This window comes from Canis lupus, chromosome 9 (assembly GCF_011100685.1).
Source record: "Canis lupus familiaris isolate Mischka breed German Shepherd chromosome 9, alternate assembly UU_Cfam_GSD_1.0, whole genome shotgun sequence".
Lineage (NCBI taxonomy): Eukaryota > Metazoa > Chordata > Mammalia > Carnivora > Canidae > Canis > Canis lupus.
Window position 1 is genome coordinate 19,473,420 of NC_049230.1, and position 70,667 is coordinate 19,544,086.

Consider the following 70,667-nt stretch of genomic DNA (forward strand, 5'->3'; position numbering starts at 1 on the left):
GCAGAGGACTTGGTGGGTCCCCTTCATAACACCCTCCAACCCGCCCCCACCACATCAGGTCTCACTCCTTCAGCCTCTAACAGCCCCTCCACCTCCTCCAGGAAGCCTCCCTGCCTTGGTTGAATATTCACTGCTCAGCAGGGCAGTCACAGGTTCTCTGGGCCTCCTTTCTGCCCCACACAGACACCTCACACAGACACCTGCCATTGGCCCTTTCTGCCCGGCTCCTTCATTTTTTTCTGAGTTATTTCCATTTTCCCATCTGTCACATAAGGGAGTGAGTGGAGAGTGGGTGCCCCGTCCCTCTGTGCTAGAACCTACTCTGAGCCCATGAACAGAACACGCCACCTCCTGCCACCCCACCTGCCAAGGCATTGGCTGAACTCATGGCTGGCTACTCTGACCTCTAGGGGCACTTGTCAGCACTACAGAGTGACCCCAAGGTCTGCTTCCCGGGTCTTGTCACCAGTGTCTCCCTGGGCAAACTGTGAATCCCCAACTCGGTCCATCTCGTGCCCCCTTAGGATCCGCCCCCAGCCCCCATGGGCAATCAGTGTTAAACACACGGGTAGATCCTGGGGGTGGTGGCCGGCTGCACAGTGCTCCAGTGTGGGAGTCGTAGACTAGATGTGATGCAGGAGCTTGAAAGCTCTGTTTCTCCAATGACAGCTGGCTCTGGTGGCATTGGAGGGCTCCCATCTGTGTCTCCCTCTGCCACGTGGGAGCTCCGCATTTCTGAGCAAGGGGCCTCACAGCTGTGAAGTGGGAGTGACCTCATCAGAGCCCCTCTGAGGTCAGGGGGCCCCCAACTGGGAGTGAGGGGCTGGGGGGAAGGCGCTGAGGAGCCGGGGACATTGCCAAGCGCTGCACTCAAACCAGGCTCTCACAGCGCCGGACCAGATAGTCTTACCCACACCCTCCAGGGGAGAAACTGGTGGGTGGGGGGCCAGAGGCAGGACTGGAACTCACAGGCAGCCCTCCCTGCCTTCACTGCCTGAGCTCGGCCCTGAGGCCAGGGGCTCTTGGCCCTGGCAGCACAACAGAACTAATGGGCAGGATGGGGGGGAGTGGAGAGCTATAAACACCCCAAGTCCTAAGCAGGGGTGGGGCGGGGAGATGGGGACCCAGGTGACAGTATTTTTTTTTTTAAGATTTTATTTATTTATTCATTCACGATAGACACAGAGAGAGAGGGGGCAGAGACACAGGCAGAGGGAGAAGCAGGCTCCATGCAGGGAGCCCGACACGGGACTCGATCCCGGGACCCCAGAATCACACCCTGGGCCAAAGGCAGGCGCCAAACCGCTGAGCCACCCAGGGATCCCAGGTGACAGTGTTTTTAAGGGTCCCAGGTGAGTCTGGTGTGCAGCCACAGGGAAGAATGAATGCTGAGAGCTGTGACAGCATTTTGCAAACCATCCCTTCGTGTCATGTGTCATCGTGTAGCTTCTTATCTGCCCGGAGCCTCTTTCCTCATCTGTGAAATGGGGAGAGTTGGGCTGCCCTGAGCTGGTGAGTTCAAGTGCTCCCCTGATTAACATCACAGCCCGGCCCACGCTGTGCCTCTGCTCCCTTCACCCCGCCCTGTTTGCTAAAGCCCCTCCCTCTGCAAATGTACCCCATCTTTTCCTCATTTGTGGTGCTCGTGTTTTCCCGCTTGAGCAGCATCTTCATCTTTGCTTCATTTTGGGTTTTGTGCTGTATCCCAATCAGTAAGCGACACACCCAGCACTTGGCACATAGTAAGTACTCAATAAATATGTGTTGAACTACCGAGTGAGTAAGTGAGTGACTGAGTGAGTGAGTGAATCACTGTACCTGGCACCACAGCAAGCCTCTGAGAAATGTCACTGTTATCGTTGCTGCCACCGTGACTGTGGTCCCCAGTCTTTGAGCCTGAACTGCTCACCTCCCAAGCTGTTCAAAAATCTCAGGCTACCCCGAAATCAAGCTGAGCGTTCCTTTCCCCTGGAAACATGCTTCCAGGCCTTGGTCCTCAGGACCTCTCCATCCCGCTGATTCCCCTTGGCCGGACAGTGCCCAGGCACCAGCCAGGAGAAGCAGCAAAGTTTCAAGATACCATTTGTAATTCTTTGCAGATGAAATGTCAGAAATATTGGAAAGGCAGAGTCATAAATCTGATCCTAATATAGCATAGAGCTTATTAATGAAGAATAAATCACAGAGGGAACCCTCCCCGGAGTGCTTCACCAGGGCCTGTGGGGAGGATGGCATATTTATGTGTGAGTCTATGGGGTCTTTTACTTTCTCAGATATATGGCCAAGGCAGATTTGTCAGGGCAGTAGCCTTAACATCAACCAATTATATTTTTTTCTTGTAAAAATTAATCTATTCTAGAGAAATCTCTTAAGCATTTATTGGATTAGGACCATATCCAAATGTAGAGAATTAAACATACACATGCACAGCCTGCAGCACGCGCCACAGTAAGATTTTGCCAGGCTCTGAACTGGAATGACGATACACCCTCCCCCGTGTGCTCCCCCATAAGAAACTTAAGAGCCCCACCGTCGTTGCACAGGTGGATGCACAGGTGGATGTCCTTACTCATGCTCACCTGGATTGAAACCAATGGGAGACAAGAGCCCTGGGTTCTTTTTTTTTTTTTTTTTAAGATTTTATTTATTTATTCATGAGAGACAGAGAGAGAGAGAGGCAGAGACACAGGCAGAGAAAGAAGCAGGCTCCGCAGGGAGCCCGATGCGAGACTCAATCCTGGGTCTCCAGGAGCACACCTTGGGCACTAAACCGCTGAGCCATCCAGGGATTCCTGAGCCCTGGGTTCTTATTCCCATCCCCCCAAAGATGACCACATCCGAATCCCCTAAATTCCCTAATGCGAATATGTTACCTCACATGGGAAAAGAGACGGTCCAGGTGTGATTAAATTATGGGCCTGATTTTTTTTTTAAATGATGGGCCTTAAGATAGGTGATTATCCTGGATGGGTCCACTATAATCAAAGTGTCCTTAGAGGGGAAAGAGGGAGGCAGGAGAGCCTGAAGAAGAAGTGACACCAGAACAGAGGCCAGAATGATATGGAGCCCTGGGCCCAGGACTCCGAGAGCCTCTAGTTGCTGGAAGAGGCAAGGAAGTAGATTCTTCCCTAGAGCCTCCAGAAGGAATGCAGCCCGGCTGACACCTGGAGTTTCAGACTGCTTACCCCAAAAGCGTAAGATAGTGTATCTGTGTTGTTTTCAGCCACCAGACTTGAGGTAATTTGTTGCAGCAGCGAGAGGAGAGTACCAGTGTTAGAGAGAAGCTTTGTCACAACAAAATTCACCCGGGAGTGCCTTGCAGGCATTCCTGGGGGGGGGTGGGGACTCCCCACCCTAAAAGTCACCCCACATCATCCCTGGCAAGGGCAGCACCTGCTGTGGGGGTGTGCATGAAACCATTCCTCCCACCTGCTGCCCCCTAGTTTGTGACCCCCCCTCCCATTTCAAACTGCGCTGTAATGGGATGGGGGTGGTTCTTCCATTTTCTTGGTCCTTTGCAGCTTCTCTGCAGCCTGACCCACCAAGGTCTTAGGAGAAGAAGCCACTCCCCCCAGGGGTTATCACTTCACCCTCACCTCTCCCACTTCTTCCCAAGGACTTCTCTGACCTCAGAGAAGCCACAGAAACAGCAGCCTTGTCCAAGGGCGGGCCCCCCACCCCACCCTCTCCCCTTCTCAGCCACTATCTCCACCACCCCTCATGGCCTCGGGAGCCAGAGAGTGGGGCCACCCGTTCTCAGTTCAACTTTGGGGGTCTGGATTCCTCTCTCCATCCCTGGGCCCGCAGAAGCAGACATGTGGTCAGAGAGCACCCAGGGGGAGCACCTGGGGAGCGACCCAAATGGAAGGGAGGAGGGAATGTGGCCATTTGTGACAAAGAAGCCAGCAGTGGCTGCAGTATAGTCTTTCTCAAAGTTTGGCTGGTGGCCTGCCCAGCCTGGCTGGCAGCTCATTAAAGCACATATTCCTTAATGCCTTACCCCATAAATGCCTTGCCAGAGTGGAGTCTCAGGGAGGTGGGGGGAGGGATGTGCAGCTTAACACACTCCCCGGGTGTGTCTCACTACACAGAAATTATGGAGCAGAGGGGCGCCTGGGTGGCTCAGCCAGTTAAGCATCTGCCTTCAGCTCAGGTCATGATCTCAGGGTCCTGGAATCGAGCCCCGCATTGGGCTCCCCACATGGAGCCTGCTTCTCCCTCTGCCTATGTCTCTGCCTCTCTCTTTCTCTGTCTCTCATGAATAAATAAATAAAATATTTTTTAAAATTATGGATCAGAAAGGGCAAGAATTGTGGAGCACCCTCCTAGCTGGGCTGAACCCTCCTAGTGTGGGGAAGTTATTGAACCTCCCTAAGCCCCGGTCTCTTCCATAAAGCAGGAGCTCTGATATGCACATGATGGGAATTATGAGGATTAACACAAACCCATTCAGCACAGAGGCCGAGGCGGAGGCTGTGGGTGCCTTGCCCATATCCTCAGGACTCCATCCTGTTGGAGCTCACAGGACCAGAAGTCTGACTCCCTGAGGGCCTGGAAATGCCAGAGAACGAATGCCCCCATCCCACTCAGTAGGCTTACCCTGTGACAGAGTAGAGTTGGTCTATAAATCCCCCAGCTCCCTCACCCTTCAGGTGGGATAACTTGGAGGTGTGGCTCCCACACTGGCTCCCTGAGCTTCCCCCTCTACCCCCCACCACCCCATGATGAAGCCCTAATCACCCACGGGAACAACTTGCCTAATATCAGGCCTTTGTAAGATGCCTTCCCTTCCCTGCCACACTTTCTGCTCTCCTCCCAGAGTTTACTGTGAGCACCTCTCAGATAAACAGCTTGCCCTTAAATATTTGTCTCAGGTCAGCTTCTGGGGGACCCCAGGCTCAGGTGAGCCTTCATACAGAGTCTGACAGCCAGGAAGTGAGTCCTCTTTGGCTCTCGATGTGGACACCAGGTTAGCCCAGCCCAGGAAGTCACCACAGGGCCTTGGCTAGTGCTGTGGCCTCATAGAGAGGAACATGCCATCAGTGCTGTCCAGGGCTCAGCAAGGCTGGGCACCCACCTGACTGGAAGGTGGCCATCGTGATCTGATCCCAGGGGAGCCAAGTGGCCCTTTCCTCTCCCAGATCCCCAATACCTGCTAGCTGAGGGCACAGAGCTATATTCCAGCTCTAATAATCCCATCTGCCCTCATCCTGAATGCAATCACCCCAACTTCGACCATCTCTCATCCCATCTCCTCCTCCTAGTTCCTCCAACAAAGCAAACACCCCTTAGAGACACCTCGCCTCTAAATCTTGAAGCTGCCACACCAAGCCCCAGCTGCCTAGGCCCTCCGCCACATGAATTCAAGCCCCCAGGGGCATTGAGGTCACCTCCCAGAGAAATCCCTATGATTTCATCTTCTATTTAATCTTTATTTCTTCTCATACTTTTTAGAACTTCAAATAATTTCTCATTTGTAGTAACTAGGAAGCCATAAATCGCCCCTTTATGTCTGAGGAAAATCAATTGTTATTTGACATTTTACCTTAATATTCCCGACTTCCTTCAACTGTAATAAAGCTTCCATCTGCCTTTTATTTTACAGGCAATTAGTAAGTCACCTTTTAAAAATTTCTCCACATTTTCTATCAAATGAATGCCAGGATCGAAAGGGGAGAGCTGTTTTATGGTATTGAACTCACTGAGTAGAAGGGGTTTATCTGTAGCCTTCGAGGTACCAACACTCATTAATGGGTTTTATTGATTCGGGGGCTTTTTAACCCTTAGCAATAATACAGGTGTCACCCTGGGAGGGGGCGGGGATGTGGGAGGAGCAGGGAGAAAGAAGCCCACAAGGTTCTGAGCTCTGGGCCCACGCTGGAAATGTCGAGAAATGAGTTCTAACCCTTTGAAATGTGATCAACCACACTCTCAGAGGTAAATCACAGTGCAGATACCCTCTTTCTCCCTAGAGAGAAAGGGGGTTTTGTGGGGGTTTTTTGTTTGGTTTGCTTTGGTTTTTCTCAAATTACCCAGGGGAATGTGATACTGTTGCCCTCCCTGCCATGGGATCAAAAGAAAGGCTGGTTTGGGGGTCCAAGGACCTACACGTGGTTCCTAGGTCTGCCTCTTTGAGTCCCGGGGCTTTGGGCAGGTCATGGAAGGAAACTCTGAGGTTCAGTCTCTCTGACTGCAAAGTGGGGGGAAGAATCTCCTCCCTAGCACCCTACAGAGCCCCCCGGGTTCTGCCCAGCAGACCACATTTGTGAGGAATGCTTGGAGCCCTTTGTGAGGCATAAGAAACTATGTAAGGAATTAGCTGTAACTCTGGTCACAAGCAGGAATCTCAGTCCACAAACTCTAGAGTGACACCTCCCTTGGTATTCTAGAACTAGCCTAATCTGTTCTGCACCTCCATTCCACAGGGTTGGTAGAGCCTTGGCCCCCGCCTTTCCCCAGCAGGTTCTCCAGAACCTCCAGCAGCCTTCTCTCCTCATCCACAGCACCCCTTCCTGCAGGCCACCATCTGATCCTGGAGCCCGGGAGGCCTTTCTTGGGCCAGAGAGCAGGGCCAGAAGTGTGAGAGCTGTCAGCAAGAGATGTGAGTCCAGTACCTGAGAACAGCTCAGAGTGAGTGCAGGTAAGGTGGCAAAAGCCTCACCATAGATATGCAAGGAAGCAAGTACAGGAAGGGTTCATGGTAGGTCCATGTAGGTAGCAGGTGTACGACGTTGACTCTAAAATTCTTTGGACATTGCTATATGCTTGAACTTTTTAACTAAAATGTTGGTGGGGGAGGAGGCTGGGGCAAATTCCTCACATGGGGGGGCCCTGCATCACATGACAAAAGGGAGCTGGCGTGAGCAGAGGAGGAGGAAGGCAAGGGACCTTCAACATCCAGAGGAATCTGCTCACAGGAACTGCTACATTATTTGCGGGTCCAAGTACGAAATGAAAGCGCAGGGTTCCTTCTTCATTATAAAAAATATCAAGGCGTCCTTGGGTGACTCAGTCGGTTGAGCAACAGACTCGTGTGGTTTCTGCTCCAGGTCATGATCTCAGGGTTGTGAGATCAAGCCCCGCCCTGCATACTCCTGGGGGCTCTGAGCTCAGCAGGGAATCTGCTTCCCCTCTGCCCCTCCACTTCTCCCTCCCCGCTTGTGTACACACACTCTCTCACTCAAATAAATAAATGAATCTTTAAAAAAAAATCAAGATGGCAACAGCAGAGCATTAAACTAAGTGTGAGGCCCTTCTAGGGTGGGGCCCTGTATGCCTGCACAGGTCCCTACCCATGGAACCAGCGTGTCTACTTAGATGAGAGATCTATTTTGAGTAGCACTTTCCACCCATCTCTTTATGCCTAATCTTAAAAGAACAATACTCTGAACCTAGCATCTGCTGCAAGTGAACAATAAGTGAGTAGTTGGGGCCTTTTCTAATAACAGTAAGAGCTAATTAATGTTCATGTAGCCCTCACCATGCGCCAGGCACTGATTCAGCTTAATACAACTTGAAGTTGTATTAAGTCATTTAATCCTCCCAGTAACCCCATGACATAGGACTATTATTACTCCCAGCAGGGTGCCAGCGAATATCATCACAAGGTGTGTTAGGGCAGTAGAAGCGACAACTGCAGGTCTAACCATATTAACACGGGATTGAACCAGCACTGATTTTTTTTTTCAAAAGCAATGATTGCTGTTTCCTGGACTCCCTCGCTCAAGGCAGCTGCTTTGGGGACACGACTGACACCTGGTGGCCATCCATGAAATTGCAGACCCAGTGTCTGGGAGGTGTCAGGCAAAAGCTTCCCATAACGGCTAGCCAGGAAAAGGACTATAATCCCAACCCAATCATCCCATCTCCCCTAATCCCAAATCTCTCAGGTGAAAACATCCCCTAACTACTACCTTCTCAAGCTCCATCTCCCTTTCCTAGCTCCTCAGATGGTTCCTCAGAGCCATTTTCATTCTTCAGAGTCATCTTGCCTCTAAATCTTAAAGCCACCATACCAAAGGGTCCTAAATGCCATCATGGAAAGAAGCAGGAGCTCATCTGTACTTGGGTGAGTCAGAAAACCCCTTCCCCAACCCCCCCAGGGAGGAGGCCCTTTTGCACGGGTAGGAGTTGGCCGGAGAGACAATAGGGGAAAGACATACAGGAAAAGGAACAGAACTTGAGCCCCTTTGAAAGGTTGTAAGAAAAGGACACAAGGCGGGGTGCTGGGGTGACTCAGTTGGTTAAGCTTCTGCCTTCAGCTCAGGTCATGATTCCAGAGGTCCAGCTCCCCATATTGGGCTCTCTGCTCAGCGGGAAGCCTGCTTCTCCCTCTCCCTCTGCCTGCCACTCTGCTACTTGTGCACTCTCTCTGTCAAATTAATAAAATCTTAAAAAAGAGAGACAGAAAGGAGAGGACACAAGGCATGCTTTGTACCAGGATACACTCCATGATTATTTCATTTCACCCTCACAAACAACCTTGCCAGGGAGCTGTTGTGGCTCATGCTCTAATCCAGCTAAAGGGCCAGCTTGTCTTATGTGAGTTGTGGAGGATTTGAGCTGGTAAAGGTCAGGAAGATTTCTAGATCACCCACAAAAAATAATAATCAATGTGCAGGATGGCTTTCAAGTGCCTTCCTTGGTACTGAAATCTGCCCAGTCCTCCGAGGCCCTGCCAGGATGGATCAGGGCCCATCAAAGCAGCTGGCACTGGCTGGGCTGTGCTTCCACGCAGGACAGAGAGGGCCGCAGAGACTGAGATTTACGATGGCCATGGCCTTCATGACTTAATGGTCAGGAGTTGAGCTATTTTATCTCATCTTATGGTTCTGCCTAGAAATAGCTGCAAACCTTCATTTCAGGATGGCTTTTGGTCATGAGACAGTGACCTGTGTATCTCCTAAATCATATTAATACTCAGGGAAGCAGGCTTGTGCTTCCTCCCTCTGCAGAGTCTTTCCCCACAAGCCAGCCATTTTCTTCTCTGGAGGGAAATCTCTCTGGGCAAGTTCTCTGAGCAGCACAGAGGAGGGGCAGGAAGGCCACTCTGGTGGGGCCCAACTCTGAACCATGTGCCCACCCCAGCAGAGCTAGGCTAATGGTGGAGGAGCAGCAAAATTGCCTGACATGTCCCCACACTCTCTGAAGATTGACATACCTCCACCCCTCTCTCTCCACCTTCCTCCTCTTTTCTCCCCTCTCTTCCCTCCTCACTCTCTCAGCCTCACCCAGCTGCTCCTCCCCATCACCCTCTAGCTCTTCCCTGGGGTGGGAGCAGTTCAGATGAAGGCATGACCCTTCCTTCCTGGGGCTGAACTCTTGAATTAGAGGATTCCCTGTGTTCCCCAGAGACCTCGTCCCAAGTACAAGTGTGGGGACTCCTTCCCACAGCCACAGCTTGCTTTAGGGCTCTAGGGGTCCAGGGAATGGGTGAGAATAGAGCCAATCTCCCAACCTGGACGCAGACTGGACAATTCAATGGCAGGGCCCTGGGTACTGGCAGTGCATGGGACAGTCTCTGCCGTGGGCACTGGCTAGTGATGACTCTTGCAAAAGTGTCTTCACTGGTCCTTCTCACTGTCCACTCACCAGCCATATCTAACTCAGGAAGGGGCCTCATGAGCCACCTGCCCATATCTGTCCCTCAGTCCAGCACCCCACCAGCACCTCATTATTTACTCATTTTCCCCAGAGGTCCCACCCCACACCCTCTTGGCTCTCCACAGAAAAAAACTCCTTTACTCCTCTTTCTTGATGGCCCATTAAAAGCCAAATCCAAATCATTAGCAGCAGACTCTTGCCCTTCCTTAAAACCAGGGAGGGCTGGTCTTCAGACCCTCCCTGGGAGGGTAGATGCATTTGTATCCTATCCCGTTGGAATCGTGCCCTCCTCAAGTCTCCAAATAAGCAGTAAATAAAAGGAAGAAAAACAAGAACAGACCAGTGTCCATAACAAAACAGAGGATGGCTCCTAACAGCCCCCAGAGGGCCCACCACCTCAGGAAGTATTAGTAACACACCAGCTGCCTTACATCAACATTTGTTTATTTTTTGACCTTTTTAAGAAGTATTCTGGGGCCTCATCTCTTTTACAACCAACACAAGGTGGACATTATTATTAATAGGAGATTAAAAATCACCCATTGGGGGCTAGGCGCTTTCCATATGTTCTGTGTAATTCTCAGGCTGACCCTGAAGAGGTGAAACTCTTATTCCCACTTCGCAGGTAGGGCTCTGAGAGGTCAGTTAGCTTGCCCCAGGTCATGCCCTAGAAAGGAGCAATGGTCCAGGTGGGTCCTCCTTCCGCGACCCGTGACGCTTGCTGATTTCTGCGGGGTTTGCGGCAGACCGAGGTCCGGCGGGGCTGCGGTTCTGAGCTCGGCCAACAGAGGGCGGTCAGGGGCCGTGCGCGGCCGAGGGGCCCGGAGTCCGCCGATTCGCCCTAAAGGCGGCTTTGCCTGGAGCCGCGACCTCCGGGACCTAGGGCTCCCCTGTCGGCGGCCACCATGGAGCCAGTCTCTGGGCACGTGGGGGCCAAACACCGCCAGGGGGTTTCTCCTGCCTCCAGAAACTGGAAGTGCCCTGGACAGCGCCGCCCGCGGCCCCTGGGCGCATCAAGCCAGCTGCAGCAGGTTCTGGTCCCAGTCGGTGATGGAAAGGCTGAGGATTTCTGGGTGCCTCTGTTGCAATTACAGGGTTAGGGCATCCCGGATCCTGAGTCCCTGCAGGCAGTATGTGCGGAGGAGAGGAGGGATTGTCCTCTGCCATTTCAGAAAACCCAATGGAAGGGACACATCCACCCTCTAGAAGTCCACCCTGAGTAACTGAGTGGCCAAGGTTGGGCACCCTGCGGACACTGGTGGCCTCTGATCCAAAACTAAGAGACATCGTAGGTGCCCAGTATGAGGGAAGAAATTAAATGCGAGTATATGCAGCTTCTTTGGTAAATAAGAATGTCAAACCAGAGTCCATGAAAGTTGGGGGTTGGGGTTGGTGGTCAGTAGAGCTGAGGTTCCCTTCCAGCTCCTTCAACCCTGCCAGTCGTTGTTCTGGCTGTCTTCTCTCTCCCCTAAGGAGGAATTGGCAGGTGTTCGGGGTCCTCCCCACTGCCTAAGCCATCAAACCTAATTATTAGAAACAGGGCTTTGTTCAAAGAAGAACATAATGGGGCAGGAAGGTGAAGTCCCTCAGAAGTGGCCTCCACTGGAGGACAATCAGGATGAATGGTTGGGATGTGTCAGCGAGGAGCCCCAGGCATTGACTTCCAACAGCCTCCCCCAGTCAAGGAGGGATTCAAAGTGCAAACTCTTCTCCAGGGGAGAGACAGATGACCCAGGCCTCTTGCAGCTACATGGACAGCGGTGGGGAACCAGAGGGACTTAATGTGGCCTGGGACCCAGGAGCAGTGGCCACGATATCTTCCTCTGGTGGAAGAAAGTAGTTGCAGATGCCCTGGTCACCTCAAATACTTCCTGCCACACCTGGGGACAGCCTCTGCCTTGGCTGCCCAGGGGCCTCCGAGCCTCCCGGGAGCTGCCTGGGAATCTGCCCCTCCACCCCAGGGAAGCAGGAGCAGCTCACCTATTATAGCCTTTCACCTTGACCTTTCACTGCAGCCTGACCCCTCTGAGGCAAGGGTGAGCACAGAAGCACCAGGAAGAAGGTCTCTATCAGGAGAAATGGCTTTTAAACAAGGGAGGTAAAGCCAGCTGGAGAGTGGTAACAGCCCTCTTGGGTTGTGCAGCCTGTGTAGCCTTCAGCGTGTCCTCCAGCCCCAGGCAGCGGGCTCCCAGGAGTCAGGGGGCAGTTGCAGAGCCTGACCCTGGTCACAAAGCCCGTGATAGGCAAAGCTAGGCTTTGAACTTTCTTTTCCTCTTTTTTTTTTTCTTTAGGATTTATTTATTTGAAAGAGAGAGAGAAGGGAGGGCCAGAGGGAGAGAGAATCTCAAGCAGACTCCTCTTGCCAAGTGTGAAGCCTGATCCCCCGACCCTGAGATCACGACCTGAGCTGAAATCAAGAGTTCGACGTTTCACCAACTGTGCCACCCAGGCACCCCAGGCTTTGAACTTTCTTTGCTGATTTCCAAGTCAAGAAAGAAAGAAGCGGGGAGGGAGATAGTGAAAAAAGAAAAGCAAGACATGTTAGAGGCCCAAGTAGCACCTACTAGCTGCTTCCATCTCATGCTGGGGGGGGGGGCATGGGAATTGACTCTGTCCTCTGTCTGCCTGGGATTTGGTTGCTCTGCTAGTTCAATGACTGTTCTGTTACTGGAAGGTTCAGAGCAGGCTGGACTTCTCTGGTCCAAATACAGGTGCCCCCCAACCCCTGAAGTTATATAAGACCTAGAGAATAGGGATCCCTGGGTGGCGCGGCGGTTTAGAGCCTGCCTTTGGCCCAGGGCGCAATCCTGGAGACCCGGGATCGAAACCCACGTCGGGCTCCCGGTGCATGGAGCCTGCTTCTCCCTCTGCCTGTGTCTCTGCCTCTCTCTCTCTCTCTCTCTCTCTCTGTGACTATCATAAATAAATAAAAAAATTTAAGACCTAGAGAATAATTCTAAGAGCTTTCTGCCCGCCCAAGAGCATTCAAGTGCCAGATCCTAGAGACATGTTGAACCTGGAGCCACTTCGCCAGAAAGCATGAAAAGACAGTGTGCTCCAAGCCTCTGTCAGAGTCCTTGGGGTCCCTGGCGTCCCCCCACTGCCTTCTGCTCCCCACCTGCAGCAGCCCACCCCAGGCCACTTCTCTCCCTGATTCCCCAGTGGCCTTCTTGACCTGGAGGCCCTGCTTCCCCTGCCCCCCCTGGGGCAGCCCAGCACCCTGGGGCAGCCCAGCACCCTTGTGTAAACACTCATCCCTCACCCCCACAAACCCCAGCCCCTTCCACTGCCCTCCAGATTCCTTATCCAAATTCTCCATTCTGCACTCTGGCTCTCAGGGACACTGAACCTTCCCTTCTGGTTTTGTTTCTGTTCCCCTCTGCCTGGACTTCAGGCTGCCCCGTGAGCCTTCTGGCTTTGTTCTTTCCCATCTCTCCCAACACACAGCCCCACCACTTAAAGCTCACAGACTTTCCTCCCTCCCCTGGGCCTTCTGAGTCCTACCCCTCCTTCCCATCCCTGATCCAGCCACCCCCTCTGGGACCTTCCAAGGCCAGCACTGCCTGGGGAAAACCCGCCACTGGAGACTTTCAGACTCTGAATCTGGTTGGGTCCTGAGACATCTACATCCTGACACACGGAACTCAGCACATGTTGGCTTTCGGCAGCATGACAGTCATTATCAACTTGCTAACACGGAATCCTTGGAATTCCAACTTGCTAACATTCCATCCTTGGAATACTACGAGATTTTTCCAACATGGAGATCTGATCATGCCTCACCCATCCCAACAGCCCTCCAGGAGCTCCCTACAGCCCGGGCCATGCCTGCCCCCCAGACTCCACGCAAGCCACACTGCTGCTCATTCACCTGTTGCCTACAGTGAGGAAGGCTCCCAGTGAGGGGCTGCGGAATCAAGGAATGATGAATCAGAGAATCTCAAACCATCCGCATTGATCAGGGGTTCCTTGGCCAAGCCAACCCTGTACCCAGGGAAGACCAGGACTTCCTCCAGTCCAAGGGTCTGCCCTGGCAGTCATTACCTCGAGATTCAGGGGGAAGATGTGGCCACTCTTTGATGGTCTATCTAAGAAACCCAAGCTCCTTGGGTCACATTGCAGTATTTTAAACCAGAAAAATACATTATCATGTTTCATTCTCAAACTTAGTCCTTGAATTTGGTAGGACAGGAATTCCTTTTTCCATATTAGAGATGCATCTTTATGGTAGGTATTGCTGTAGGAGCTTTCTTTTATGTGGGCATGAACAAGGTGAAGGCAGGCTCTGATAGCATCTGCCTTGCAGCTATACCACTGGGTCTCACTGGCAGGGGACATCACAGGGCTGTACTGAGGACAGTCAGTCCAGCCCATTGGCTTTCACATGTCTTCCATTTAAAATCCAGAAAATAGAAGCTGGGGCAGACAGAAGTCTGAGGCTGTGTTGGAGGAGAGGGGTTCGCTAACCTGCAGGTAGTTCTCTCCCCACCCTCCACGTCTTCATGCAAGTATGAGGCCACAGGGGCCACAGAGGCTTGACCATCCTAGGGTCAGGAGCAGGTCCTCACACTCTGGAAGAGGTTGAAGCTTGGGCCCCGGCTCATTGCAGAATGTGCTGTCATTCTGCCTCGGACCACCAGATGGCGCCTCAGGGCCCATCATTTTGTTTCTAGCGCTAAAATGTTTCAGGCTTAAATTCTGGAACCGGGTTTTCTTCCTCTTCCTCTCAGTGTGGGGGGAAACTCCTCCAGAGGCCATAAGGCAAGACCCTTTGACCGGGAAGTGAGAAGCTTTGAACGTCCAAGAACTGGGACATTGGGCACCAAATGTGGGAGCTGTGATAGTGAGTTAAGCGGACAAATACTGTTGCAGACTAACCCAAGGCTGAGGACGTGCATCAGTGTGTGCAGGCGTGTGTGTGCTGGCACGTGTGAGAGGCCAGAGAGCCTGTATGCCTCAGAGTTTCAGAGCTCATCTCTGTGTCCCACTGTCAGAATTTGAACTGATAAAACTGTACCCCACGGCCCCTGGTAATGGTGAACATCCCTTTGTGTAGAGGGAGAAGGATGTGGGGACACTTCTGTCCTGGTGTGCGTCCTAGCACGTCTATCTGTGTGTGTGTGTGGTTGGGAGGACCTTGATCGAGCATCTGTGGCTATGCTGTGTGTGCACCTGCCCCAGGTGACAGGGGCGTTGCCACAGGGGTGAGTGAGTACTTGCAGCAGCATCCCTGAGAGCTTCTGTCACAGACACACGTGCGGGTGCTGGTGCCCTGAACCTTTCTGCCATTTGATTTTGTGTGACATACAGTCCGAATATCTGGGCTTCAGATAGGGAGACTCGGGGCCCAGGCAGGAGGTGTGTGCATGTGTCCGCGTGCTTCGAGGTGTCGCATACCCCTTGCGACCTGTCTGGCCCGGGGCTCAGGCGAAGCCGACTTGCTCTCCATCTCCTCGGACATGTTACTTCTCCGCAACAGAGTCCTGCCAGGCTGCGCTGCTCCCCTCCTGAACACTGCACCTGCCTTTCTCCGTGGCCGAGCATGCCTTAGGGGGGATTGTTTATTTCTTCAATTAAAAGGAGAGAGGCCCTGGGAGGCTGCACACTCGAAATTACCACATTTTAAAATGCTTCGACATTCATGAAACCATAAACCTCATGGTGGGTTCACCACCTCTCTGGACTTGAACAGCCCCTCTCCTGAGGCCTGGGGCGCTCTGGCCTTCAGCTCTCTGTGGCCGGAGAGCTCCTGGGTGTCCCTGTTTGCACCTGTCACCATGCTAATCTTTCACTTCTCATAGGTCTCTTTGGCCTCAGTATGGTGTTCAGGAAAGTCTAGGAAGCTGGAAACCCAGATTGAAGCAGTGACCTTGGGCTAGACCATAACCTCTCTGGGCCTCAGCCTCCTTGGAAGTAAAATAAAGCTAGTACACATTACGATGGGAAGCTCCTTCCCGCTCTGATACCGGAGATCGGAGGCCCTTTGTTAGGTAGAAGCTTGTATGGTAAGTACAGAAGGAAGTTGGCATTAGCTCCATTTTACAGGAGAAGACGGGGAGGGTTGGCAAGATCCCTGCTGGGACACGGCTCTTGCCACCACATCGCCCTGAAAAAGACAAAGACAGAGCGAGCAGCACAGAGCAGACATGTGCTCTCCGCCCCAAACAGCCAGGGGGGATGGATGAGAGCTTGTCTCCCAGCCCTACGCAGTAATTATTGGTGTTCATAACGATGCCCTGAGGCATTACATTCCGTCAGAATCATCAAAGAAAGATTAAACCATGCCTCGTATAATTGCTCTTTGAAATACCTCCTATTCTCTTGCTTGGAAAATTGATAACCTATGGATTTTCAATTAACTTTAAGTTACGACGAATATTCAGTTTACCCAAGTACCCCATCCATTTTCTGTTCCTTGTAGGAGGAGTTTATTATCCATCTCGGGCCATATCCCACAAGGATGACAGAGTGTGGGGGTGGAAAATTGTAGATCTGGAATTGGAGGCTCTGGCTCCAGCCTTTCCTGACACTGTCACTTCGGCCAGGCCCCCTAGTCCCTCTGGCCTTGGCCTCCTCACCTGTAAAATAAATAAAATAAAATAAAATAAAATAAAATAAAATAGAATAGAATTAATGCTGGACTCACTCCCTCGGGGTCATTGCCAGAATCGAGTCGGTTATGGATGTGTTTGTCAATGGCATGTCTGTACAAATGAGAGATGGTCAGGAAGCACTTGAGAACTGCCTGGGATGACTGTGGGCTCGGCCAGCAAGACTGCTAGCTTGAGCGAAGAGCACTGGGCAGGTTTCCTGGCCCTGTGGTTTACCCCCGGGGCAAGCAGTACAGCCTTGGGGGAGCCCCTAGGCCTCCCTGGACCTCAGCTTTATCATCTGTAAAATGGGAAGCAGGCAGACTTGGAGAAGACCAGACATTTGGCAGTTCGAGAACTAAATTGTGCCCAAAGGCCTTTCTTAATTGACCAGTAGGGTTTTAAATTCATTAGCAACATTTAAAAATTGAGAGATTACTTGTAAAAATCTAGAATCATGGCTTTTTTTTTTTAATGGCAAAAATAGGCCTACATTCTTGCAAGGCAAAATGGGCAGTACCAAGTAGCTCTTGAGACCCCTCCATCTCTCACTGCACCCCTCCCCCTTCCCCCTAGCTTATGGCTGCCTGCCTGGCTCCAAGTGGGTTCGTGACCTCTAGAACTGTACAGATCTGTGAGGCTTTAGGTCTCACCCATCCCAGCTGCCCCAGGGATGCTGGCCTTTATCCCAGGGCAGGGGGAGCCATCAGGGACCTGCGCCACCTTCCCACCTAGCCCCTGGCTGGGGAAAGGCACATGCCTTCAGCAACTTCCAGGTCCATGCAGAGCAAAGCACTATGAAGGAGGCCCCCCCGCCCCCCCCCCACACAGCCCTCACAGCCAGAGCCAGTAACTCACAGCTGTGGTTACCCTCGCGCTGATTTCTGTTTTAAAAAATACTGCTGGATAAACAGTGAGGGAAATCCGAGCTCTTCCCACACCACATAAATCCCCAGTTTGCTGTCCTATCTGGTTAGCTGGTCCCCCCCACCAAAAAAATAATGGCACTGCTGCCTCATAGGCAAGTGCTGGAAAAGTGCACCCCGGGAAGTGGGCGGCTCTGGAGTCTCCAGGGCTGGCGCCCAGCCCAGCACTGAGGCCTCCCTCCTTCTCTCTTTCAGCACTTCCTGCCCAGGGGCACTCACCTTTGTCCTCACTCCCTCCACCTGAATGTTCTCCCTCCTCCTTTCTGCTTTGTCTCACCGGAAAGGCCTCCAAGGGAGACCATCCTGGGAGACCCTAGGCTCCTCCAGCAGTCAGAGGGCCCCAGCCAAAGGCAGAGACCTACTGCCTGCCTGCAAAACCTCCCCCTGGCACGCTCCCTGATGGAATCCTTCCAGAGAGCCTTCTGTCAAAATGCAAACATCTTGGCTTAGAAGGTAAGGCCAGAGCCCTCTCCGGCCCAAAGATGAGTTTTGCCTTAGATTGAGGTTGCCAGGGTAGCCCGGGTGGTGCAGTGGTTTGGCGCTGCCTTTGGCCCAGGGTGTGATCCTGGGGACCCAGGATTAAGTCCCGCGTCGGGCTCCCTGCATGGAGCCTGCTTCTCCCTCTGCCTGTGCCTCTGCCTCTGTCACTGTGTCTCTCATGAATAAATCAACAAAATCTTAAAATAAATAAGTAAAATGTAAAAAGATTGGGATTGTCAGATTTGGGTGGGGCGGGAAGGGGGCGCCCTGTTAAATTTAAATTTTAGATAATCAACAGATAATTTTTAGCGTATGCATGTCCCAAACATTGCATGGAACATACTTAACTGGGCACCCTGTATTTTATCTTAGCTGCTCCACCTTCACACCTTTCTCTGAGGAAGGAGGGGCTCCGCCGGGGAAGGAGAGACAAGGGTTGGGGGAGCCAGCCTCCCTTGAAACTATAGGTAGCCAAGTGACTAGTGCCAGCCATTGAGGCTAAAGAGCAACTGTTGACCAGGATTTCCAGAAAGCCTCTCTGAGTGGGGCAGAGAGATGAACTCTCATTTGTCCTTCCTCCTTTCCGCCACTTGAAATGCCAACATGACAGTTGAGCACGAACTGCCAGGTGGGTGAGGAGGCCCTCTGGGGCATGAGGTAGAAAGAGTGACAGTGCGTGTGCCCCTGATAACTCTGAAGAATGGCCATCCCAGGCTGGACTGCCACCTCTGACTCCTGTTCTTGGAGAGAATGATAGACTCTGTGCATTTCCTCTTTTGTTATTTTGATAAAGCTGCCTCCACTCCTAAGTGACACAAGTTCCCCTGTCCCCTCTCTGCCAGGGGCACCATCCTGCACCTGTGCGAGTCAACAGGCCCCTAAATCCTTCAGGCCCAGAAGCCCAGAAGCCCAGAAAAGGCTGTTTCCTGAGTACCTTCTGGATGTCTGTACATCATCTATTCGGTGAGCTTCCACTTTTCAGCTAGGGAAACTGAGGTCACCTCACCTTCAAAAGGAGGGTCCAGAGGCAGGCCACTGTGTGTACTATTGTGTTTTCCAGTCATATGCTCATAATCTTGGTAGCAGACAAGTGATGGTCAGCGCCAAAAGTTGAAAAGAGATGCACACAAGAGAAAACTTTCATCTGAGGTACCTAGCCTATTAAACTCAGTGTTTTCTGGGATGTAGGAAAAGACCTCATTGTTGGTTCCCCAGGGTGGAATGTCTTGGTCTCACCTTGCAGGCTTCACAGGGGCATCTGTGACAGTCATGAGAACTATACTCTGGTTTATTCACTTCTCTCCCAACCATCCTGTTATTTGAACCTCACAAAAGTCCCATAGGGTGATAGTAACCCTGCTGCCTCAAATCTTCTGAGAAGTAGGGGTGCCTGGGTGGCTCAGTCAGTAAGCATCCAACTCTTGATTTTGGCTCAGGTCATGATATCAAGGTTGGCTCTGCACTCAATGGGGAGTCTGCATGACTTTTTTTTTCTCTCTTTCTCTCTCTCTCCCTCCCTCTGCCCCTCCACCCCACTCCTGTTCTCTCTCTCTCAAATAAAATAAATAAAATCTTAAAAAACAAAAAACCTTCTGAGAAGCAAAGGGCATATACATTCCAGATATATCTCAGGCCCAGGAGCAAACATCTTTAGTCAGAATGATTTCTGCCACATTCAAAACTTGTCAGTTTCCTGTCCCATCCCTTGAGGTCTTGCTTAGGAATAGGCATCTTGGGTATTCACATATTCTACTATGTGAGTAAATGCTAATGGCTTCATCTTGTCCCCCAGGGTGGCATATAAATATTTCTCAAGGCCTTCTCCAGTTGTCTTTAAGACATCAATCACAGGATCATCACCATCATCACCATCATCATCATCATCATCATCATCCAGATACTACCACTAAGCACTGTAAACCAGTATATAGCGAGAACTTTCCTAGATCACCTCAAACATTTCTCTCAGTAACTTAATGGAGAAAGAAGTGGAAAAGTTTATTCCCACTTTACAGATGAGGCTCAAGTGATAAAGTGAGTTGCTCAAAGCCATTCCGTTTATTCATGGCTGAGTTGGGATTTGAACCCATACTCTCCTGGATCCCAAGCCCAAGTTCATGATCCTCTGTTGTGTTGCCATAGAACAAGGTACTGAGGGGCTCCTGAGTGGCCCAGTCAGTTGAGCATCTGACTCTTGGTTCTGGTTCAGGTCATATTCTCAAGGTCCTGGGATTGTTGGGCTCCACACTCAGTGGGGAGTCTGCTTAGTCTTTCTCTCCCTCTTCCTCTGCCCCTCCTCTTGTTCTCTTTCTCTCTCTCTCAAAATAAATAAAATAAAACTTTATTTTTATTTTTTTAAAAGATTTTATTTATTCATTCATAGAGACACACAGAGAGAGAGAGAGGCAGAGACACAGGCAGAGGGAGAAGCAGGCTCTATGCAGGGAGCTCGACATGGGACTCGATCCAGGGCCTCCAGGATCACGCCCTGGGCTGCAAGCAGTGCTAAACCGCTGAGCCACCACGGCTGCCCTAAAATAAATCTTTAAAAGGAGAAGAAGAAGAAGAAAGAAGAAAGAAGAAGAAGAAAAATAAGAGGAAGAAGAAGAAGAAGAAGAAGAAGAAGAAGAAGAAGAAGAAGAAGAAGTAGTAGTAGTAGGGGAGTTGGAGGAGGAGGAGGGGAGGAGGAGGAGGAAAGAAGAAAGAAAATGGTATTGAGGGGCTAGGCTGGACCATCTTCATCCTCCAAGGAAATGTGACCTGCCCAGTGTTCCAGCCAAGTAAGGAAAGACAAGGCATAATGATCCTCACGTGTGCCACCCGTGACTGTCAGCCAAGTCTTGTCACAGACATCAGTTCATTTATCTCCCAACAGCCACATGAGGCTGAAACTGTCATCTCTCTCTTGCCGGTGGGGAAACTGAGGCTCAGAAGAGGGATGTGACTTGACTGAGACCCCCCACCTTGTGCCCAGTCTTCTGCCCCCAGGCCCCAAGCTCCCCTCGGTGGCCCTGCAGCTCCAGGCCCAGGTGGGTGGGGTGGCCAAGCACGCACGCACGGAAGCAGGTCTGTGGCGCCAAGGACGGACGCGCCTGCCTGTCGCGCACAATGGGGGAAATTCCGAAAGTTCCTTGGGATGGCTCAGGTGTGGCCGCCGCCGACCATCCTCCTGACGCACGCTCTTCCTCTTCCTCCTCCTGCCACCCCAACAACAACCAGAAGCGGGGTCCCCTCCCTTCCTGAAAGCCCTGCTCCCCTTGGCCGCGCAGCCACGGGCCTTTCTTCCACCAACAGCCGCCTCCATCCATCTCTGTCTGGGGCCCGCGGGGCCGGGAGGGGGAAATGCTGACTTTGAGGAGGTTAAAGGTGCCGGTGCCCGGCCTTCATCTAACAAATGGGCTGCCGCGAGGGGAGGGACTGTTGTTTTTTCCTGGCCTCCGAAGAGGGGCCTGTCAGGAAGATGTAGAGGCCAGCGGCCCCGGCCGCGCCCCGCAGGGCGGCTGACAGACGCGGGCAGCTGCGCGGGCGCCGGGGTGCAGGGGGCGCAGGGGGTGCAGGGGGTGCAGGGGGTGCCGGCCCGAGGAGGAGCGCACCGCACCCCCCGCCGCGCCTCCCGCTGCCCCCCGACCCCTCGGCCCGCCCCTTCCAGGGGCCAGGGACCGCGGCTGGGCCTCCCCGCGCTGGGCCTCCGCAGGGCCAGCTGCGGAGGCCGGAGCAGGAGTCCGGTTACAGCCGCTGGGGCCAGGCCCCCGGGAAGGTTTGCCTGGGGAAGCTGACAGGCCAGGGCTTCCTCCCAGCCTCCTGTGGATCCTTCTAGAGCCCCCACGGCCTGGAGCCCCTCTAGGGACCGCACAAGGAAGGCTGTGCTAGAGTTTCCTCAGCGCTCCTCCCTCCGTAGGCTTCTTTTTGGAATCCTCCAGTTAGGGAGACTGAGATAGGCAAGGAGGGGAGGTGTTTATCTATTACCTACTCAGAGCTCCACTTCCCAGAAATGACTCACTGAGATTCTCAGATGTTTGTGGGGTGAGCGTTCTGATGCAGCAGGGCTGGGCTGCCCGGGTTTGAAGCCTGGGACCTCCACCTCCCAGCTGTGTGTCCCCGGGTAGGTCACACAGCCTGTCTGTGCTTCTGAGTCCTCTTCTGAAATGTGGGGCTGATGAGAAAAGCACCTGCCTCACAGTGCTTTTGTGGGGATCCCTCGGGAGGTTATGTGTGAGGTGCTGAGGTCACTGGGTGAAGGTCAGCAAGGACGATCGTCCCAGAGGAGGCAACAGAAGCTCGAAGAGATGCCGTGACTTGTCTCAGGACAGGCAGCTGGGAAGTGGCAGGCCGAGGATCTGAACTCACACCTGTCGAACACCTCAATCCGTGCTCCTTCCTCTGTGTCAAGCTGCCATAGACGGGATGCCCGAGGGCAACTCCTGGTTCTGCCCTTTTGGAGCTGTGTCATTCTGAGCTAAGCCTCATTTTTCGTTTGTGAAACATAGAACGTAATTCTTAATTTACCCATAATAGGAAAGTCATTTCGGAGGAGAAATGTGTGTGCAATAGCTAAGTCCCAGGCAAAGCAGAGAGATGAGTCTGGTTGGTGGCAGTGATCCCATCTCCTCTCCTGGCCTACGATACCCTGCCCATTCCAGAAACTCTTTGCCAATTCCATGAAGTGTGTGCGGCCTCCAGGCTGCCGGGCAGAGGCCCATGGGCCCTCCTGGCGTCTTTGGAACCAGCCAGCACACGGTTATGTCCATGCGCATGTCGGCTCTGATCCTGCTGCTGTGGACCGTGGAAATATTCAGTGGGAGGGGACCTCTGGCCCGTGTGCTTGGAATGTCATCCTCCCAGAAATTATATTAACCCTCCTGAGAGACCAGCAGGGCACGGGGATCAAGTAGATGGACGGATTGACCGATTGAAATGGCAGTTGGCCCTCTTGTGACAGGCACTGGCCAGGAAGGCCACACGATAGTTTGCCAAAGAGAACTCCTTCAGGAATGAGAATCTCTGATTCCTGTTTCCATGCCCCAGATTCCACAGAAGCCGTGGCCTCTGGGGCTGGGGTAGGGGAAGCAGGTGTGGGTAAAAGTTAGAGGGCCTAGGGAAACTTCAAGAGCTTTCTCTAAGAGCCTTCCCTTTGCCGTGGAGAAAAATGACCTGAAAGCCCCCTAGAGAAGAGTGTGGCTAATTGGCATGTAAGTCGGGGTTAAAGAACGGAAGGAAGAATCTGATTGTTTTTTTAAGTTACTGAGAAAGTGAGAATGTCACTTTGGGCAGAGAGAAATAATTTTTTTCTGGAGTGTGTCTTTCTTTATGCTGCAGACCCTAGTGGGCCGCTGAGACTTGCAAAAAAAGATTTCTTTTAATCCACCTTCCTTTTTGCAAGCAGCAGTAGAAGGGCCTTTAAATCAAATGCAATCAGCAAACTTGTCTCTTGCACTTATTCCCCGCTTCACTCCCTGGAATTTGGCACTTGATGGATTCTGGATCTGACTTAAGGCTTTTTCCAAATCCAAGACTTGGGGAATTTTGTTAACAGTGCAATAAAATAACTTCATAGCGTACAGGAGGCCCATTAAAGAAGTGGTGTGCGTGTGTGTGTGCTGCACTCTCTCTCTCTCCTTAAAATTAAAAAAAGAAATACAGACAATGTTTCTTTAAAAGTCTCCATCTGCAAATCCCATTAGATGTGCATATAAGGTTTCTGATGATTAATAGTTGCCTGCTCGGGTTTTGGTTGGAGGGGATCGTGTGTGTGCTGGTTAACCCCTCCCTCTCCTCTCTCACGTTTCACTTCAGAAATTTGTCACTCTCTCCCCACCACAGGATTTAAAAGTGTGTCTCACAGCCCCAGTCCAGCCCTCTGCAGGCATTTGCTGCGGGCTCCAGGGCAAGCACTCATCAGCTGGTGCATCTGGGCTACAACAGTGAAAATGTTTAGTGTCATCGGAGACAAATACATGTACAGGGGACCCCAATAGGCAGGCTGGTGTGTCGGGGGGGCAGGAAGCCAGGAGTAAAGTCTGACATAGGTGTGTGCACACACATACGTGTAGCTGGCCACATGTGTGCATACTCCAAGGAGAGACTTTAGTTTTGGTTTTTGTTTTGGTTCCTGGGGTGAATTTTCTACTGAACATCTTCCCCTCTTATTTATTTATCTTTTCTTTTTTTTTTTTTTTTTGCATTTTTAAAATTTTGAATATAAAAAGTGTAAGAATCAAAACTTTGAAAAGACGGAGGCTCAGCGGCAGACGGCAGATGGATCCTGTGGCCAGCAGCTGCATGAGGAGCCCCCACCCCCCAGCCCCAGGCTGGGGCTGCCTTCGAAACCCCCACTCTGAAGGCAGTGGGGCCTCAGGGCTGCCCCATTACCCGCCAACACCGTTCTCCTTCCACCAGAAACCAGACTTCCCGGCGACAGCGACAGCAGCATACCCCGACTTCTCGGCCTCCTGCCTGGCAGCCACCCCACACAGCCTTCCCCGGGAGGAGCGCATCTTCACTGAGCAGCACCCTGCTTTCCCACAGCCCCCCGACTGGAACTTCCCTGTCTCAGAGGCCCGGCGCAGGCTCAACCCGGGCCCAGCTGGAGGCTCCAGGGGCATGGGGGCCAGCAGCCCAGGCCTGGTGGACACCACGGGAGGCCCGGGCGAGGACTACGAGGTCCTCGGGAGCACTGCCAGTGAGATGGAGAAGAAGTCATCCAGACGGAAAAAGGAGAGTTCAGGTATGTGGCTGAGGAGCAGCTGAGCATTCCTTGGTTAGGTTGCTTGCCCTCTCTGAGCCTAGCTGCACTAATCCTGAATTGCAAACATTATCTAATCTACTCAAAGGCTCAAAGGCAGGAGCTACCTTTGGGGTTTCTTCTATTCAGAGTTCTAGGATTCTCTGGTTGCATCTGTGCCTCCCAGAACTCCCGGACCCCAGACAGGTTATGCCAGCAAGTGAATGAAATAAGATCCACAGAGATTGAGAGGACATGTGTGATGGAGCCTCGGTGCAGGCCGGCAAGGACTAGAGAGGAGCTTTCCTGAATCTGGGCGGCCTCTGGGTCATGTTTCTCCCCACCCTGCCCTGGCAGGCTGCAAATGGTCCCAGAGCCAAAGGGTTTGCTCACAGGAGAGTGAGCTGAGATGGGAGCTTGGAGCACTAGGACCAAGGCTGGGACCCTCTGTCTCCAGGAGCCTAGAGGCTGAGAAGCAGGCCTAGGGCTGGGATGGGAGAGGCAAGGGGCAAGGAGGAGATGGAGTGTGGAGATTTGGGGCAGATTGCCCACGAGGTATCACTGTGCCCATGCCTGGGCCAAGAGGGCAGCTCAGCGTGCTAAAGTCTGGGCGACCCCCAGGGGAGGCATCCCCTGAGGGGTCCTCCTGAGGGATCACCAGCCTTGGCAAAGTCAGGGAGGCTGGCAGCCAAGGACTAGCACTGCACCTCAGAAAGCAGGTGGAGCCCCGCTCCGTGTTGGAAGCCCAAGAGGATGGAGCCAGCCTGCTCATTAGGATCCTAGCTATGGGGCAGCCCGGGTGGCTCAGCGGTTTAGTGCTGCCTTTAGCCTAGGGCCTGATCCTGGAGACCCGGGATCGTGTCCCATGTCAGGTTCCCTGCATGGAGCCTGCTTCTCTCTCTGCCTTTGTCTCTGACTCTCTCTCTCTCTCTCTCTCTCTCAATGTGTCTCAAATAAATAAATAAATAAATAAATAAATAAATAAAATCTTAAAAAAAAAAAGATCTTAGCTATGTCCATCTCCTCCCTGCGGTGGTGACTTCTCATTTCCTCATCTCCCCATGACTTCTTCTCTCTACCTATTCACCTTCTATCTGGTTCCTTGTCCCCTCCTTGCCCAGAACAAGGCAGCGTCCATTCCTGCTGTCCCCTTGGCCCACTGTGTCCTCCTGACAGCTACCTCCAGAGCAGCCTGTCTGTCTGTCTGCACCTAGAGAGGACTTTTCTCAGAGGGCTAACCAGAGGCAGGCAGGAAATGAGAGTGCCAAGCAACCAATGAGAACACTCTGTGATTTGCTTTTCAACGTAGCACAGATTTCCTGAGCATCTTCTTTTTGCCAAGCACTGGCCAAGGCCCCCCCGGTGGAGGGGGGAGGGCGATGAGGAGATGTATATGGAGGCCTCTCTCCCAGGGGGCTCAGGCTGAGAGGGAGGAGAGGCCCGCGGATGCCTGTGTGGCAGTGGATGTACTATGATCTGGGAGGTTCACAGTGCTGCAGGAAACACACATTAGCTTTTTTAGGTCCCACCGGTGTGCAAAGTAAATACCGCAGGTCTTACCAGTATCTCTGTCCTATATGCATGGAAAAGGAGAGGCAGAGAGTTTTGAGGACACTGCTAGGATGGGGTCGAGGTAGTGCCCTGCTCATCGGGATTTGCCCAGGACTTTTCTGAGTTTAGCACTGAAAGTCCAGCGTCCCAGGAAACCCCTCAGCCCTGGAGCAAATCAGGACAGTTGGTTAATCTTGGAATGGAGCTCAAACCCTGGACGTCAGATCCCAAATCCCCCACCTTTCAGCAGATTTCAAGCATAATCCTCATTTTGAAATGTTTGGTCTCCATGCTTAAAGGTGCTTACAGTGGATGGCCACAGCCTTCTTGGCTGCCTGATAGGAGGGCCCTTTAAGTCCCCAGCTGATGAAATCCTCAAGTATTCCTAGCCTTGGCTGGAGACGTGGGGAGATGGGGCACTTTCTGCTTCTCCTCGCTCTCAGTGACTTGGCTCTGCGCCTAATTGAAGAGCTCTCCCCACCGTGGCGCCTGCCCCCTTGCTCCTCCACCTCTGCCCAAATCCCCTTCTGCAGCATCCAGCCACTTCCAAGGGAGCTGGGAGCCAAGGCACTAGAAGGCACAGGCAAAGGGCTGGGCTTAGGCAAAATCATTCTGTTCCAGCAAGACCCACATGTGCCATCTTTCCTTTGGGTCAGTGGCCTGTGGCGCTGCATTAGGGAGTGAGCCCCAGTGCCAAGCAGCTGGCCATCCCAAGAGCACAGGAACACCCTGCACTGAATGTCCTGCAACTCTTCATAGGGTCAGCCACCAGTGGGGGCGGGGGTGTGGGGGTGTGGGGGGTGTGGGGTATTCTTATCCAGGAGCAGCCCTGGGCTCCACTCCCCTCCCGGGCCCCCTCAAGAAGCAGTAATGGCAGCAGACAGGCAGGGCAGGGCAAGCTGAGTTTCATTCATTCTCTGGGATTCCAGACCTACTCCCCATCTAGCATGGGAATCTCTGTGTCCCAGCTAGATGCTTGAGTCTTCCCTTGTAATTTAACTGGAGGGGAGAGGAGGCAGGAAAGATGAGCTGGGTAAAAGCTGGAAGAAAAATAAAAGTAGAGAAGGCCTACAATCAACTCTAGGAATCTGGAGTCCAGCTCACAAGAAACAAACCCATGGGAAAAAAAAAAACAAAAAAAACAACCCACTCCATCAGTCGAGTCACGCTTAGATTCTCTACGTAACATTTTGCTATCTTGTTCATCACAGAATTTTTGGCATCAATTTTGATTTTTTAAAGCAATGCGTTACAATGTTACTTCTTTTGGTGACTGAGGACTTTGACACCACTTGCATTTTGTGCCCAGCGTGAGTGTGTCCCATTTCTCACCTGGGCCCTTGCTCAGCTGTCTCTGAATGTTAACCAGCCATCGATCAGAAAGGTGTTTTTCATAGTTCTTCACGGGCAGGCCAACAGGTTGGCATGTCGGCACCACGACTGTGGGCTGGGTAACTTTAGAAAACTTCTTTAAAAAAAAAAAAGAAAACTTCTCAATTTCCTGGAGCCTTCATTTTCCCAGTTGCAAAATGGGATCATAACAAAAGCACCTTCCATACAGAGTCACTGTGAAGATTAAATGCAGTGATCCATGAAATTAGCACTGTGCCTGGCATATGAGCTCAATAAATGGCAACTGTGAATGTTATTAGAACGATATTTCCAGAACCAACCAGGGGAAGGGGAGTGGTCAGTGGAACTGAATATTTCAAATCCATTGACTCAGGAATTCCTGAATCTGGAGTATAACTTCTTGCAGTTATCATTGGTCCTAAAAATCCAGTTATTTGTCATCAGGTAGGAACTTGGAGCCCAGAGATCTTCTGGAGAGGTTGGAGGGTGAGATGTGCCTGGCAAAAGGGTCCCATAGTGGTTGTCCGAGGAGGCTCCAGTAACAGAAAGTTACTAGAAGTTTGTTTCAGAGAGGAAAGTTCTCTCTTCCCCCCTCTCCTTCTGCCAGCCCCAGCAGCTCCCCTGTCATTCCCGCTAGAAGTGGAGCTGATTTGCTCAAATAAATGAATAGGAAAGTGGGGGTCCCTGGCTCCCGCTCAGAGACCTTCTGTTGGTCCACGGCACAGAGCTGATTTAGGAGACCAGTGTGATGTTATCTTACCGCAAACACTCCCAGCCCCGGGGCCCATGGGTGTTAAAGACCCCTGCTGGCTGGGACAGCTGCGAGGCCACTGCTGTTTGCCCCCAACCTGTCGATCTGTCTTGCTACCGTGGTTGTCTTTAATTTATGGGAATGAGAGATTTCGCGGTGATTTCCTGGTGGGGTTCAAGGGAAGGTCGCGCGTGATCTGCCTGGCTGTAGGTGAATCCGATCGCCCCCCTGGGAAAGCCCCCCCGTGCTGGGGCTCAGCCCTGCTCGCTGATGCTCTCACGTTTTTCCCTTCCTCAGACTCGCTTTGTCCTGTCTCTTTCGCCTCCAACACACGTGCCCCCCAGGGCTGAGCCTTCACTGATTTCTCCCCTGCAAAACATGATCCCCACCTGCCCTTGTGCAACCACACGCACCCCCAGTTTCTCCTGAGGTTTATAAACCCTCCACAGATCAGCCCCTTTCTCCCACCTGTTCGCCTGCAGGCCACCCTTCCCACCTCCACCCCTGCCCCGCCACACCAGTTCCGCTAGCCTTTTGCAAACACACACCCTTTTTCTTCACCCAACCCCATTTGCCAAAGCACTTTCCCTTGCTTCAGGCTTCCTTCCCTCCCCCCACTCTCCTGCCTGTTGAAGTCCTTATTTTCACAAGCTGCCCCCTCCAAGAATCTCTCCTCTTTTTTTTTTAAATTAATGGCTCTACGTGTACGTAGCATCATGTCAGTGAAAGCTGTAGTGAGGAAGTTTCAAGTCTCAGTAGCCACTAGAACCTGTGCTGATCTTCTAAATAAATATCTCCTAATGTCATAAAGGAGCTCTTCTGAGATTTCTTTTTTTTTCTTCTTCTTCTTCTGAGATTTCTTATCCTGGGACATCTTATATTTGAAATCTCCTTTTTTAAAAATTATGACCAGGGGCATCTCGCTGGCTCAGTCGGTGGAGCATGCCACTCTTGATCTAGGGGTTGAGTTTGAGCCCCACATTGGGTGTAGTAATTACTTAAAAATAAAATCTTTGAGAAAAGTAAATAAATAAATAAAAATTATGATAAAAAAGACATAACAAAATTTACCATCATGATCGGGTTTTAAAAAATATTTTTAAAAAGTTTTATTTAGAGGTGCCTGGGTGGCTCAGACAGTTAAGCTTCTGCCTTTGGCTCAGGTCATGATCTCAGGGTCCTAGAACTGAGCCCCGCATCTGGCTCGCTGCTCAATGGGGAGTCTGCTTCTTCCTCTCATCTCCCTCTGTGCTCTCTCTCTCAAATAAATAAATAAATAAAATATATTTTTTTAAGTTTTATTTATTTAAGTAATCTCTATACCCCACACGGGGCTTGAACTCATGACCCCGAGATCAAGAGTCACATGCTCCTCCGACTGAGCCAGCTGGGTGCCTGAAATCATGATCACTTCTAAGTGGACTGTACAGTACTGTTAATGATATGCACATTGTCCCAGAACAAGTCTCTAGATCTTTTTCATCTTATAAAACTGAAACCCTACCCATTGGAAAATAACTCACCTTTTTCCCTCTGCCCAGGCCTGACAAATAGTGTTCTACTTTCTGTTTCTAAAAGTTAGACTTTTAGGTTAGGTTGCCAGTCTTCCTCAAGCTTCACAGGGGTGGTGACCAGGGGAACAGGGTTAATATGTGACCGTATCATTATATCGGATGAGGAATAAATCTAAACAGAACACAAAGTAGCTTTAGGTCAAAGGCAACCCATCTTACTTTGCCTTTTAATATGAAGTTTCTCTACACCCTCACCAATACGTGTTCTTTTCTGGTGTTTTTTTTTTTGGGGGGGGGGGTTGTTTCTTTGATGCTACCCTTCCGAACAGACATGAAATGATACCATGTTTTGATTTGCATTTCCCTAATGTTTGGTGATGTTGAGCATCTTTGCATATGCTTGTTGGCCAGTTGTAGATTTTCTTTGGAGAAATGTCTATTCAAGTCCTTGCCCACTTTTTAGTTGGATTGTTTGACTTTTGTTGTTAACTTGTAGGAGTTCTTATATATTCTGGATATTAATCCCTTATTAGTGTGTAGCTTGCAAATATTTTCTCCCACTTTGTGGGTTGCCTTTGCATTCTGCTAATTGGTCCCTTTGCTGCACAGATGTCTTTAAGTTTGATGTAGCCCCATTTCTCTGTTTTTGCTTTTGTTGCCTGTGCTTCTAGTGTTATATTCATGAAATCATTGCTAAACTTAATGTCATGAAGCTTTTTTTTATTTTTAAGATTTTATTTATTCATGAGAGACACAGAAAGAGGCAGAGACATAGGCAGAGAGAGAAGCAGGCTCCCCACAGGGAGCCTGGTGTGGGACTCAACCCCTGGACCCAGGATCACACCCTGAGTTGAAGGCAGATGCTCAACCGCTGAACCACCCAGGCATCCGTGTCTTGAAGATTTTTTTCCCCATGTTTTCTTCTAGGAGTTTTATAGTTTTACATATTTTTTAAAGACTTTATTTATTTATTCATGAGAGGCACAGAGAGAGAGAGAGAGAGAAATACAGACACAGGCAGAGGGAGAAGCAGGCTCCCCTCAGGGAGCCTGACGTGGGACTTGATCCCGGGTCTCCAAGATCACACCCTGGGTTGAAGGCGGTGCTAAACGGCTGATCCACCTGGGCTGCCCTATAGTTTTAGATCTTATGTTTAGGTCTTTAAACTATTTTATTCTAGAGACAGAATGTGTGTGCTGGGAGGAGAAGCAGAGGGAGAGACAGGATTAGCAGGCTCCACATTCAGCTCATAGACCAACTCAGGGCTTGATCTCACAACCCTGAGATCATGGCCTGAGCTGAAATCTAGTCAGATGTTTAACCAGCTAAGCCCCCTAGGTGCCTCTTTAAACTATTTTGAGTTAACTTTTTATATGCTGTAACATGAGGGTCCAACTTCATTGTATTGCATGTAGATATCCAGTTTTCCCCACATCATTTGTTGAAGGTTGTCCTTTCCCCAATGTGTAGCTTCAGCACCTTTGTTGAAGATCATTTGACCATATATATGAAGGTTTACTTCATAAGTATTCTGTTTCATTGTTCTATATGTCTCACTTTATGCCAATACCATACTGTTGTGATTATTGTAGCTTTGTAATATGTTTTAAGCTAGAAAGTGTGAGACCTCCATCTTTGTTTCTCTTCCTCAAGATTGTTTTGGCTACTCAGAATCCTTTGAGATTCCATATGAATTTTAGGATGATTTTTTTCTGTTTTTGCAAAAAACGCTGTTGGGATTCTGATAGAAATTGCACTGAATCTGTAGATCACTTTGAACAGTAAGGACATTTCAACAATATTAAGTCTTTTGATCTATAAGCATAGGATATTTTTTCATTTCTTTGTGTCTTCTTTCATTTCTTTCAAAATGTCTTGTAGGGTTTTTTTTTAAGATTTTATTTATTTATTTGAGAAGAGAGAGAGAACATGAGTGGGGGAAGAGGCACTTGGAGAGGGAGAAGCAGAGTTCCTACTGAGCAGGGAGTCTAACACAGGGCTCGATCCCAGGACCCTGAGATCATGACCCAAGCTAAAGGCAGACGCTTAACCCACTGAGCCCTGTTTTGTAGTTTTTAGTGTACAAATCTTTTACCTCCTTAGATAAACTATTCCTAAGTGTGTTTTTTTTCTTTTTGATGTCGTTTTCAATGTAAATTGTTTCCTTAATTTCCCTTTCAGATTGTTCATTATTCATGGATAGAAACACACTGGTCTTTGTGTGTTGAGGTTGTATCCTGCAACTTTGGTGAATTCATTCATAAGCTCCAAAAGTTTTTTTGTGGAATCTTTAGGGGTTTCCATGTACAAGATCATGTCATTTGCAAACAGAGATTATTTTACTTCTTCGTTTCTGATTTAGACACCTTTTATTTATTTTATTTTGTGTTTTTTTCACCTGATTGCTCTGGCTAGGACCTACAGTATTATGTTGAATAGAAGTAGCAACAGTGAGGATCTTTGCTTGTTCCTGGTCTTAGAGGAAAAGCTTTCAGTTTTTCATCATTGAGTACGATGCTGGCTGTGGGATTTTCATATATGGCCTTTATTTTTTAAAAAAATATTTTATTTATTTATTCATGAGAGACACAGAGAGAGAGAGACAGAGGCAGAGGGAGAAGCAGGCTCCGTGACGTGAGACTCGATCCCGGGTCTCCAGGGCCTGATCCTGGGCTGAAGGTGGCGCTAAACTGCTGAGCCCCCCAGGCTGCCCATATATGGCCCTTATTAGGTTGGGATAATTTCCTTCTGTTTCTAGTTTGGTGAGTATCCAAGGATCCTCCCTCTCCTGACACACAGATCATGCCTTATTTGTGCCTCCATCTCCACATCAAACCCAGTTGCCTTTCATCCAGAGTTACAGCATATGGCTGCCTTTCTCCTGAAAACTGAAGTGTCTGGAGGGCCAGAATGGTCTCTGATTCACTCTGCAATCTCCATCACACTTAATGGAACATTTACCCTAGGAGGAGCTCATTCTTTTTTTTTTTTTTAAGATTTTATTTATTTATTCATGAGAGACACAGAGAGAGAGAGAGAGAGGCAGAGACACAGGCAGAGGGAGAAGCAGACTCCATGCAAGGAGCCTGAAGTGGGACTTGATCCTGGGTCTCCAGGATCACGCCCTGGGCTGAAGGTGGCGCTAAACTGCTGAGCCACCAGAGCTCCCCCGGAGGAGCTCATTCAATGTCTAATCAATAGCCTCCATTACAGCCTGGCATTCATTCATTTATCTTCTCCCCTTCTTTCTGAGAGGGGCTCCACTACCTGGCCTGAGGGTTCCCACCATGTATGATGTACTTCTGTAAAATGCATCAGGACTTTTATAGTCTCACTCATGAGAGTGTGCAGACAGCCCGATTTCAATCATAAAACCAGCCCAGGTCAGGGCTAGTGCTGGGGTCACATAAACACATAAACACATAAACAGTCACATATGCAGGCTGGGCTGACTACATGATCCCCCACGGGGTACTGAGGTCAGCTCCCAAGTACCAGGGCCACCATGGCTGCTGTGGCTGAGCAATGAGGTGGACCCACCATGGCAGGACAGTTAGAGGGGCTGCTATGGCCGGGCAGCCAGAGGGCCCAGCTGTCATAGGGACACGTGGCTGTTTTTCCGGTCTAGAGGAAAGGGCACATTTTTCTAATTTGCAGAGAGGTTTCCTGTGGACAAGCATCAGCCTTGCCAAGCACCCCTCCTGGACTCACTCCTTCTCCTTAGTGGTGAGCACTGGCTATGAAGATTTGGCAGCGGGGGGCGGCGGGGGGGGATAGGAGAGTGTCTTAATCCACCGAGGTTACCATAACAAAATACCATAGACTAGGTGGCTTAAACAGTAGATATTTATTTCCTCATAGTTCTAGAAACTAGAAGTCAAAGATCAAGATGACAGCAGGTTTTGTTTCTCTGGAAGCTTCTTTCTTTGGCTTGTCCTCTTCTTGCCATATCCTCACTTGGTCTTTCCTCTGTGTGTGGGCATCCCTAGTGTCTCCTTATGTGTCCTAATCTCCTCTTCTTATAAAGATACCAGTCAGATTGGATCAGGGCTGCGTTTTAACTCAATCATCTCTTTGAAGATACTATCTCCAATACAGTCACATTCTGAGACACTGGGGTTAAGACTTCAACATGTTAATGGGGGAGGCAATTCAGCCCATAAACAAGAGTTCTAGGGACAAGGACAATGTTCTAGAGGTGGTATCAATGCTCCAGTCAAACACTCCTTTAGTGAAAGCATCTCAGAGGAGTGCATGACCTCAGAGCTTTCCTGGCTCTGGGTCCCTTCAGCCACTAGGGCTTTCCCACACAGAGCATTGTTTCTGGCTACAAACAGATCCCTGCATTCTTATCTTATACACACAGAGAAAGCCCACTATAGGAATGTATCTAAAGAAGTGGGCTGTTTGACAAAGGAAGAAGGAAAGGAGATGATCATTAAATAAATGGACAACTTCAGTGTCACTTGGGTAACCAGAGTGACCCTGAGTACTGTGCTCGGTGATCTCATATCCATGCCCACCATCCTTGCTGGGCTGCAGCCTAGTGAGGTGAGAGGGGGGCAGGGTTCAGGGGCAACTGTTAAGTGCACCAACTGGGCAGATCTGGACCAAGTCCCAGATCCACAGCTTCCCAGGCTGTGTGAGCTCAGAGAGTTCTCCCCTTCAGAGTCCCCGTCTCTGAAAAATGCAGATCACGATGTCTACCTCACAGGAGTTGCTATGGGACAAGATGAGATCATAGACGTAAAGACACAGCCAGCCCCTCAATCCATTGTTCCCAAACCCACACATGAGCACTCCTCTCTTCAAAGTCTTGCCTGATCCTGGCTGCATCCCAGGTGGCCTGTGCTCAAAACGTGGCAAGACAGTGACCCGAGGTCAGAGGGAGCCTTTGAAGCCTGCCACCAGCTGGGCCTGCCTGTCTCTGCAGGCTCACTGGTCTGGGGTCGGGGCATTGCCAGTCAGGGTGTGGTTTGTAGGGCACACGGCTGGCCGGCCACTGGAGCCCCTCTCATTCCAATTCCAACCCCAGAGCCCCCAGTGAGGAAGAAGTCTTAGGGAGCCAGAGTGACCAGCGTGGACTGAGAGACAGGAACTCCACATTCTTCCTGCCTCCTGCTTAGGGCTCCTGCCCCTCACTGTCAGGCAAAGACTGGGGCCTTGACCACTGTCTGACTCAGAGGGATCAGCACAAAACTTGTGTCTGAACCCGCTCAGGCCCCATCCAGATACAGTCTGAAAGTTTTGCAGAAAGTCAGTATCCACCAAAGCAGTAACATTCTGACCAGCATCTAAGACCTAAGGGTCCAGAGAGCCCTTGGGCTGTAAGAATGTCAGTGGGGAGGCAGCCTCAGCCCTGCTTGCTGCCCTGCCAGGCTAGGGGCTTAGGAGTGCCACCCGACTCACCTTTCCTCTTTTGAGTAAGTCAGGGCATCTGGGCCCAGGGAAGTGGGGATGATCCCAGAGGCAGAGCAGCTCTTTCATTTTGAGGGCAGGACTTGAGGCCCCTGTGGGCTCTGGGAGGCAGCCCCTTTCCATGCTCCCCCTCCCTCCCCCCGTGCCCCCCCCTCCCCCCGTGCCCCCCCCCCAACCTTTCTGTTCACTGAGCTGGGCTTCCCTGGCCTCTGGCCAGGATTCCTCTCCCACCCCCCCACCCACCACCCCCAATCCCAGCCTTTTCTATTTCATGTTTTCCCTGTTTTCCTTGAACACAGTGGTGGAGGAACAGTGTGAGCAGTGGGGGCTGGTCCTGCGGCCCACACTTCCTTTGGTGACAGCTGAGGGCTACATCTGGAACATATAAACACAAACAAAGCCCAGAGCTGCCTATGCCTCCCCCTAGCCCATTTCAGAGGCTCACTGTGGCTCCCCACCTTCATTTCCCTGCCTCCCTCCACCTTCACCTTTCTGCTCCCCTCTTCCAAGCTCCCTCACACCCCATTTAATTGCCCATCCATTCCCTTCTCCCTCCATACTGCAGGGCCTCACTGCTCCACCCCACAGGGGACCTCAGCAAAGACTACTGTAGCACCAGCCATTTCCATTCCAGAAGAATCTGCTTCTCTCCCAGAAAACATACTTTGAATTCCCCAGCCCCACTGCTGGGTTCCTCAAAGAGGCTGGGAGCCCTCCCAGTGCTCTTCGGGCATCTAGCAGACAGGGAAAGGGCCCAGTGAGAAAGGAAGCCAGGGAGGTCCTAGGTGCAAACGCCCAAACTGGTCTTGGGCTGGTTCCATCTGGGTCCTGTCTATTTTGAAGGACTTTGACTCCTCCTGAAGTTGAAAGTATCAGAACTAAGAAGGATGCAAAAGGCTGGCACCGTGACAATCTAGGAAGCCACAGACACAGTTTTCAGAGGGTTTGCCAAGGTCTCACCTGCTAACATTATCCCCCAGGTATCCCCTCCACTTCCCCGCCCTGGACGCACACATGGACACACCCCTCAGGTGAGCACAGCCTCTATGCTCACCCCCAACCCCAGGGTAGTGTGACATAATAGCTGTAGCCCCAGACTGGTCCCAGGGAATTCCAGGAAGCCTTTTCATCTCTGGGTCTTCATTTCCTCCTCTGTTGAATGGGCTGATGTGTACCTTAACACCCTACAGTACACTTTAGAGGACACAACAGGAAAAAGCCTAAGATGTGGGAATAGCCTCCCGTCATGGCAATCTGGGTTTGCGGTCCAGTGCTGTCTTGAGGCCCTCTCTCACCTACTCTGGGCTCCCCTGTAAAGTGGAAAGGTGACCAGAGATCAGTTCTAAGCCCCTTCCAGCATTACTATTCTATGATTCTGTAATATATGAAACCCCTAAAGACGTTTATCTCTGGGGAAAAGAGATCCATTGTCATCTGGGAAGTGTTATTTGAATGTACAGCATGTGGCTTTCTATCTGGTCTTGGATAGAAATTTATGTAAGACGGCTGTGACAATTAGGGAGTAAGGATACAGGCCTCCAAAAAGGCGTGTTCCCCAGCGTCTGTCTGAACTTCCTTGTAGCTCTGATAAAGCTGTCTGCTAACTTGAGGAAGGCCTGCCAAAACTGACAGCTATTTATGAAATAATTTACCTTGGATGGTGTAAAAGCTCACAGTGGAAACCGCAATCACACATACATCCTGTTTGCATTTCTCTGGGCACGACAGTTCCATCCCAGCCCTGCTGGCTGGCTCTGGCTCCGAGGGTCAGGGGTCGTGCAGGGGCTGAGGCAGGGCGGGGCTGCTCCTCCTGAGCCCCGGGGGGCAGCCCACTGAGCACCAGCATCCTCCCTCTGCAGTTCTGGAAGAGGCACCCCTGCCCCTGAAAGAGAAGCAGGACCAGGACGGCTGAGATGTGACTCTCTCTGGTCAATGCCAGTTACTGTGCCTGGAATCATGCCCCCGCTGGAAGGCTGACATAAGAGTGGCCAGGCGCACAGATCAGAGCAGAGATGCAGAGTAGTAGAGAAGGGAGAACAGTTAAAAGGCCAGACATTGAAAAGACACCCCTTTCACACAGCTCCGGAGATGAGGTACCTTGGCAGGCATCGTCTCTAACCTCCACAGTCAATCAACCTCTGCAATTCCATCTCCAGGAGAACCTCTCCGTATGGTGCTCCAGGCACTGTGCTCGGGGTTAAGACACATTACCCATGGCATTTGACCTCTCTGCAGCCTTCTGATCACAGTGCATGCAGCTATTCTTGTTTTCCTCCTCTGCATGCAGCAGAGGAGGAAATTGAAGTTCAAAGAACTCGAGACACTTGCCCAAAGTCAGAGACGTCCTTGGAGACTGCTAGGGCCCAGATTCTCCAAGCACTCCTCAGACACAATTCCACCACTCAGCTTTGTACATCAGAGGGAGACAGAAACGCTCTGGCATAGCCCTGACCTTTGAGTCGAGGACCTAGGGAAGGCTGAGGAGGGCCTGGGGACAGAGCACACAGCAAGACCCCAGATCTGACTGAAGAACTAGAGGCCCAGACAAGAACCTGCAACTGGAGAGGCCTCAGGTTCAAGACCAGGAGTTCTTAACAGAAGAGAGAGTAGGGAGAGGAGAAGAGGATGTCAGGGCTGCATACTGGGAAAGGACTCTGACACCAGCTCCCCCAGGTGGGGGGGGAGGAAGACCCAGCCAGTCTCCTGCTCCTACACATAGGGAAACCGAGTCCCGGAATAGGAGGGAGGCACGCCAACAGAGGTGTACTCTGTTGGGATCAAACTATCCTGTGGGTAATGTGCAGGACTTTTGGGGGACTGCTCTTTTCTGGGATTTTATAGGCATTCGTGTGCACCTAAGCAGGTCTGGGAGTAGGGGAATGTGGGTGTGGGCATCAATCCAAGACAGGGCCCCCAGGAGCCCTGGGTGTGGAGACAGGCAGAGCTACCATGTGCTGGGTCAGCCCTCGGCCCTGAGCCTGCAGATGCAGATGGAGAACCCCAAGGCCAGCACTGACCACCACACCTCTAGCCAGATGAATCTGGGTCCCAATCTCAGTTCTGCACCACCACCATCCCAAACTGCTGGGCACATCAGGCAAGTTCCTGGACCTCTCTGAGGCTGCTTCCTCCTCTTACGCTAAGTAGGATTTAGCAAACATTTAGCAAGTACTGTGCCAGGTACAGTAGCAAGTGAGAAAAGTTTTATCTCTGGGGGGAGAAAGAGAGCCCTATTAATCAAACTATCACACAAATCCACAAGACGATGCTAAAGAGGACAATAATGGTACCTCCTCCTAGGAGTGCTTTGTGGAAAGGATTAAATGCCTCTGAGTACATAGGTGCCTTCAAGACACCACAGCTGTTACTATCTATCCCAGTCCCTCAGATGACATTTCCCGGAGTCGAAGAATTGGACGAATGCTTTTTATTTGTCAAGAACTTCAAAGTTTTAAAAGCATTTTCCACACCTAAAAGCTGGTCCAGTCTTCCCAATAATCCCGGGAGGCAGGTGCTTTATTTTCCCCAATTTTTTGATGGGGCCACTGAAGCCCAGAGAGGTTAAGTGACTTACTCAAAGGTCCGCAGCAGGAGATCGCGGCCTCACACCTGGGCGCGCGTCTTGGTTTTACCCTCCCTGGGTCGTGAGAGGGATCAGCCAGGAAGCACCCTGAGCCCTGGGGCACGAACCGGATCTCCGCCGGCCGCGATGTGCTCCCGGAAGGCTGGCCTCCCTCCCCGGCCCGCGGCGGCCAAGGCCGCGCACTCCTGGGGATCCCCGGCCCGGGGCTGCGCGTCCTTCCCTGCAGCCCACGCTCCGGCTCCCGCTTTGGGGGGTGGGGGGGTCTGGTCCGGCCTTCTCCCAGCCAGCCGCACGGCAACGGGGCGCCCCCTTCCTGCCCCCGCCCCGCGCGCCTTTTGGGCGGCAGACCCCGACCCGGCAGCCCGGCATCGGGGAGCCCCCGGGTGACAGCGCCTCTGCGCCTTCTCGGGTCCCCCCGGGGAGCCCCGATCGTTTTTTTTCCGTGCGCCCTTCCCCGCGCCTGGAGCCGCCACTCCGGCCTCTCTCCCCGGCTCCCGGGCGGAGGGGCGCGGGGACCCAGGGCCCGAAAACTGAAAGCCAGGGGGACTGAGTGAAAAGCAAAGAGAAGCAACTGCGGAGAAGGGATCCTGCGGGCTGACGAGGGGTCCCCACCTCCCCACCCGCTCCGCCCTGTGGCTGCTTGGGGGTGGGTTGGGGGGAGTGGGAGCGTCCTCCCTGTCCTCCCCCACTCCGTCTAAAAGCCCCAGCGCCCCCCATCCCGGGGCCAGCCCGAGACAACAGAGACTCCCCTGGAGAGAGACACACACAGGCTGGGATGGGGTCGTTAAGGGGACAGAGGATGGGCACACCGCTCTCAGTAAATCGCCTAACTCTGAGCCACCCGGCCCCAGGCCTGTAAAAGGACAATGAAACGAAAGGCTTCCAAATTTTAGAGCCCTGCAGGAAAAGCGGTTCCTGTAGCCATTCCCCGGACACGTGGCGCGCATTGTTAATTGTGTGGGTGTCTTGGTCTCCTTCCGGCGTCCCTCCCCACCCCGACCCCACCCCTGAAGTGGAGGCAGAGCCGCCTCTCAACTTGCTCTTGCTCAGGAAACAGCACAGTCTCTGTCATTGGCACGGCACTCTACAGTTTGTAAACCCACCGTGGATTTTACTTGAAACATATGTGAGTCACACTGCTTTGGGTTTGCTTTCTGCCTCCGCCAGTCACCGGCTGGATGAACTGGAGGAACTTGAACAACTTGCTTTAAAAGTCTCTGTTTAGTTTTCTGGTCTCTACAGTGAGGCTGATACAAGAACTCCCCTGGCTGAGTTATTGGAAAGATTAAGTGGCTGATACATGTAAGGTGCTTGCTCCCTGCACCCCTGTTAGCAGTTATGATTGAGCCCCTGCTGTGTCTAACTCAAGCCCAGAACTTTCCAGACTTGGCCCCTCCCGGTATCAAAAGGGGAAAGAAGCTTAAGGCAGCACTTCTCAGCTTACATGTGCACACAGCTCCCCTGGGGATCTGGCTAAAATGTGATTCTGATTCAGCAGGTCATGGGTAGGGCCCAAGATCCTGCAAGTCTGACCAACTTCCTGGCCCTGCTGCTGGGGCCTCGGCACCCTCTGAGAAGTGAGGCCTTAAGAGCAGTGGTTTGTAAACTTGACTATAAGTCACAATCACCTTGAAGGCTTGGTAAAATCCATAGCTGGGGCCCCACCCCCAGAGTTTCTGATTCCCTAGGTCTGGGATGGGGCCCTAAGCTATGCATTTCTGACAGTTCTCAGGTAATGGTGATGTCACTGAGGACAGAGAGCCTCTGTTTTAGAACCTCTTGCCCCATATGTTTATAGCCACTATTAATATCAAACTGGGGGAGCAGGGCTGGATCATAGAAATCATTAAACAACCAAGAGCAGATTCTCATGCTTTGGGGATAAGAAAAGTTTGGGAGGGGGGTGGATGCACCTGAGGTTGGGAGCCAGAAGACTCCCCGTTCATAGGGGTTAAAGCGCCAGAAAGAATGATCAAGGGACAGGGTGGGTTCCTTCTCAATATCCTTTTAAAAAACTAGAGAGACAAGGAAAGGCTGCCCTGACTCTTAAGGACAAAAAAAGAGGGAATGTCTGCCGCTCACATCTTCCTGTTTGGGATGTTTTCTCCCCAGACAACCAGGAGAGCCGGGGGAAGCCTGAGGGCGGCAGCAAGGCTCGCAAGGAGAGGACCGCCTTCACCAAGGAGCAGCTGCGGGAGCTGGAGGCCGAGTTCGCCCACCATAACTACCTGACCCGGCTCCGGAGATACGAGATCGCTGTGAACCTGGACCTCTCCGAGCGGCAGGTGCGGCCCACGGGGGCCTCCTCTTCTGGCCATCCTTCCTTTCCTCTGCTCTCTCAGTCCCTTCCCTTCCCTGAACCTTCTCTTCTGTCTTCTCCCTCTGCCCAGTGCAGTGGTTCTCCACTGTGGCTCTACCTGAGAATCACGCAGTGGGGAGTTTAATAACAATGATGTCTGGGCTCCACCCCGACGGATTGTTTTCATTGGTCTGGGATGGAGTCTGGGCATCAGAATTTTTCAAAGGTCCCCTAGGTGCTTCTCACCTGCAGCCAGGGTTGGAACCTCTAATCTGGTTACTCTCAAACTTGGGTGTACAGTGGAATCACCTAGGCCCTCGTTTAAAAGGCAGATTCAAAGGGGTGCCTGGCTACCTCAGTCAGTGGAGCAGGCAACTCTTGATCTTGGGGTCATGACTTCAAGCTCCACGTTGGGTGTAGAGATTGCTTTATTTATTTTTTTTTAATTATGATAATCACAGAGAGAGAGAGGTAGAGACATAGGCAGAGGGAGAAGCAGGCTCCATGCACCAGGAGCCCGATGTGGGATTCGATCCCGGGTCTCCAGGATCATGCCCTGGGCCAAAGGCAGGCGCCAAACCACTGCGCCACCCAGAAATCCCAAGATTGCTTTAAAAATAAAACTTAAGGGCAGCCCGGGTGGCTCAGTGGTTTAACACCGCCTTCAGCCCAGGGCCTGATCCTAGAGACCTGGGATTGATGGAGCCTCACATCAGGCTCCCTGCATGGAGCCTGCTTCTTCCTCTGCCTGTGTCTCTGCCTCTCTCTGTATCTCTCATGAATAAATAAAATCTTAAAATAATAATATTTGATAGCTTTCAATTGATGAGGGACTCTGCCAGAGTACTCAGTCTACAAAACTAAGATTCAGATCCTGCCTCTACCACTTCCTAGCCCTGTGACCTCTGGGACTGTCTCCTAACCTCTCTGGGTCTCCATCTGTAAAACAGGGTCATGACCCCACCCTGCAAGTAATGCTGAAGCTCAGATGAGAAAATACACAGACCAGAGCTATCTAAACTGCCAAGAGCGTTTTAAATGTGCCTAAGGATGAGGCTGGTGATTCTCTGCTCCCAGACCCCTGGGTTCTAGAAGCTAGAGGGAGGAGGTGTTGGCACAGGAGAAATGGGGCATGTGAAAGCGAGAGGGGCCAAAGGCCCAGTGACTTTTAGACCCTGCCACCAAACTGTCAGGCTTTCAGACGCAAAGACAAGGAGACTCAAGACAGGCCTCTGGGCAGATTGATGTGTCCTCCCTTCTGTCTCAATGCCCGGTGCCTTTAGAGAAGCAAGGCAGCACAAGCAGGGGTTCAAGCTGGGCCCCCTGGAACTGCAACCTGCTGTCTTGAGCATCAGTATGGGGAGGTAGGGACTGCCTGGGTGGCTCAGTCGTTTAGCACCTGCCTTTGGCCCAGGGCATGATCCTGGAGTCCTGGGATCAAATCCCACATCACGCTCCCTACATGGAGCCTGTTTCTCCCTCTGCCTGTGTCTCTGCCTCTCTCTCTCTCTCATGAATAAATAAACAAAATCTTAAAAAAAAAAAAAAAATATATATATATATATGGAGAGGCAGTTGAAGTGACCGGGTTCCTCTGATTCCTCCATCAGGTCAAAGTGTGGTTTCAGAACCGAAGGATGAAGTGGAAGCGCGTGAAAGGGGGTCAACCTATCTCCCCCAGTGGACAGGACCCCGAGGATGGGGACTCTGCTGCCTCCCCAAGTTCAGAGTGAGATTCTCCATGGAGAAAGAAAGACTGACTGAGACCCGTACCCAGCTCCCCTCATCCCAATCCTCACCCCAATCCCGCCTTTACCTTCTCCCATCCCTACCCCCCCAGAGCAGCCTCTCCACATCTCTCAATGACTCTTCAACACAAAGCAGTCTGGCATCTCTGGGAGCCATGAAGTTTCCCAGAAAGTTCTATCCAGCTTTGCTCTGTCTTAGCAGTCTCTTCCCCAAGGCGTCTGCTTCCCGTAGCTCTCATAGCATCATACAGCAGCCAGACTGGACCCAAGTGAATCTGGGGAACAGCTCCAGGCATACTGCTGCTTGGGGTCTCTCGGCTGCCACCCACCCATCCTGCTACCACCTTCCTCCCACACCAGCCAGCCCCCCTCCAGGTCTAGACACCACCTGGCCTTTTGGGAGAGGACTCTTGGGACCAGCTAGTGACCTGTGGAAGCAAGTGCTCCAAAGGAAGGAGATGACTAGAACCCCCACACCCCTGGATCACCCTTCCTTTCTCGGCTCTGTATCTGAGGCTCTGGGGAGCCTTCAGTTGTCCCAAGACCCCAGGGAGAACTAGTATGAGGAGGATTGAGGATGGAAGGTCCTCAGCTGCTGCCAATCAGAAACCCAGTCCTTATCTTCCAAAGTTGTTGGCTGAGTGGGCAAGTTTATAACCCTGGCTGGAGGAAGACTGTGGGAAAAACAGCCAGGGTCCCTATATGGACCCATTCACACTGGCTTGACTGGGTGGCTGAGAACGGACCTCTTCTTTTCGAAGTCACTTCGGGGATATAGCTGGGTCTGCTGAGCCGCGCCCCTGAGCAATGGACCAGCTGTTCCTTTAAATCCACAGTTTTAGGATTGAAAACCTATCCAGATGCTCACATTATTGAGCTGAGGGCTGGAAAGTGTCCCCTGTGTTCCAAGGATGAAGAGATCATACTAAGCCCAGTGAATGAGCGCCTAGAAATGTGGAACCCTGGAGTGGAAGTATCCTGTGTTTTCAAGGGACTCTCTCTGCAAAGGAGGACAAAAAAAAAAAAAAAAAAATCTCTCTTTCTCTGTGGGATGCATCTGAGCCCTTCCAATGTGTTCCACACTTGCTGTTATGACAGGAGGAGCTGCTAAGTTTATGTACATGGACCGCCCAGATCTTCTGGGGTGACACTCCAGGAAAGATGGCCAAATAGCCTGGGGTGACCAGAGCCTTGGAGAGAGACCCCCGCCCGCCTCAGTGCTCTGTTTCCCAACACCAGCTGGTGTTGCACAGAGGTCAGGAAGAGTTTGGAGCTCTTGTGTATAGATTTAATCATTCACATTGTAAAAAGAACCCCACCTCCCCATCCCGAAAGGACAAACGCTCTGGAAAATGATTGCCAAATGAGATGGCTGGTTAGAGCATGTGTAATTTTTTTCTAAAGCGTATTTCATATATTTTCTTAAGATTACATCAAGTTAACTGTGCAAGATTAAGTCACTTAGTAAGAAAACTCTTGGAGAAATAAAATCAATAAAAAGCAAGTTTCCAAGGCCTTTTTCTTTGCAGAGCTAAGAACCACATTCTATATGCAACCTTCTGGTGTTCGTGTGATGATCACCGGGACTGTGTCTGAAAACAAAGAAAAAAGAGAAGAAATCACTTAGACCAAGGGACCCCCTTTTAGGTTCTTCAAAATGGGGGGGGCAGATGTCATCATTGTAAAAAATATGTTGTTTCCAGGCAACTGCATTGTTTTCATTTCCTCTTATAAAATTTTAGCTATCGGTTTCCCCCAACCTGTGGCATATCAAATAATCGAAGTTCTGTAGATAAAAGATGAATTCTTTTTAATAAAGGAATCTTGACCATAAACTAACTACCCCTGATTTGAAGGGGGAGTGAGAAGCAAAGGGAGAGGGAGAGAGAGAGAGAGAATCTCAAGCAGACTCTGAGCCAAGTGCAGAGTCTGGATCAGGGCTTGATGTTACGACCTTGAGATCACAACCTGAGCTGAAATCAAGAATTGGCCACTCAGTCGACTGAGGCACCTGGGGCACCCCTCTAATTTTTAAATTCAGAGTTTGGAGGTTTTGTTTCTCAAGGTAAAACAATAAACACCAATAGTAATAACAATGCCACAAGAAGAAATGTCCTCAGTCCTGTGCCTTTTTAATTTAAAAAGATTTATCTCACCAAGATGTTAACCATGGACAAAATAGAACTGGCTATGGAGAAGGGAGGGAGGGATCCAAGAGAAGAGACCAGGCCAAGATTTGCCCTTGAAGCAGTCTGGGCCCAGCATGGGCATTGGCCAGAAATGACATCATCAGGAGCTGGTGAAGGAGGGCAGACCCACAGAATCACGGGGCCATAGAGATTCAGGTTCAAAGACAAGCAAAATAGACACCCTCAAGCACTCCAATACTCCCTTCTCACCCTACTTCCCTGGCTTCAGAGGATATCAACATCTCCTGTTTTTCCTTGTCTATCCAGAATGTTCCTTCTCTGTCTCTCATGCTTTAGCACCCACTGCTGGTTCTTGAGCTTTCCTCCTTCTGCCTACCACCTTCCCTACTCTTCACACTCTACCCAGATAATCCCATCTACCTACATTTTCTTATTGGGGTAAAATATGCATAACATAAAATCTTAACCATTTTCAAGCACACAGTTCTGTGTCATTAAGTACTGTCCCAGTGTTGCACAACCATTGTCACTATCCCTCTCCAGATTTTTTCATCTTCCCAAATGGAAACTCTGTACCCATTTGAGAAGGAGCTCCCTCTTTTCTCCACCTACATGTATATAGTGCTTACTCTGTACAGTGTTGGACACTATTCTAAGTGCTTAACATAACAATCCCAAGAGGTCATACCAAGTATTCCTCTTTCACTGATGAGGTGACCAAAGCAGAGAGCAGTTGAATAAACCACCAAGGTTTTATAGCTGGTTAGTGGTTGTGGTAGAGCATATGATTGGGCCCAATTATTTCCTCCCTTCTTTGTTAGGGGAATACAGCTCCCTGATCACTGCCATATGCTGTACCTCCCATAGGAGGAGTGTACTTCCCCACTTCGTTGACCCCAGGCTTGTCCAGGTGTCTGCCTTTGGCCAGTAGAATGTGAGCAGAAGAGCCAGGTGCCCAGTTAGCAGAAGTTTTAGAGTCACTGTGTCTCTGTTATTGCTCTTTTCTCTCTGCACAAAGCTGAGATGGGGATTCCACCATGAGCCTGGGATCCAGAATGAGGAAGATGTGGAACAAAGCCAAAGCCGATGCACAACGTTCAGCTTGGAGCGAAGGTTGTCAAAGAATAACCTGGAAGTTCTGATATACAGGGACTCAACAAGTATTTGTCAAATAAATGAATGGACCCATGGACCCAGATTGAAGGAAACATTCTTATCACAACGCTTCGTCATGGGGAAGCTGGTGGACAAGGAAGTCTGACTCTGGTCCCGGGGTTGCATCTCTTTTCTGCACTGTGTCCCAGATATCTGGCCCCCAAGACATGTTGTCAGCAGTAGGAGACTCTGACCCAGGTGCAGCCCTTGGGCAAGAGACCCTGTCGGGGCTCAGACTTGGAGTGGTAGCTGTGCATAAAGGGTTCCTGGAGTTCCTTAGAGATGGATCCATGTGGCGGGAACAGGGGGAGTATCACAAAAAATCTAGAAGAGAAGATGAGGCCTCAACAGCAGAGCAGCTGGAGAGGAGATTGCACGTTTAAGGAATATTTAGAACGTAAATTAAGCAGGACAGGTGATGGATTGGTTTTTCAAGGGAAGCAAACTGGGGCATCAGGGATGATTCTAAGGCTTTAAAAGAATTAGTGCCAAACCATCTGTTTCTGGCTTGCAGATTCTTCCAGTCTATGGAAGTGAAGACATATGTCAGAGAAGACATAAAAGTTTGTCTTAAGCCATTAGATGTGGGGATCATTTGTTACTACTGCACCACCTTGTGAGAACTGACCAAAGCTGGGATTTGAACCCAGGCATTCTGGCAGCAGAATTCTAAGCTCATAGATCTACCAGGATATGGGAGCTTAAGTTTTTATATTCCACTCCCTACTACTCATACCACCTGGGTGACTACAGGCATCTCAAACTCAAAATATTTAAGGGACAATCTCCATTACCCTGATACTCTGAATTCCATATTCTGTATTCTGAATCCTTCGTTTTAATTGGTGACACCATAACCTACTCATTCACTCATACCAGAGACCCAGGATGTGTTGGTGACACCATTTTGCTTTGCAGAGCCAGTCAATAGTCAATTACTGGGTCTTGCTCATTTCACTTCCGTGTCAGTATTCCTCATCCCTACAGCATTCTTTGTCTTCTCACTAGTATTGCCTTTGTCCAGGCTGTCAACATCTTTCACCTGAATTAAAGCCCTCAATAGCTCTCCCTCCTTCTGATCTGAGACTTCTCAAAGTCCATCCCCTAGAACAATCACCCACACACAAAAAATCCAACTTTGTCACCCTAGATTTAAAATCTATCAATGGCGTCCCATCGTCTACAAAGTTCAAACTCTTCCCAGCCTCCAAGGTTCCCATGCTCTGACCCCTGCCTACTTCCACCACCTTGTCCCACCACCTCTGCCACAAATTCTGTGCTCCAGCAACACCAAGCTGCTCACTCTTCTGTGTACACACACTGGCCCAATGTGTGATTTCTCTCCTGCATTCCTTGTTAATTCCTTTCCTAAGGACTTAAGCATCTAGGAGCACTAAAGGGACTCCTGGAAAGGAACACAGAGCACATTTTAATGTATAAATATAGCCCAACTAATTTTCAACATCAGACAGCAATATGAACATTAATTTCCAAAATCAGTAGGAAAAAAAGGCTCAAATGTAAGAATTTAAATTTCCCCAATAAACACAGTTAAGAAGTTTGTTGAGGAAAGTCTTATGGAGAAACTGGAGGTACATTCACACATCAATCAAGTGTTTTCTGGTTTCTTTTGAACACTCCCTGCGCTCCTCCCACATTTTAGCATTGGCATTTGATTGACCAGTCAACAGTAGCTGGGGCGGCTGCTCCTCAAGTGAGTAAAAATCCTCTGCTTTGTCTTGGGTACAAAGCTGTACAAGAGAAGCAAGGCCACCCACTGGCGACTCCCTGATGTGAACCAGTGATTGTGACAGAGATGGTGACTTGGTAGGAATCCAAACAGCCAAGAATTCCCATACAGTAACTTCTCGGTAATGGTTTTCGCCATCCTTGAGAGAATATCAAGGACAAGCAAGTGTGTAGCTGCCCTTCAGAGAGAGGCAGAAAGGAAGCAAAGCGAGTAGGGGATCCATTTCCCAGTGAAAGGGACTCAGTGGGGCTCAGGGCTTCAGAAATCTACCTGCCTCAGCCCGGGCCTTGGGAGGGATGCCTGCATTTCTGAGGGCTTATCTATTCAAAGAAAAGAACGGGTGTGTGTCCGGCAGGGATCCATGCTTTCCTATCTGTTCCCCTAAATCACCATAGTTCCAGTAACCAACAGAGCTCATGGTGGGTGGCTTTCTTTCCTTCCCTTGAAAGCTATATATTCTCCAGCCAGGCAGAGGCCCTGTGCCAGCTAATCCCTTATAGTTACCAATGCAGCAACTGCCAATCATGTCATCTCCTGGTCACCACAGCACTGGGCTGTAACCATGTTCCTTCTCTCGCTGGTTGCACCCTCTCAGTCCCATTTGCTGTAAACCCTGAATAGACACCTTCAAAAATATCTTGACACTTTTCTCCATAGCCTCTCCACACCGTTCTCTACTGCTACATCATCCCCGGCCACTACTATCCTTTTATCTCTATCTTCCCACTTGTGTTTCTTCCTTGGTGGCCATTGCCACAATTTATAATTCTTAGATTTGTTGTTTGCTTATTCATTTGTGGTCTGATTTCCAAGCTGGAGAGAGGAAAAGATGATGTGTTTCTCTGACAGTTTTTACTTCCAGCTGCTAGCATGACGCCCAGCACATAATAAATGCTCAGTAGATCGTTATTGCATGGTGGACAAGTGAGTGCATGGACGCATAGATGGAAGGATGGAAGAGGGAATTGTTAAACTAATGGTGTCACCTAGCTTCTCAGCTCACGAATGACCATTGCTGGCCACATGGCCCACGTAGGAGAAGCTGTGGCCCAGAAGTGAGTTAGACTGGCTGGCTTAATGGAGTCCCAGTCTTTTGAGCCCACCAGGTCCAGCATGCCAGGCCAAAAGAGGGACACTGGACACCTACCTTGTTTCTGTGACCCAAGGGAGCTATCTCTGATTCTGGCCAAAGGACCAAGATTCTCTGACACCCACTCCCCGACTCTCAGCTCCAAGCCTTATCTGAAGTCTAAATGAACTTCTCCCCCTTGACCTGCAGTTGGCAAAGAAGCAGCACCACGGCTCGGCCTCTGACAACAGCAAGCTCAGAGGCATGCCTGATAAGAACCTTGTGAGTTCACGCTCATTTCTGAGGGTGATGTTTAATAGCTTGAAGGTGACATCAGGGTTGAGACTAATATCCGATTGAACAGAAAGAGACATGACCTAACTCGTCTCTCACCGTGGGCCTGGCTGCAAGAGCTTCTCTTTCTTTATTAATTTCCTAGCCGGAGCTGCTGGCTCAGGACTCCAGCCCGTCCCCAGAGCTGGGGCCTGTGGCTGGGCTTCACTCCAGTATTATTGGGAAGGGAACAGGCCCAGCTGGGTCTGAGAGCCCCCACGAAGAGCTGTGTTCATCTCAGCCCGAGCCCTGCAGTGGGATTTCTCTACCATCCCACGGATTTACCGCACTTTGAGAAAATCCAGTAGGGCAAATTCAGAGTCTCTCAAGAATCCCTCATGGTGTAGAAGAAAATGAGCTACAGCCTTCCGTCAGCTGCAGGCTTCCCCAGTGTCTATAAAGGATGGTTTTATTTGTGTTTTCAAGAGTGATTTAAAACCAGTTTTCCAGGAACACAGACCCCGTCTAAAGTACCCGGCACACCTGGCTGGAGAGGAGTAGACCTGCGTCTGAGTGGGGTCTCTGCCTGGTGGGACCATGCTCCCTTCACATTGTTGGCCCTTACTGCTCTCTGCATTGCTGGAGGAGGAATCCCTTACTCCTTACCACCTGCCTCCTCCATCCCCCCAAGCCATCTCACTCTCGGCCTCAGAGACTGACACACCGAAGCTCCCACCCTGGCTCTGCCACTACCTGGCTGTGTGGCTTTCACCAAGTCACTTAACTTCTCTGGGCCTAGTCTTCTCATCCCAGGGGGCTGCAGAAGTGGTGGTGCTTGAAAACTTCTGCTGAAAAATGCTTCTATGAAGTAGAGATCGTGTCTTATTCACAGGTTGATGGGAGGATTAGCTTCATTCATTCATCCATACACTCATTCATTCATTCCATGAAAATATTTCTTGAGTGCCAATTATGTGTAAAGTCCTTGCATGGTGAGTGGAGACAGAAGTAGCGTGTCCCCAGGACAGCGGGGTCCAATGTGCAGAGTGCCTAGCACAGGGCCTGGTGCAGAGTGGCCCTCAGCAAAGTCCTCTCGGTCTCTCTCTGTCTCTTAGCTCTCTTTGTCTCTGTCTCTGTCTCTCTCATACACACATACACACATATTCTACATTCTGGACAGAGTTTTCTTCTCCTTCTACAGGAAGGCTGCAACCCGGCAACAACAAAGTACAAAGTAGAGAGAGGGAGCCCTGAGTCTCAGTATCGGCTCACCTACTTGTTTGCTGTGTGACTTTAAGCCAGCCAGTTACCCTCTCTGGGCCAATCTCCTGACTCATAAAAAGCAGAACATTCTAATCATGCTCTGCCTTGAGTACGACAGATAAATAGACACTTTGGGCAAAATGTTTTCGAAGCACCAAGCTGTCCAGATGAGAAGCACCGCTGAGAGGCCCTGGGGCATAGTGACAGAGGTCAAGGACATGGAGGATGCTGGATCCGTATTTGCCTCTGATGTGTTGGTCCAGAGCAAAGCCTTGTCCACTTCCATGCTGTGATCACAAACAACACCCCCAAGTGCACCCTAGGACAGCAATTCAGCTATTAAAGCATCTCCCCAGCCAACACACACATACTTCCCGTGGAAGGCCCCCCCGCCAAGACTTGACCCAGTGGCCTGGCATCTGGAGAAGACTAGCCTCTTGGGAGGTGTCCGCAGGAGGGAATCAGAAAGTGGACACCCAGAGCACTGCTCGCCCGCATTCTTGGAAGTCTTGCAGTGGCTCTTGACCCCATGGCCCCCTCTCACCAGCCACTCTCCCTTCATCTTGTCGTGCCTCAGCACTGCCTCCCAGGACCCCCATTCCCTTCCCAGAGTGTCCAGCCTGTGAATGATCAGGAGCAGGGAACACCAGGTACAACTGCCTCTTCCCGGCAGCCTGCCCTGAAGGCCCCCACAAGCCTGCAAGTGCCCCCCAGAAGGAGACATTAAGGGCTTAAGGCCACATTTCTTCCGGGAGAGAGTAGGGAGACCCCAGGCCCCTCCAAATGCTTTCTCATCCTCAGCCACTACCTTGTAAATGTTTTCCTCACCCACCTCTTCCCTGAAGACCTAAGGAGAAGCTATTCCAGAGCTTGGGGGTTGGGGAGAGGGCACGGAGGTTCTGGAGGACCCCGCAGTCCGCTCCAGGCTCTTTCTGCTCAAAAATTTGTGGCCCTTATGGGGGATGTGGCACCTTCATCCCCCAAATCCCCTCCGTGCATCCCCCGACGGATCTCTGTGGAGCAGATGCCAGGGGTAGGGAGGAGGACACAATGCCCCTCTTTGTTGGGGGGATCTGGGCCAGCAGTCAGGGGAGGAAATTAGAAGCGCTCCTGACAGCAGGCTCTGTCTGGGGTGTCTGTGAAATATGGGCCAGAGGGGCTCCTTCTCCAGACCCGCTCCTGGTTGCCGACCCGTCCCCACCCCCACTTTGGGCAGAGAGGACACTGCCTGTTTGGAGAGAAAAGATATATGACACCCAGCTTCCTTCCCTCCTCCCTTGAGGGGCTTGAGGGGGCTCTGAGGGCTCAGGGGAGCTCATTTTTGCTCTTGGGAGGTGTGGATGAGTGTGCATGTGTGTACACACACGTGCATGGTACGCATGCATGCATGTGTGCACATGTGTATGTGTGTGGGGGTGTATACCTCATGTGTGTGTTCACTCTGTGAGTGAAGGTGTGTCTCCCCGTCTGTTCATTCTACAGCCAGAAGAAAGAGCTCAAAATGCTGCCCCTCCCCACAAAAACCAACTAAACAAACAACACGCTGGCCAAGACGGCTCCCTCCCCGACACGCCTGCTTTGGCCCACAGCAGCACGAGGACCTTTACGACCCTTTACTTAGATCCTTACTTGGGCAAACTTACTTAGAGACCCTTTATTCTAAGCAAACTTACTTAGAGAGTCGTGCTATGAGGAGAAGGAAGGCAACTTACGGATCCCAGGCCCTCGGACCGCTTCCTCCCAGTGGCCACCTCACATGTAGGAGCTGTTCTCAAGCTGAGCACAGCTCCTGCCTCACGGAGGCTCCAGGGAGCGGCCTAATCCAGCCACAGCCCCCGGAGCCTCCAGTGGAGCCATTTGTCTTCGAGGGAGGAAATGGCAGGATGTTCCCACCCACCCACCTCCTTTGTGGCCAGCAAGGCCTCCACATCTGGGCCACAGCTGGTTGCTGAGCTACCCTTCCAGGCCTGTTCTCTCCAAATGACAAGAAGACAGCTGTCGGTGAAAAGCGCCCAAACCCCTCGGCCCCGCTGGGAACCATAAAAGATGGGCCTCAGTTTCCTTGACTGTAAACTAAGGCCAAGAGCAAGGACAGTCCTGCCTTCTGAAAGATCTGTTGGGAGAATGAAAGACTACAGAGTGTGGAAATATTGGGTAAACTTTAAAAGGCTGTCCCAAGGCTGGTGGTGACTCGTATACATCCAACAAATGTCGGCCAGGCTGGGACTCCAGGTGACCCTTGGGAAAGGCACCATGACAGAGTGGGAAAAAGAGCATTTTTTACGTCAGAGCCAATGGCGTCTCTTCGTGATCACTGCCTATTGAGACGGGTGCATGATTATGCTCATCATGGAGATGTGGAAGCCAAGTTCTGAGAATTGGAGGGATGTACCGAAGGTCACATACCCACCCTGGGTTGGAGGTAGTGACACCTTGCCTTATGCCATTGGGGCTGTCATATGGGACTCATTACAGAGTTGTCTCTGGTGAGCCAAGCTGGTCAGCGAAAGTGGGCCTGGCCTGAGATGGAAAATGGAATTGGTGAGAGGTCACATGCAGTGGAGCCTTGGGCTCAAGTCCGTTATTTTCACGTCTTGACCAGTTTCGGAGATTTATTACTTACCTCCCTCTTCCCCTGTCTATTTGGAGGCAGTCTTTGGAGGAAGATTCCATGCTTGGCCCACTCTATCGTTCTGCCCTCAAGGAGCCTGGAGCCTCACCCAGGAAGGAATCTCGCCCAGGAAGAATCTGGGTGACAAAGTGACACCGGGAAGGGGTTGTATGATGAAGCAGAAAGAATCTGGCCTTTAGAATCAAACCAATCTCATCTGAATCCCGGCTCACCTCTTCCTAGTGCAGGAGCTTGGCCAAGCCATGGTTTCTGAGCCTCAGTTTCCTCATCTGAAATGAGACTCATCCATGGTTCTGAGGGGCTGCAAAGGTTAAATGAGCTAACGTGTATGAAAAAGCCAAGTGTGGGCAGCCTGGGTGGCTCAGCGGTTTAGCACTGCCTTCAGCCCAGGGTGTGATCCTGGAGACTTGGGATCAGATCCCACATCAGGCTCCCTGCGTGGAGCCTGCTTCTCCCTCTGCCCGTGTCTCTGCCTCTCTCTCTCCCTCTGTGTCTCTCATGAATAAATAAATAAAACCCAGCCTGGAGCCTGGGTTTTGTCGGGGCTTAGGGAGAGTGGATTGCCTTTCTCTTTCTCCAAAGAAGTGACATATGAGATACAAGACTAGAGAGTCCAGGGGAGGAAGAAGGCTGGTGAGAAGGTGAGACCCCCATCAGCTCTGGCAACCTAAGAGGGAGGGTCTGAGAAACAGAGTGAAGCTTCAGGGAGAGACAGGTCTTGAAAAGATGGCAGAAAAGACTTCTGACGCATGGGTGGGGTTATCGGCAGAAGCAGAAAGTGCCCACTTCCTCCCTATTGAAGGAACACTATGAAACACCTCATGGCAGAGATGACAGGATCTTGGAGACCATCTCTCCAGTGCCTTTGACCCATGGCGAAACTGAGGCCCACAGAGAAGGACCTAGTTCAAGGTCATACAAGGCACTTATAACAGGTTCCTGACTCCCTCCAGGACTCAGTTCACCTCCAGGAGGCCCGGGAGCGTCCTGGAGAGGTAACCTGCTGCCATCAGTTGGAGGTCAGGAGAGGGCCAGGAGGGAGAGCTGGACCAGGGACGGCAGCCAAAACCTGGGCTCCCCCCGTTCTGTCCCAGACCTGATGTCCTCTCGACAGGTCAGGTCTGCCAACAGAAGCCAGCTGGCCAGCCCTGGAGGTCCCTATCTGTCTAGACTGTTTGTTGGCCCATCCTACCAAGAAACTCGACTCAAGGGGGCCGGGCCGGGCAAGATGGCCTTGGAGGTCTCCGACAGCTCCGGAAGTCTGCACACACAGTCTCTGGAAGACTGAGAGGTGTTGTCTCTGCAGAAAAGCCGTCGGACATTTCCATGTGATGGTGACACAAACCATTCCTTCCTCCATAATCACCCTCCCCGCAGCCCTGGCCCAGGGCAGACAGCCTGCCGTGCATGGGCTTTCTTTTCAAATCCCTCTTGCTTTTTTTTTTTTTTTTTTTTTAAATCCCTGTGAATGCCTGAACGTCCAGGCAGAGGCAGACTCAGATCTTTGAGTGTGCTGGTGGTGATGTGATGGCTCAGACGGGACCCTCCGAGCTCTGTGGCGGCAACAAACTCCCTGCTGATGTCATTTAAAAGGATAACCTCCCAATTTTCTCATCTCCCTTTGCTGGATACACCTTATCAAATGACAAAAGAAGCCAATGTTTGGTTAAATGGTTCAGAGGTTAATACTCAACAGATGGGAGATTTTTTTTTCCTTCCTCCCCCCTTCTTCCAGGAGATCTTGTCTGCTGACCCTTGCTGGATATATGAGGCTGGGGGACCCAAGGGCATTCTTCCCATCATGCCCTTGGAGGGAGCCCATGTCCCCTCCAGCTGCCACCAGCCCTCACGGTGTCACAGGGTGTGTCCACAGCCTCCACAGGATCTCTGTGGGGCAAGGCCAGCAGAGCGGGACTCTACACTGCAAGGTACTGAGGTGGGGCACAGGCAGGAAACAAACCCATTTCCCCACCACCAACGTGGGAATGCTGTTCTCCTGGTTTAAAAAAATATTTCATCCAGGGTGGGTGGGAGCAGGCAGGCAGGACCCTTGCCTTCTGCACCTGGTTCTGCCACAGGCCCACAGGGAGCCTCTCAGCAGCTGTCTGGCCCTCTCTGGACCCCAGCATCCCTTCTAAAGAAAAAGGGGCTTTTCTTCCCAGCTTCCCTGAAGTGGTGAGAGGGTAAAAAGATCCCCCCACCCCTGTTTGGGGCCACATTCTCCCAGAAGCAGACCCTGGAAAGAGGCTTCAAGGGCAAATGGTTTATTTGGGAGGTAAGGCCAGGAAATGCCAGTAAGGAAGTGGAGGCTGGTTCAGGGAAGGCCAAGAGGTCAGTGGACGGTGTGTCATGGCAGGATGCCTGCACACGGCAGTCAGGGTGCAGGAAACTGGGGGAACCAAATGGGCCACATTGTCCAGTGCAGTCCCGTTGGCCACAGGGCAATCCCTGAGCATTTGCGATATGGCTAAGTCTGCAACCAGATTCATTGTGTAGGGGCACCTGGGTGGCTCAGTCAGATGAGTGTCTGCCTTCGGCTCAGGTCATGATCTTAGGGTCCTGGGTTAGAGCCCCCACAATGGGCTCCCTGCTCAGTGGGGAGTCTACTTCTCCCCCTCCCTTTGTCCCTCCCCCTGCTTGTTCTCTCCCTCTCAAATGAATAAATAAAATCTTTTTTTAAAAAAAGATGCACTGTGGGATCCCTGGGTGGCGCAGCAGTTTGGCGCCTGCCTTTGGCCCAGGGCGCAATCCTGGAGACCCGGGATCGAATCCCACATCGGGCTCCCGGTGCATGGAGCCTGCTTCTCCCTCTGCCTGTGTCTCTGCCTCTCTCTCTCTCTCTCTGTGTGTGTGACTATCATAAATAAATAAAAATTAAAAAAAAAGATGCACTGTGTGAAATACACACCAATTCAAAGATTAAGTATGAAGATAATGCATAATATCTCACTAATTATCTTATTGTTTACACATCAAAATGTTAATATTTTACATATATCAGGCTCAATAAAATATAGTATTAAAGTTAATTTCACCAGTTCAGTTTTACCCTTTTTATTCTTTCTTTTTTTTTTTTATAGATTTTATTTATTTATCCATGAGAGATACAGAGAGAGAGAGAGAGAGAGGCAGAGACACAGGCAGAGGGAGAAGCAGGCTCTGTGCTGGGAGCTCAATGTGGGACTCGATTCCGGGACTCCAGGATCACACCCTGGGCCGAAGGCAGGTGCCAAACTGCTGAGCCACCCAGGGATCCCCAAGTTTTGCCCTTTTTTTTAATGTGACTATGATACAGTTTAGTTTACATGTGGTTCAACTTTTGTTGGTCAGAGCTGATATAGACCTTGCCACGAGGTATCTACTCCCATGAACTCCCATTCAGAGCTGTTTCTAAAAATATTAGTCAATCTAATAAGAAGAATGTTAAAATGCACAACATGATACCTGTAGTTAAGACTGTTGTGTGGTATATTTGAAAGGGGCTAAGAGAATAGGTCCTAGAAGTTCTCATCACAAGAAAAAAAAATTTTTAAAGACTTATTTATGAGAGAGAGAAAGAGAGAGCTGTGTGGGCAGAGGGAGGGGCAGAGGGAGAGGGAGAAGCAGATTCCCCGCTGAGCTTGGAGCCTGACATGGGACTGGATCCCAGGACCCTGAGATCATGACCTCACCCAAAACCAACAGTCAGATGCTTAACTGACTGAGCCACCCAAGTGCCCCCAAAATATTTTTTCTTTCTTTTTTTTTTTTTTTTGTATCTATATGAGATTATGGGCATTAATGAAACTTATTGTGGTGATCATTTCACAATATATGTAAGTCAAGTCATTATGCTGTACACCTTAAACAGTACTAGGTGTCAATTATATCTCAAAAAAACTGAAAGAAATAAAAGAATGTCAACATTCATCAAATGCTCCCTCTGGACCAGGTGCAGTGTCTCATTTCACTTTATCGTCACGGTAACACCACGAAGGAGTTGTAACCATTATCCCCATTTTGCAGCTCAGTATACCGAGGCACAGGGTGGCTGGCATGGAAACGCAGCACACAAAGGGCAGAGCTGGCATCAAAGCCAGATGTGTGAGACCCCAGCTCGGGACAGCTGAAACTAGGGCTGCCCCAACACACGTTGACCCCAGCCCTGGAGTGACTGGGGCTACTGAGCCTCTTCCTCTTCATGAAACAAAGTGCTGGGGTATGTTTAAGAGCCCAGGATTCTGGGGGAACCTGGGTGGCTCAGTGGTTGAGACTCTGCCTTTGGCTCAAGTCATGATCCCTGAGTCCTGAGGTCAAGTCCCGCATCAGGCTCCCTGCAGGGAGCCTGCTTCTCCCTCTGCTTGTTTCTCTCCCTCTCTCTCTGTGTCGCTCATGAATAAATAAAATCTTAAAAAATAAAAATAAAAAAGAGCCCAGGACCCTGAAAGCATCACATCAGTGCTCTATCACCCCAGTGATCTATAGCCAGACCCAAAGATGTGGGGTCTGAAAGAAAAGAGGCAGGTGTTAACAGAAAGTCCGTAAGCAATGAAAGTGCTCAGAGAAATGCAACATCCTTCCCTTCACTGGCCTCTTAGCTGAGGCTGGTGGGTGGTTTCCTGGCGTAGATGTGTGGTTATCAGTGGATACTTCCAATGCCATCTTGGGGTTAATCTTTACTGCCACCATATTCCAGGAATGGAGTCAGAGTCTAATGGGACTGTGAGGTGTTACAGATTAATCCCTGACCTGGGAATCATGAGATCTTCTTTAAAGTAGGCTGTCTGGGTGCCTGGGTGGCTCCGTTGGTTAAGTATCTACCTTTAGCTTGGGTCTTGATCCCAGAGTCTTGGGATCAAGGCCAGTGTCAGGTTCCCTGTTCAGTGGGGAACCTGCTTCTTTCTCTTTAAAAATTAATTAACTAATTATTCAATTTTTAAAAATTAAATTAAGTTAGCTAGCCAACTTGAGCTCTGTGGCCTTGGGTCCAGTAATCTCACCTTTCTTGTTCTCTCTTCCTACTCTATAAAATCAGGTCCCCTCTGCCTAGCTCCATGAGTCTGCAAAGATGACCCATTCACAGTCTATACTCATTCCCTTCCCCTCCTCCTCTTCCTTCTTGGGGTAACACCCCTCAAACCAGGATTACAAAGTGAGGTGAGAGATCTGTTCCTAAATCCCTCACCCCAACTCCACATTCCCCACAGTGTACCCTCATGGTCCACCCACAGAGTCAAGATGTTGGAGACAAAAGCCAGCCTCTGGGGAACTATTACTTCTGGGGAACAGAGGCCCAAGCACAAGCAGGGCCACACAAGCACAGTAGCCAGGCAGAGACCTTCATCCCTAGCTCTCAATTCAGCTGTGGTAACCTCCCTATTGAGCATTAGTTGAGCAGTAACCAAGGGCCCACCATCCTGCCAGAAGACCAAAAGTTATCAAGACCCCCTCCCTGCCCAGTCCCTTTTAGCCCAAATCGATACACTTCTCTAAAACACCTGCTGTGTGCCAGACTTTAGCCTCTGAGGCTGAACACCTCAGACCTGCCCAGAGGCTTCCGAACTACTAAGGAAAGGGACATGGGGCAGATATTTGTAACACAAGTGACAGCAGGTGCAGGAGATCAGCTGTGGTTTGGGAGTCAAAACACCTGGCTTCCAGTCCCAGCTCCACCATCTACCTCTTCAGGAGGCGTAACTATCAGACTCCAAACTTCAGAAGGGGAGAAGGGAAGCTTTATTTTCTTTAACTCCCCTGTCTCTTCTCAGACTTGATCCTGACAGGCTGCTGAGAACTTTAACCTTAGTGTTTTTCTTTTCTTCCCCACGTGCCAAGCATTTGTGCCACAGAGCCAGCCTCTCAGCCAGAGAAATGAGGGGCACGCGGACTTCAAGTGCTCAGTCCCCCAGGGGACCTCCTGGGATGCCCATTCCTAGTGCCTGCTGTGCCCATGGCAGGCAGGGCCCTGGAATCTCTCATCTGTGTCCATGGGTTTGCTGGTCTACCTGCAACAGCCAGCCTTCTGCCTGGGGGCTCAACCTCTTGCATCTACCACACTATCAAGAAGTTGTTTGGGGATCCCTGGGTGGCTCAGCGGTTTAGCACCTGCCTTCGGCCCAGGGCATGATCCTGGGGGCCCAGGATCAAGAACCCATCCAGCTCCCTGCATGGAGCCTGCTTCTCTCTTTGCCTGTGTTTCTGCCTTTCTCTGTGTGTGTGTGTCTCTCATGAATAAATAAATAAAATCTTTTTTTTTTTTTTTTAAAGAGTTGTTTAAAAAACAGGTATTGATTTTGGCTCAGGTCACTATCAGGGTCCTGGGATCGAGCATCGCACCGGGCTCCCTGCTCAGCAAGGAATCTGCTTGTCCCTCTCCCTATGCCCCCCACTCATTCTTTCTTTTTCTCTCTCTCTCTTTCTCTCTCTCTCTCTCCCTCACGACCCAGTGTCTCTGGAGTCCACCTGTCTCAGAAGCATTGGGTGCTGGTTGAAGGGAACTTCCTGGTCCCTACCCTGGAACTATCTAAAGCAGAGCCTCAGGAAATGAGGCCTGGGGGTCAGCATTGGAACCAAGCTCCCCACAGGCAGTCTAAAGGGCCACTGGCCCTGCAGAGCAGATCAGTTCATCTACAGATGAGACATGCTTTAACGGGTCCAATTGGCTAAGGAAAGAAAAGCTTCTCCCTCCCTCCTCCCTAATCCCCACTCAGGGTATAAGTCTGGATTAAAGATCAGAAAACTTCTATACAGGGCCCGAAAGTGAATACTTCTGGCTTGCAAACCACAGAGTGTCTGGAGCAACTACTGAGCAATATGTAATGATGGGTGTGGTTGTGTGCCAATAAAACTTTACTTATGGATGTTGAAATTTGAATTTCATATAATTTTCACACATCACAAAATATTATTCTTTGTTTGCTTTTTTAAGAAAACCACTTAAAAATATATAAATCATTCTTAATAGAGACAGAAAGTGAGTGCCTGGGTGGTTCACTTGTTGAGCATCTGTCCTTGCCTCAGGGTGTGATCCCAGGGGCCTGGGATCGAGTCCTGCATCAGGCTCCCTACAGGGAGCCTGCTTCTCCCTCTCCCTCTCTCTCTGTGTCTCTCATGAATAAATAAATAAAATCTTTAAAAAGACAGAAAGTGGACTAGTAACGGCTTAAGACTAGGTGACTAGGGAACTAGGGAGGTATGTCTGGTAAAGGATACAGTTTCTTTCTGGGGTGATGAAAATATCCTAAAATTGATTGTGGTGATGACTGTACATATCTGTGCATATATTAACAACCATTGAAGTGTACACTTTAAATGGGTTAATTATATGGTATATGAATGGCATCTCAATAAAGCTGGGTGGGTTTCTTTTAAAGATTTTATCTATTCGTGAGAGACACAGAGAGAGAGAGAGGCAGAGGGAGAAGCAGGCTCCATGCAGGGAGCCTAACGTGGGACTCTATCCCAGGTGTCCAGGATCACGCCCTGGGCTGAAGGCAGCGCTAAACTGCTGAGCCACCCGGGCTGCCCTCAATAAAGCTGTTTTAAAAGAAAGTGTTCTTAGCTTATATGGGGTGCCTTATATGGGGCTCAGGAGGTTGAGCATCTGCTTTTGGCTCAGGGCATGATCCCAGGGTCTCAGGATCGAGTCCCACATGGGGCTTCCGGAGAGGAGGCTGCTCCTCTCTCTGCCTGTGTCTCTGCCTCTCTTTCCGTGTCTTGAATAAATAAATAAAATATTTTTTAAAAAGAGAAAGAAAGTATTCTTAGCTCACAGACTGTATGTACATTGATGGTAGCTTGCTGACCCCTGGCCTAGATAGGAAACATTTAGCTTAACAAGATTTAAGTGCTCTGCATAATAAAGAAACAGTGTGGGGTGGGGGAGGGGTAGATGAAGAACCAGTGGAAAGAAACACCAGAAAAAGACAATTTGATGACAGATCGGGCTAGCTTGGGAAGCAGGGGATGGCTGATGAATGTCTAAGCCAGATCTCACAACCCATGGTCCACAGGCCAAACCCACCTACCACCTGTTTTTGTAAGGCCTGCAAGCTAAAAATGATTTTTACAGATGACCATTTGCAATCAATTTTATGACTTGGAACACTAAGCAAAATGCTTTACTCTTCTCCCTCAAAATAATTCCGTTCCAAAAAAATAATAATAATAATAATTCCGTTCCTTTCACAAGTAGACCTGTATACAAGGAAATTTACTCAAGTATTATTGTTATTTTTAAAGATTTTATTTATTTGAGAGAGAGAAAGAGCACAGAGAGAGAGGAAGAGGGAGAAGCAGACTCCCCACTGAGCAAAGAGCCCTATGTGGGGCTGGATCCCAAAACCCTGGGATCATGATCTGAGCCGAAGGCAGACACTTAACTGACGGAGCCACCCAGGCACCCTACTCAATTATTATTACGCTTTGCATTTCATTAATTTTAAATATGTGGAAATTTGCTTTCTCTGTTGTTATAGAAGTATATACCTAACATGCTTGCTTTTGCCTTTGTCCACAAAGCCCTATATGTTTACTCTTTGGCCCTTTACAGATAAAATTTATTGACCTCTGGTCTAGCAATGGATGACTTTCAATTTCAAGTGGCTTCCTTTCTGGAAACCCCACATTATCTCAAGCCTAGAGTGAAACTCTGTAAAAGACACACTGGCTCGTTAGTGGGGCTCACAAGGACCAGCAGCTCCTGGTGGAGGAGGCTCCAGACAGAACTGGGCAGGTTCAGGGATGGAGAGGGGAGCACGCAGAGGAACCACAGAGCCCAGGTAGCAGTGCACTTGCTCTGAGTATTCTAGAAGAAGGTGGTTCTAGAAGGAGGAAGGGAAAAGGCTAGATTCTTCTGTTACCTGAATGGGGCCCTATGGGAGCAATCAGTGAATGACTTCCCCACTAGGAAGTCAAACCCCTGAGAGTGGAAACAGTGTCTTATTCGTACACTGCATGCCCAGCCTGGCATTGAATAAACATTGATGAATGAATGAATGATTGAACTTAGTTAACCTGAGTGAAGAGGTTGCTCAAATAGTGACTTGTCCTCACCTCTGGTAGGTGTTCCCATCCCCTTCCCAGCCACAGGCAAGTTTTAACAGCATTGCCCAAGCTATGTCCCTCAAGACATTAAAGGGTGGAAAATAAAATGTTTTGAGAATCAAAATGTTTATAATGTGCTGCCTAGTGAATCTCCTTTCTGGGCAGTCTCAATATACACTGCACAGCAGTTTATGAAAGGCCCTGAGAAGTCCTGCACCACCAGGTGTTCAGAGTACAGCAGGGATCTGACACCGTTTCTCAGGTGCCAACCAATCACTCATTCATATCCCCAGAGGTTCCAGGGGTTCCCAATGTCCCTGTCCTCCCTCCTATCCCCGCCCCCCTGCCCCCACCACCCTGACCAAAATCCAGGAGGTGAGAATCAGATTGGTTCTCAGCTTCCTTCCCCCCCCCACCCCCCCAAGCTGATGTAAGATTGAGTTTTCCTCTGTTGTGTGTTGTTTCCTCTCCTGGTCTCTTTGTTCTTGTGGGCTTATGCCTTTAAAAATACACATTTTGTTGTTGTTGTTTTAGTGTGACTTTGATTTGGAAGGGAGCAAAAGTTGACATGTGCACATTCATCTGCCCTCTTTTTTAATTATTATTCTTTTTTCTTTTTAAGTAATCCAACATAAGGCTCGAACTTACAACCCCCGGATCAAGAGTCATATGCTCCGACTGAGCCAGCCAGGTGGCCTTCATGTGCCCTCTTTCAAAGGGAGAAAGGAAGGGCACTACAGTAGGGTCATGGCAGGCAGCAGGAGAGACGAGGGTGAACATAAATGAGGAGGTGGAGGGTTATGGAGTAGACAGCTTGCCTGGCTTCCCTGAAGCACCTGAGTCAGGGGGTAGGGATGATGGCCAAGACCTCTGCTAAGGCCTGGGAAAGGCAAAGTGTAAAAAATGTGGAGAAAATTATCCCCTCAAGGTGCTTAGTGGGTGAGAGATAAGTGCATGATTAAAAAAAAAAAAAAAGCAATAAGTGTACATAACAGGGACAAGCATGGAGCTATAGGAGCCCCCTATGGGTGGGTGGGTGCAGCCAGTGTGTGTGTGTGTGTGTGTGTGTGTGTGAAAAGCAGCAGGAGCAACATTTCAGACGTGAAGGACAGTACCATAAGGGGTGCAGGGTGCCTGAATAGCACAGTGAGGAGAGGACAGGAGGACCGGGAGCATTGCACAGGAGCTCGGAGGTTATCCTGCAGCTGATGCGGAGTCACTGAGCAGAGTCACTGAGCGGTGACAAGGTGGCTCACTTGGGCAGCTGGTGGAGGAAGGGCCCAGGGCAGACAGCACTGGAGTCTGGGAGACCACTTAGGCAAGCTGTTGCAAAATCCGGTGAGAAATGATGACGCCTGCACTTAGGCAGCGAGCATATTCGTGATGGATCATTGGGGACAGAGTCAAGGAGGTGAAATCAGTAGTGTGTGAGCTGGGGTGGGGAGATGGGGGAGGGAGGGGGGCCTCAGGAAGCCTCACAGCTCCTGTTGGCTGTTGGGGGAGGGGTAGATTATCCTTTCCTGCTCCCCTCTCTCCTGCTCAAACCTACTTCCCTGCTGCAGGTCTGAGAGGACACCCCTAGACCATGAAAACAGTGTTGGCTACCCTCCCCTGCCCCACCTTCCCTCCTCTGACTGTTTGCTGGGAGTCCCCTGGGAACAGAGAGAAGATGAAATCATGGAACAAAGAGGGTTAGAGCCGCATTTCTTCCCTTCTCTACAATGGAAAACTCTTAAACTGGGCGAGGGGAGCCTTTGGGGGGGGCGGTGGGGGGAACTTGATGAGGTTATGGTTTTGAAATAGGAGCTGCCAGGAACTGCCAATCTGAAGGGCGACAAGGCTCTCATTTTTCTTTCTTCTAAGCAGGCACTCTTCTTGGTTGACCCCAGTTTAGAGGGTGAATCTGTGTCTCTATTATATCGCCAGCCTGCAGGTGCCCCCTTCCATCCAACTAACCACTGGGCCCCGGCACCCACAGAGGAGCACAGCACCATCGCCTAAAGCTCCCCACGTGGGTAAGGGGCCCAGAGAAGAGGAAGAGTCAGACGTGGAGTTGGAGGGGCCACTGCCCAGCTTTGCACGCACTCTCAAGTGTCCCAGACCTCCACACCTCGGAGTCTTCACTTATATGTGGAGATGATCAGACCCAGCTCACAAGTTTGCTGTGGAGATGAAACAGTTGGGAGGGGGGGCATGAGCTGGGCTGGGAATCCAGGGCCACCCCAAGAATGCAGGGCCTAGGGAGAGTACAGATGGAGTCTCACCTGTGTGTGTCTAAATACTGGGGAGCTAAACACTAACAGGCTCTTACACGAAATATGATGTATCCTTCAACTTTGATAAATATTCTGCAATAAGAACCTGGAAGACCTGGTCTGAATTTGGAGCTCCTGGACTCCTTGGGGTTCAGCATGAAACACCACAGCATGGGGAAGGCAGCCTCCGGCCCCCTGGCCTGCCACCCAGTACCCACTTCTCTTCACGCCGCCAGCTCTATCCTGCACAGCAAGGGTTCATGCAGACCCGTGAGATAACCCAGCCCTAAGGCCTAACCTATGTACACACACTGCAAACAGCTGTGGACCTAGACCACACACCAGGGCCATATCTGGGAACAATGGGTCCTGGGAAGAAGCTCATGCAGATCCCAGAAGAGGGCTCCCCGGTCCCAGGGACACCCAGCATGGTGTACGAGGGGCGCTGTCGGCTCAAGGTGGGCACGTTCACCTGGCCCCACAAACTGCTCAGCCCATAGACCTGGGCGTGGTTGAAGGAACCAGTGCTCAGGTCAGGGGATCCTTTACCTGATCAAGGTGGTAGGTACTGCCATAGTAAATAGGAGGGATTCTTCGCTCCCAAAGATTTTGGTGGGGGTTTTTTTAAAGATTTTATTTATTTATTCATGAGAGAGAGAGGTAGAGATACAGGCAGAGGGAGAAGCAGGCTCCTCCAGGGGAGCCCAATGTGGGACTCAATCCCGGGACCCCGGAATCACAACCTGAGCAGATACGCAACCACTCACCTATCCAAGCGTCCCAATTTTGGTATTTCTTTCCTCACTTTCACCCTCTGATTCTCTGCTCCTCTCTTTTCTATTTTCCTTGGGACATAAATGGGGATAATTTACACATCAGCTAGTTAGAGAAGTGGGAGATCAGATGCCCTCGGGGACATACGAGCCAGGATGCCAGGAACTCTTGAGTGAAGTCCAAGGCCTCTTCAGCCCTCAGAGCTGCTAACATCTTCCTTCCCACATCCCCCAAAGGCCTCAAGGCTTCTAATTTATTGCCTGAAAACAGAGAATCCTTAGAGCCTTAGATAAGAGCCCGGCCAAAACCTGGAGGGCGGGATATGCTCCCAGCACTCACTGAGCACAGTGAAAAATGTAGTGCTGGACAAGGACACTTGGAGATGTGGTGACGTCCACCCAGAGAGGAGATCCAGGCTCAAGGCTGGGCTGGAAGCCTACCTGTCCCATGCACCCGCTACCCCCCACCCCCCAATCAGGTGAGACCCAAGCCCTGGTGAGCCTGCAGTGGAGAGGAAGAGGCCACAGGGAAACAACGCAGAAAGGACAAGAGTCTGGACCAAGAATCAAGAACCGTGTGCCTGGGTCTGGCTGAAGGGGTGGCAAGCATTCTGGAGAAGAAGAACATGGACTCAGGGTGCCTGGGTGGCTCAGTCAATTAGGCAGCCAGCTCCTGATTTGGGCTCAGGTCATGATCTCAGGATCGTGGGATTGAGCCACACCTTGGGTTCTGTGCTCAGAGAGGAGTGTGCTCAAGGATTCTTTCACCCTCCCCTTCACCCCTCCACCAGCTCATATGCTCTCTCTCTCTCTAAAATAAATAAATAAATCTTAAAAAAAGAAGAACATGGACTCTGAGACCCCAGACCTACAACCACCTCTACTAATCCCAGCTACCAGCTGTTTGAGCTCAGGCAAAGTCCTTTCCCTCTCTGAGCCTCAATTTCTTCATCTGTGAAATGGGGCTACTGATGTATTCCTCACAGAATGGTGGTGTGGATTTAATCAGGTAAAGCACAAGATGTGCTAATCACTGTGCCTAGAACGGAGAAAAGGATGGATAAATGTTAACCCCATGATTATTACAATGATCACAAGGCCTGGGAAATGTCCTGTGCAATGTGATTGAACTTGGATGACCTTCAGCAAGTCATGTCCCATTTATGGGCCTCAGTTTCCTCATCTGAATTTATTTTATTCTCTAGAAACATTTCACTATTAATGCCCAGAGTTCCCCTGACATAGGTCAGAACGAACACTTGTAGAGCACCTTCTGGAGACCTCCTTCACACACATGATATCATTTCATCCTCCCCTTTGGGGGCCTTTGAGGGGCCTTCTGTTATTTCCTATTTGGCAGATGAGGAACCTGGGACATCAGAGGGTTAGGGACTTTGCCCCATGACACATGGCAAGACCCAGGCAGCCTGGCTCCATAGTCCTTCCTCCTGATGTCTAATCTACCGTCCTTCCCCATCCAGATGTGGGCCGTGCCCCTGCCAGAGCCACCAGGCAGCGCGTTCTCACTGAATCCTCTGCTCAGTCCAGCCAGCTCATTGATTTGGCTGCTATTCCCCACACTGAACTAGTAATGGAGCCAAATTAGTCATTTCGGCCCGAGTCAACGATCCTGCCTCGACGTGTTTAGACTTTCTGACAATGACCCGTCCCTCCACCTCCGAGTTCGAAAGAATCAGTGGTAGGAAATACTGATTTTGAAATAAAACGGGAAAATGGCCATTCCTCTGATCATTTGCCTCTTAACCAAGGACATTGACCCACCTTGACTCATGAGGCACTCACCATCTTGAGGTGAAATACACAGGTCTGGGACTGTTCCCTCATTTTGCAGCTGAGGAAAGCCAGCTGGGGGCAGAGAGGTGCAGTTGGTTGCCTGGTGTGTGAGCTGGGGCGGAGGGAAGTGGAAAGGGGGCCCTAGGAAGCCTCCCAGGTTTCCAGCTCCTGCTGGCTGTTGTGGGAGGAGTAGATTATCCTTTCCTCTACCCTCCCTCCTGCCCAACACCTGGTAACATTTGAACTCAGGTCTCCCGACGCACATGTACCTTACCGGCTGCCTGGACCATCCCGCTGGTAACACGCTCCAAGGGGTTTGAAGCCCCCCAGCCGCTCGGGGCATCCCAGCAAAGGGTAGGAAGGACTGTAGACCATTTGGCTGGGCCTCTCCCATTTGCTCTGCCTTTTGGCAGTGGTGCACAAGGCTACATTAAGCGTTCTTTTCTGAGTTGTTTGTGGGCAAAAGAAGCCTGGAAATTGCAAGACACGGAGGCACCTGGCTCCCTGGGGACGATTTCGAGTCCATCTCCTCACCTTGTTTATTTGTCAAAAGGGAACACAGACACAACTGGTGTATGTTTTACATTAAACTGAATAGGAGCTTGTGGCATTTCTGTCTGCACTTGAGACATGTTTATACTTCTGGGTCCATTATGAATCTGTTTAATATCCTCCAAATTCTGCGAGTCCTTCCATCCCTACAGCCAGGAAGTAGATAATGCGCACATAGGGAAGAAATTTCCAGGCACTCAGACCTTTAGGTAAATGAGGACTCTTTTTTTTTTTTAAGAGGAAAAAAACCCTTTTACAGAAAAATTAAATTCTTCCTGTTCAAAATGGTTTTTCCAATGACCCTTTCCTTGTAGGAAATTGCTTAGGTCCTACAGAAATCCGAAGAAACCACCAACTACTGAAGCCTGAGGCCCACGCTGCTGAGAGTGGTGTCCCTTTGCCCTGGAGAGCCTGGCATGAGGTCATGGAGGTGAGTGACCCTCCAGGGCCAAGGAAGACTTCAGGGATGTGTCACCAGGAGCTGGGGTCACCCGAGGGCTGCCTTGCTTGCTGGGGGCTCTTGGGAAGCCAGCATCAAATTAATCCTGCAGGATTGGGAACAGGCTTCCCACAGGACTACTGGCAGAAGCAGCTCCCCACTTGCTGGCAAAATAAAGAAGTATTATTTTAGGGAGAAAAATGAGATTCCTGTTATTGCTTTATTCCTCCTGCAGAAATGTTGGTGTGTCCCAGGCAGGGCCAAGATGAGAGGCGAGTCAGTGCCAGCAGAAGGGTGAGCTCATCACATGTGGGGATATGAGGAGTTTCCAGCAAGGCGAGCGTGGAAAAAGACTCCATGCTTTGAATTCTAAGTCCCTTGTCAAAGCAGAACCCTTTGACCCTCCCATTACCTCCCTTCCCCATCTGTCTGTCACCTTCCTTCTCCATCATCTCACTCCTCCATTATTTGCACCCCCACCCCCACCACTCCCATTTGATCCCTCTATCTTCTTACATCTCTGACCAAAACACTCCCCCTCAACATCCCTGAGTGTCTGGGCACATTCTTGTTTGGAGATTGCACAAAGGGAAGAGCTCAAGCTTCAGAGTCTGAGAGACCTGAGTTCAAACCCCAACCTCACCAGTTACTGGCTGTGTGGTGTTGGCCAAGCACCTTCAACTCTCTGGGCCTCTACCATCTCCATATTATCTGGCAGCTAGATGAGAAAGCAAATGGGAAAATGCTTAGGACATAGTACATGCTCATTCAGTATTTCCTTCCTCCCTTCCTTCTTGTGGAAGCAAAGGCTATTGGATCACGTAGGAATTGTGAAACTTTGGGATTTACCAATGTCAAATTCCCACAGGACTCTGGGAAATATGGGTCACAGGTTACCTGCTGTTTTCATTACCAGAGTCTTGACATGGTTCAAGGCTGACACAAGTCACTGTGAACTGAAGCCAGAATTAAGAAGAGGGGTTCAGGGGGCTAGAGAGAACCTCCCTGGTTTTGGCCAAGAAAGAAACAGGAGTGTGGCTAAGGAGTCCAGGCCAGAGAGGGCAGCACAAGATGGTGCTGCTTGGATAGAAGCAGGCTGATGGCTCGGGAGCAAGAAACTCCATAAAGTGGCCACTAATTTGTATCAGTTGGAAATTCTGAAAGGTGAGGGTGAAAAGGTACAGGGCCCATGGAGTGAGTCACCTATGGTAGGCCTGGGCTCCAGTTGGCATTTTGGCCGCCTCAGGCAAAGGCCTGGAACACTCTCCAGCCAACACTGATTTTCCATCTATGATTCACCAAGGCATGGAGGAACGGGCTGGGGAGGACTACCAGCCTCCTCATACAGCTGACATCAGAAGGTGCCTGCAGCTTTTCTTCTTCATCCCATTGGCCACAGCTTAGTCACACGGCCACATCTAGCTGCAAAGAAGGCTGGGAAGTGTGGCCTTCAGTGGGCACCATGTGCTCAACTACATAAAATCTGGGGTATTCTCTCACTAAAAAGAGGAAAAGAGCAATGGATAATGGGAATAATTGTTACTTTCTGCCATAAACCCCAAGGGGAAAGTGGTATGCAGGCCACAGGTGTAACTCTGGGACCAGCAGGCACACTTCTAGATTCTCAGGGTAGGCTAGGCGTAAAGAAGGTTCTGGGCTTTGTTTTAAGGAAGATTATAGTAGATTGTTCTTCAGCCCTTTGCGCTCATCCACCCTATGATCTTTAGGCAGGAGAGTGGGCATTGAGCTTGGACATATCACCAGTTTTGGCCAATAGAATATGAGCAGAAGTGACAGTGTGCCAGTTCCTAAAGGGGCCACAACCTAAAGGGGCACACTCTGCTCCTGCTCCTGCTGTTCACCACAAAAAGGGCATGTCCCAAATAGCAGCTTGCCCAAGAAAACAAAGAAACACATGGAGCACACCTGAACCTCAGCCTGGAGCCAAGTAAGGGTGAGACCCAGCAAAGCCAGCTGTGAGCCAGGAAGTATGTGAATGCTGGTTATTTGGGGATGGCTTATTATGGGACATTATTGCAGCAAAACTGACCAGCACAGGGGCCATGACCCCCTCTAATCCCTGATCCTGTCCCCATCCTTCCTCTTACCCACACTTCCTCCGATTAATTCATTTAATCAACAGTCATTTACAAGCCACCTGTCATGTACCAGGCACTGGTCCAAGTGCTGGGCTCTACTTTGAGGCACTTCCAGTCTAAGGAGAGGGACAGATATATAAATAAATGATGACACTGTAACATGGGATGATACTGTGATTTCTTTTTTTTTTTTTTTTAATACTGTTTATTTTTTGACAGAGAGAGCAAAAGCAGGAGGAGTAGCAAACGGAGAGACAGAAGCAGGCTCCCCACGGAGCAGGGAGCCCAATGCAGGGCTGGATCTCAGGATCCCGAGATCATGACCTGAGCCAAAGGCAGACGCTTAACCAGCTAAGCCACCCAGACGTCCTGATACTGTGATTTCTAATAAGAAATATATATTTGGTCTTTGTCCCCTTCCTAGCACAGAGCTTCTAAAATCTTTAGAATTTCCTAAGCTTAAGGACGCCTGGGTGGCTCAGGGGTTGAGTGTCTCCCTTTGGCCCAGGGCGTGATCCCAAAGACCTGGGATCCAGTCACACATCGGCTCCCTGCGTGGAGCCTGCTTCTCCCTCTGCCTGTGTCTCTGACTCTCTCTGTGTCTCTCATAAATCAATAAATAAAATCTTTAAATTAAAAAAAAAAAAGAATTTCCTAAGCTTAAAGAGCTATCATGTCTTTTGTTATGTTAATGAGGTGCTTTGGAGAAGCACCTGGGTCACCAGAGGAACGGATTCTGTGATTAGAGGGTTGGAAGTTTCAGAGAGGGGTCTCTCCTGACCTCTAGGGAGGAGAGCAAGTTGGAAATTGAGTTTGGTCACCAAAAGCCAGTGATTTAATCAATCATGCCCATGTAATGAAGCCTCCCTAAAAACCCAAGAGGATGGGGTTTGAAGAGCTTC

General features: G+C 50.5%; 1 protein-coding gene across 2 annotated transcripts; it reads left to right on the plus strand.

The window, feature by feature from the left end:
* Positions 1-22,653: 22,653 nt before the first annotated feature.
* On the plus strand, positions 22,654-44,041 carry MEOX1 (mesenchyme homeobox 1). Of its 2 annotated transcripts, XM_038547193.1 has the most exons (4): positions 22,654-22,788; positions 23,806-24,323; positions 40,603-40,775; positions 42,400-42,662. In XM_038547193.1, the coding sequence occupies exons 2-4, from the start codon at positions 23,855-23,857 to the stop codon at positions 42,520-42,522; spliced, it is 765 nt and encodes a 254-aa protein (XP_038403121.1). In that variant the 5' UTR covers positions 22,654-22,788; positions 23,806-23,854; the 3' UTR covers positions 42,523-42,662. The 2 variants fall into 2 exon arrangements, with proteins under 2 accessions (XP_038403121.1, XP_038403122.1); XM_038547194.1 differs by lacking the exons at positions 22,654-22,788; positions 40,603-40,775 and having other exon boundaries at positions 23,409-24,323; positions 42,400-44,041.
* Positions 44,042-70,667: the final 26,626 nt, after the last annotated feature.

What these genes read in the sequence shown, in the direction of transcription:
- MEOX1 (XM_038547194.1), top strand. Translation starts at nt 23,855, where the DNA reads ATGGATCCTGTGGCCAGCAGCTGCATGAGGAGCCCCCACCCCCCAGCC. An exon ending in ACGGAAAAAGGAGAGTTCAG is followed by an intron (nt 24,324 to 42,399) that starts GTATGTGGCTGA and finishes TTCCTCCATCAG; the next exon opens with GTCAAAGTGTGGTTTCAGAA.